Source organism: Choloepus didactylus, chromosome 4 (genome assembly GCF_015220235.1).
Source record: "Choloepus didactylus isolate mChoDid1 chromosome 4, mChoDid1.pri, whole genome shotgun sequence".
NCBI lineage: Eukaryota > Metazoa > Chordata > Mammalia > Pilosa > Megalonychidae > Choloepus > Choloepus didactylus.
This window is the reverse complement of record NC_051310.1, coordinates 179,253,213-179,325,301: the sequence shown is the minus strand read 5'-3', so window position 1 is coordinate 179,325,301 and position 72,089 is coordinate 179,253,213. Positions and strand designations below refer to the sequence as shown.

Here is a 72,089-nt window from a genome sequence, read left to right as displayed (position 1 = left end):
CCCCAGTGCCTCCCCATTTTTAACACCTTGCAAGGTTGACATTTGCTTGTTCTCCCTCGTAAAAGAACATATTTGTACATTTTATCACAATTGTTGAATACTCTAGATTTCACCAAGTTACACAGCCCTAGTCTTTATCTTTCCTCCTTTCTTGTGGTGCCTCATGCTCCCCACCTTCCTCTCTCAACCGTATTCATAGTTACCTTTGTTCAGTGTACTTACATTGTTGTGCTACCATCTCCCAAAATTGTGTTCCAAACCACACACTCCTGTCTTCTATCACCCTGTAGTGCTCCCTTTAGTATTTCCTGTAGGACAGGTGTCTTGTTCACAAAGTCTCTCATAGTCTTTTGTCAGAAAATATTTTGAGCTCTCCCTCATATTTGAAGGACAGCTTTACTGGATATAGGATTCTTGGTTGGTGGTTTTTCTCTTTCAGTATCTTAAATATATCACACCACTTCCTTCTTGCCTCCATGGTTTCTGCTGAGAGATCCGCACATAGTCTTATTAAGCTTCCTTTGTATGTAATGGATTGCTTTTCTCTTGCTGCTTTCAGGATTCTCTCTTTGTCTTTGACATTTGATAATCTGATTATTAAGTGTCTTGGCATAGGCCTATTCATATCTCTTCTGTTTGGAGTACGCTGTGCTTCTTGGATCTGTAATTTTATGTCTTTCATAAGAGATGGGAAATTTTCATTAATTATTTCCTCTATTATTGCTTCTGCCCCCTTTCCCTTCTCTTCTCCTTCTGGGACACCAATGATACATACATTATTGTACTTTGTTTCATCCTTGAGTTCCCAGAGACGTTGCTCATATTTTTTCATTCTTTTCTCCATCTGCTCCTTTGCGTGTAGGCTTTCAGGTGTTTTGTTCTCCAGTTCTTGAGTGTTTTCTTCTGCCTCTTGAGATCTGCTGTTATATGTTTCCATTGTGTCTTTCATCTCCTGTGTTGCACCCTTCATTTCCATAGATTCTACTAGTTGTTTTTGTGAACTTTTGATTTCTGCCGTATACATGCCCAGTGCTTCCTTTATAGCCTCTATCTCTTTTGCAATATCTTCTCTAAACTTTTTGAATTGATTTAGCATTAGTTGTTTAAATTCCTGTATCTCAGTTGAAGTGTACATTTGTTCCTTTGACTGGGCCATAACTTTGTTTTTCTTAGTGTAGGTTGTAATTTTCTATTGTCTAGGCATGGTTTCCTTGGTTATCCAAATCAGGTTTTCCCAGACCAGAACAGGCTCAGGTCCAAGAGGGAAGAAATATTCAGTATCTGGTTTCCCTGCAGGTGTGTCTTAGAAAATTGCTCCACACTTTGATGCCTCAGGTCACTGTGCTTTTCTGCCCAGCAGGTGATGCCTGTTAGCCTATAATTCTTGACTGGTGTGAGGAGGTATGGCTGTGTTCCCCCAGGCTCTGGGGTCTGGTTCTGAATGGAAAGGGCCCCACCCCTTTCCTCAGATTTTATGCTGTGTTCTCGGGCATTCCTCCCAATTCAGGTTGGTGTATGATGAGTGGATGGTCTCGTTTGTCCCCCCGCAGTTATTCTGGGTTATTTACTAGTAGTTTCTGTTTTTTTGTAGTTGTTCCAGGGGGACTACTTAGCTTCCACTCCTCTCTATGCTGCCATCTTGCCCCGCCTCCTGTTTGTTTGTCTTTTTACCTATGAAACCAAATACCTCTGATGATCCAGACCCCTCTCTGAGTGCTCATCTGATTTTGCTAACCATCTACTGAAAATCTTCATCATTTAAAGCAATAGCATTTATTATATATCACAATTCTGTGGAGTAGCTAAGTGGTTTTTGATCCCACTGAACTCACTCATACAAATGTATTCACCTGGTGGATGGGCTGGAAGGCCCAAGGATCTCATTCACATGCCTGGGTCACTCCTGCTGAATTCCTTAATTTTTTGCCAGATGAACTCTCACCCTCTAATAAGCTATTCTAGGATTCCTCACACACGGTCCTCTCAAGTTTCCAAGAATATGAGACCAGAGGCTGCAAGGTCTCTACTTAGATCCTAGCTCCAGACCTCAAATGGTGTCTCTTCTGTCACATTGTGTTCAAAACTAGTCTCAAAGAATTAGGAGTGTTCCCTCCTCTTCAATTTTTTGGAAGAGTATGTGAATAACTGGAGTTAAATCTTCTTGGAATGTCTGATAAAATTTCCCTGTGAAGCCATCTTGTCCTGGGCTTTTCTTTGTTGGGAGGTTTTTTATTTTTTATTTTTTTAGTTCATTGAAATTTATTAGCTTCATATCAGATGTCTTTCAATGTATATTAAAAACACTTATGATAGAGCCATTTTCCCAAGTTCACAGATCAAAAATAAGTTCAAAATTTTTCTCTCTTTTACTATACCATGGTGGCAATTTGCTGAAGAGACAAAGAGATAGGACAAAGAAATGACATTTTTAGCATTAGTGGGAAATTGAGTGACTGCTGAAATGAGAAAGGAAAGACAATGGTATAGCCTAAGAATTTCTTCTCTTGCCAGGAAGGAAGATCCAGGAAGATAGTGGCCAGGTGGAGGAAATATTCAAAGATGTTCCCTCCAGTGGCAGCCCTTCCCACAGCAGTTCATTGTAGGATGTCATGAGTCACATAAATTTCACCTACCACACAACTTCCTCTACCCACAAGGTCAGACCTTCTGTTAACAGAAGTTAGATCCAACTGTCAAGTAGAATTTAGCTCTCAGGAGGAAGTACCACTCATGAAAAATTGCATTTTAGGATTCGTAGATATCCTACATTTAGCTGGTTCTAAGGAACCATTCTCTTGTAGCAAGAAATCATATGACTTTTGGTTTTCAGAACTGGAGAAGATTTTGAAAGTCCTTCATTTACTTCCCCCTCCCACTGACTGCATACACACTAACATATCCTCTTTCACAGAATCACTTGAATGCTTGAAATATCAGGATGTTCCTTACACAGGTAGCCTGGTTATTCACTTGGATCCCAAATGTGTGTTCGGAAGTCATCAAAATAAACACTGTTTATTGTACTTTCTAGATAGCTGGTGGGGCTCCCTCACAGTTTTAACTCCTGATGAAATAAGATGGAATAAGTTGCAATTCCTCAAAACAGAATAAGATTAAGATATGTGTTAAATATCTATTTTTTTTTAATTTTGGATTTTCATGTTTAATACAGATTTATTGAGATATATTCATATAGCATACAATCATACACAGTGTACAATCATTCACAGTACCGCCATATAGTTGTGCATTCATCACCAGAATCAATTTTTGAAAATTTTCCTTACTCCAAAAAAATAAAAAATAAAAATAAAAAAGAACACCTAAAACATTCACCCCCCCACCCTATTTTTCATTTAGTTTTTGTCCCCACTTTTCTACTCATCTGTTCATACACTGGATAAAGGGACTGTGAGCAACCAGGTTTTCACAATCCCATGGTCACACCATGTAAGCTACATAGTTATGCAACCATCTTCAAGAATCAAGGCTACTGGGTTGCAGTTAGACAGTTTCAGGAATTTCCTTCTAGCTATTTGTTGGGAAATTTTAAATCACTGATGCAATCTCCTTACTACTAATTGATTTGTTGAGATCTTCCATTTCATCTTGTGTCAGTATAGGTAGTTTATGTGTTTCTAAGAATTTGCCCTTTTCATCAAGGTTATATAATTTATTGGTGTAGGGTTGTTATAGTATCCTCTTTAGTCCTTTTTATTTCAGCAGGATCTGTAGTAATGTTTCCCTTTTCATTTCCGATCTTCATTATTTGTATCTTTATTTTTTCTTTGACAGTCTAGCTAAATGTTTGTAAATTTCTTTCATCTTTTTAAAGAACCAACTTTTGGTTTTTTTGATCATTATCCATCAGGGAAAAAGCAAATCAAAACCACAATGAGATATTTCACACCCATCAGAATGGCTGTTATTAAAAAAAAAAAGAAAAATTACAAGTGTTGGAAAGGGTGTAGAGAAATAGGAATTCTCATTCATTTCTGGTAGCAATTTAAAATGGTGAAGCTGCCATGGAAGACAGCTTGGCAATTTCTCAGAAAGTTAAGTATAGAATTACTATATGACCCAACAATTCCACTACTAGGTGTATACCCAAAAGAATTGAAAGCAGGGATTCAAACAGATATTTTCACACTGATGCTTGTGGAAGCATTATTCAAAATTGCCAAAAGATGGTGGCAACCCAAGTGTCCATCAACCAATAAATGGATAAACAAAATGTGGTATAAACATACAATGGACTGATATTCAGCCATAAAAAGGAATGAAGTTCTGATACAAGTAACAACATGAACCTTGAAGACATCATGCTGAGTGAAATAAACCAGAAAAAGAGACAAATATTGGATGATCTCACTGATATGAAACAACTCGAATAAGCAAAATCAGAATGTAGAATATCTGTTACCAGTGGATGTGGTAGGGATAGGGTTTGGGAAGTTAAGGTTCTAATGTACAGGGTTCCTATTTGGAATGATGGGAATATTTTGGTATTGGATGGTGGTGATGGTAGCACACCATTTTGAGCATAATTAAAACCACCAAAATATATATCTGAATGTGGTTAAAAGGGAAAATATAAGGTTGTATATATATGGTAACAGAATAAAAACAAGCAAACCAAAAAATCCAGGAACAGTGAATCCTGAATTAAACCATGGACTATATAAGTACATTTATAAAAATGTTCTTTCATCAGCTGCAACAAATATTCCACACTAATGCACAGTGTTAATATTTGGGTGGATTATGGAAATCCTCTATTTTATGCATGATTGTTCTTTAAACTCACAACTTTAATAAAGAAAAAATAACTAGTCTCAAGTCCAGTCCAAATTCAAGAATATGAGGAATAATTTCTTCATAAGAGGACCTATAACTGTTATATTCCAAAGGTGTGTGGGACATTATGATCACTATTTACTCAGTGCATACCCTTCTTCTCTAAGAGCTAAGAAAAAAATAAACATTTCCCATTATATCTGAAAATAAGCTGCAAGCAGGAGGAGTTGGGATTATGAAAACTGTTTTCTATTTCACATACCCTTTGTGAAATCAGGACAACCTAGGTTTTGGCCTTCAATTTGTAATACAAAGTGGCATTGAACTTAATTAGAATATTTGATCATGCTATAGAGCAAGCAATCCCTATATACAAATACATATACATAAACATACACATACACATACACATATACACACAATCTTCAGTGTCCCATTTTTTTTAATTATAGTTGCACCTATTTGAAATTGGGTCACATTTGCTTTGCACACTTTTTTTTAATACAAAATCATCACATTTAAGTAAAGTAATTTAAAAAATGCACTGTGAATTATCACTGTGAATATGTTTATTATATATTTGACAAGATTAAATATTAATATTATTGAGACACACTAAAAGGCCTCAATTTGAGCAACAAAATAAACTAAGCAGTATTAGATTATAGCTGAAGATATAAAATAAATATATATAAGTCCATACTTATGTAAGTAAATATACAAATAATAAATAAATAGGAGAGAAGAGATAAATCTCACATGCAGAAATATTCTGGGTAATTTATGTAGATACTTCTCTTCCCAAGAGATGGAGCATAGCTTCTCACTGCTTACCTGTGGGCTGCTCATAGTGAGTGACTTTCTTTTAAAAAGTACAGTGAGAAAGGTGAATGGAGATAGGAGTGGAGAATCAGTTTACAGTGGAGAAGCATCGCAAGCACTACCTTGACCAGGTGATGAAGGTCTACATCAACAATGCTAGTCCTAGTTGATAGTATGCACTCTGGATACGATGTGATCAAAATGGCACTTTGCCTAAATGATCTTCCCCCTCAAAACCTATAACTCAGTCTAACCATGAGGCAAACATCAGACAAAAACCAATGCTGGGGGTGGCAAGTATAGGATGCACATTCTACAAGTACTGAGTCACTGCTATTCAAAATTTTCAAAGTCATCAAAAATAATAAGGTCTAAAAAACTGTCACAGTCAAGAGAAGCCCAAGGAGGCATAAAAATTAAATGTATTGGAGTGTCCTGGATTGGTTCCTGAAACAGAAAAAAAAAAAAAAAAAAGTTAAAAATGAAAGAAATGTGAATAAGGTATGAACTTTAGTTAATAATAATATATCAACATCCAGTCGTTATTTTTAAAATATACCATATTAATGTAAGATGTTAATAATAAGGACACTGTGTGTAGGATATATGGGAAATCTCTGTACCATCTTCACAGTTTTTCCATAAAACTAACATGTTCTTAAAAATAAAATTTACTTAAGAAATTTATGAAAATATTCTACATAAGGAAATAATAGAAATATTACTTTACAATATGTAATAAAATAAGGTTGCTTGTTACAAACACTTCCAATTATTATTAGTTCACAGGATCTAAGTAGCACAATTAGACATGAAACCAAATGAAAATATATAATATTTTGAATGGGAAAAACAAAACTGACATTATATGCACACACCTAGATTACTAAAATGGAAAACAGATTTTCAGAACAATTATTAGATGTTAAAAAGTGAATTTAGAGATACAGAGAGACAATTGGCTAGAAGTTCAAGTAAATTAAAAAAAAAGTGTTTCTTTATATCAGTAAAGCCAACAACACCCTTAATTTTAAATTAAAAGTACTATTTTTAATTACTACACAATTTTAAAGAAACTAGAAATGCATCTAAAAACATATGCAAGATTGTTATGTTAAAAATATTGAAATATGTTGTAAGACACCTATATATACGGAGGGGTACATGTTGCTAATGTCTAGGAAGACATTTCAGGAAAGATATCAATTCCACCCAAGTTGACCTACAGATTGATTGCAATACTAATCAATACCAACAGAGATCTTGAATTGTGATATGCTGATTTTGGCAATGCAAAAGATCAAGAGTTGTCAATATATTTTTGAAAAAGAAAAATAATTTAAAGAGAATTACCCAAACATATATAGGAACTCATTTTTCAATGTATAGTAACTAAAGGTAAACTGCAATAATTTTCCTAATGGGAATATGGAGAGTCCAAAAACAGAAACTTGACTATACTGAATTTTATATATGTCAGAAATGGCATTGGAAATCACTGGGGTGAGGGGAAACATTCCAGTGAATTCACAGTTTTAGGATATTTGACTTTCCATATTAGAAACAGAAAAACAAACAGAATACAAAAACAGTAATTTAGATTCCTAAATTTCAACCTATGCAAAATTGTTTTCAAATGGTTTGCAATGGAAATGTCTTCAGAAAAATATATCTGCCCTAATGGTAAGGAGATATTTTTTAAAATGACAATAAAAGCATAATCCATAAAAATAAAAGCCTAATGATTTTTACTACATTAGAATTGAGAAGTACAGACATAAATAGAACAGATATGTGGTACAAAGATACCACTTGAAAGTAAAATACATACATACATGCATATACACATACATATATCACAACTAAAAGAAATTATTTCCAAACATACAAGACATATGATTAAAATCCAAAATATATGAACAGATATATACATCTATTAGTAAGAAACAAATTAATAGAAAACATGAGTAAAATTGTGAGCAAAGAGTAAACTGAATGGTTAGTAAACATTACTTAACTGGTAATAAGGAAACGCACTTTACTACCACTATAAGATTGGCAAAAACATAAGTCTTTCAACACCAGTTGTTGATAGATTATAGATCAATAAGAAATCCTATAGACTTCTGGTGGAATGTAAAATGATTTAACCATTATTGAAAAATATATGAATTTTCTGGTAAAATTGAACATTCATATATGCTATCATTCAGAAAACTCACCTTTAGGTGACTAGTCTGGAGAAAATCCTTCACAGGAGTCTCAGGATACTTTACAAAATTCAAAAACTGGGAAACTCCCCAAATGTCTGCTGACTGAGAATGGAATTGTGGAATATAACCATAGGAAAGAAGGTTATAAATTAATAAAATGGACTACAGCTATACACAACAATATAGATGGCCTAGAAACTTAATGGAAATGCAACTTCTAAAAGACTACATACTGTGAGAGCCTCTGTCTAGGGTTTATAAACAAGCACATATGAACAGTAAAACTATTTTTCAAAAGCAGTAATAAACTGACAGTTCAGACTGATGTTTATTTCTGGTTGAGAGGGTGAGAAGATTAGCAATTGGAGGAGAAGACAAGTGGATGCAAAATACAAATAATGCTCTAGTTAAGTTGGATGGTAAGTTCACAGGTATACATTTTAAAGTAAAGAAAAACAATTGAAAAAAAATAAGTAAAGCCAAACAATTTATCAACAAAATGTATGACTTTGTGGCAGACCCTTTAAATTTTCCATAGAAACAATGATTTCAGGTTTTCAAATTGTTTACTTGCAGGAAAAAATCCCATATTTGATATTCTTTAGGAAGAAAGGATGAAACATAAGTGAACTATATACTTGAAGAGAAAAAAAAAAAACTCCTTTTGTGACTTTTTTAATGTAATATTATGTGGCTAAAAGCATCTAACACATGCAGTTTCAATTTACTCCTCCATTTTACCAGCTTATCACACATAGAATCAGCCTATTTGAGGGCCTGCTTTACCTGACTTTTATAAGCAGTTGCTTAAATATCATCTTTCTTGGTACCCGACCAGTCCAGGAGGTAGTGCATCAAATTTCACTGCATTTCATTACCATAGTTGCATTCTGGATTTTTATGCCCTCATACTTCATATTGAATATGATCATTTTATGTAAATTTGATCTAGAAATAAATTAAGAATAGCAGTATTTAACATGATATAGTTGAGTAGATATAAAGAGAACACCTTAAACTTGGACTAGCTGATGCAGTAATCTGATAAGATCATTTAAAATTGGCATCTGAGTTTCTAAAAATGCAGTTAGTTAAATAACAAATTTATTCAGCTCTAATGAATATTTGATTGTCTATCAGAGAAAATTGCCCTCTATCAGGGTCATAGCATAACATGAAAATTAGTCATTACCGTCTCAGTAAGAATTGGAAACAAACCCCTATTAAAGTTTTTGAAGGAGCTTTTCAATGAAATAACTTTGCATACTGTTAGCATTGTATAATGATTTGAAAATATCTTTTCAAACCTGCTTTATAGATTGACTGAGGTCACATTTATATTATCATAGCAAATGGTCTCAAAATCAAAGAAATAATATGCATCTATGCATATTTATTTCCACAATTAGATTAATAAAGGGAAATTGAAAGAGAAAAAATGAATGATGAAACAGCTCTTCTATCTTTTCTGTCAATATGTATCACATTTGTCGGTACAGTTATTCACAATTAGCACCTCTTGTCCTTCTTAATTTTGAATAAAATATTTTTTGAATAAGCACTTTAAAAATCAACTAAATTGGGCATTTAAAATTAAGTTTTTCTTTAAAATAAGCTGACAAAGTTTGAGATAGTATGCCTAAATAGATATACAGGACCATAAGAAGTTCGGTGTTGCTCTTTCATCTTATTCTTGATAACTAAAACTAAATGCTAGACTGATCTCACCAGTAAAACTAATATGCTAGAGTTCCACATTAAGCTCCAGCATAAAATCTCCAACTGAGGCACAGAGGATGGGGGGGTTTGGGGGATTCATGTGTCAAAGATACCTTTATTGCAATATCTCCATGACTAAAATAGCTGTGCATTAGGGAAATTGGATGCAGAAAACTTTTAAAAGGAACTCTGGCATAAGAATAAAGTTAAGACATTTCCACATGAAGTTTAATAAAATAATACTTCAGTGTAACACCAGAACAAAAAAAGGCTGAATGTTTTGTAAAACTCTTTAAGGTCAGACAAGGCAAGGATGAGTGACACCAGAGATGCATGAAAGAATGTATTAGTAATCACAAGTCCTAGACCAAAGAGGAGAATGCTGGAAAACACCTCAGGAGTGCAGGTTCAATCAGGCAGGTGGGAAGCAAAAGGTTACAGCAGCCTTGGGGACTATGCCTTCATACTGTTAGAAGTGTAGAGCAGTAGGGGTTGGTCAAGCAAGAATGGGGATTTGGGAGTTTGTGTTTGACCTTCCCAAGTTGAGACCCTAGGTAGGATGCAGGGAGGAGAAGGAGAGGCTGTTTATCTTCTATTAATAGGTGTCAGGGTGGTCACAGAGGGAACGGTGGATGGGGTCTAAGATGCAGAGGAATTATGACAATGCAAAACCCCTTAGATGATTACCAACCTTGGAAAAGCTGAGGCAGCAGGATAGTATGAAAAAAAAAGTCCCTACTTTATTTTAACTCACTACACTGAAATATTGACTTTGTAAGCTATTTAGCTGAGGGTAGTTTACAAACTGTGACAACACAGATAAGAAAGAGATGAAATTATCCCAATTATCCCGTTCAGATTAAAAACTGTGATATGAGGAGACAAAAATTAGAACTATTAAAATTATGACAGACAGAAGCCCCCAATAATGTGCATGAGTCAAATCATAATTATGACAAGTTTTATGCTGTGTCATAGGATTATAGAATTTAGATATAGAATAGTGATATTTTCTTTACCTAAATGTGACACCACATCACTCTCTATCTGTTCTTCATACTAAATCCTACTTATCCTGTGTCTCCTTCTTTGTTATCCTAAGATAAGTCAGCCTTGGCTACTTCTATCTCACTTTGTCTTTTGCCTACAGCTCTAATAAAACATTTCTCACATTAGTGCTAGTAATTTATTTCAAGAATTAATGCATAGTTTTCCACACTATAACACCACTAAAATCTGGATGAGTCTTAGAATCCATGTGATAAGAGATAATTATATCACAGTTTAATTGGCAGTATTTTTAAAATTTCTTAATGGTATGTAAAGTAATTGTGCCACAATCAATGGCAACTTATATTTGCTGAAAAGCAACAGTAATGTTACATGCCCATCTCCATCACAAGACTGTGAGCCCTCAAGATTGCGATCCACATCTTAATATTTTATGTATCTTCAGAAGACTGAAGAGTGTCTTCCATGTAACAGATGAGCTGTAAGTTATTGAGTGGTAGTGCCTTATCATTAACAGTCTTATAATTCTTATTCTATTATAAAATAACCGACCTTCAAAACTTTAAGTCTTGTACCAGGAAATACAGCCAAAAAAAAAAAAAAAAAAGGCAAAAAAAAAAAAAAAGACAGCAGCCTATTCTTCAGGTCTAGATTATTTACACTGACCCAGGCAGCATTTTTTTTCAATGCATTATAAAAAGATAGTGAGGAGATTTATGTACTAGGGAAATAGAGTATATGTAACTAATATAAATAACCATATGGCAAGACCAAGAAAACTTTTACAAATTTTGAGAGCAATTTATGAGGTCAAATGCAGCCCAATGGCTTATTAACTGGTCAGCTTGGGAATTTAATTTTGCACTCTGAATATCATGACTATATAATCAATTGTCTGATACAATAAAGTTTGGAGACTAAAAGGGGGTTATTAATTATGTTAGGACAACCATAAGCTGAAAATGACCAAGGCACCAAGATATTATACACAAATACACACACACACAAACACACACACACAGACCTAAATTTTTAATCTTCATTACTCTTAACTCAGGATAACTCAAATAGAGAAAGAGAGAAGATATAGAGATAATAGAAAAGTCTCTGTATGTATATGTGTGTTTCCACCATTTCTGTGCCAATAAATTTATTATGACTATTATAAGTCATTAAACTATTTAAAATGTTACTGAGGTATAATAATTTAACATGACCAGAAAGTGAATTATAGTTCACATTCTCCTACACATTCTGAGTAAGACATATTTGTGGTCATCATCAATGGATTACCATAGCCATCTTTGAAAGTGTCATTGGAAGCCAGTATTCATGGGAGGCATAATGTATGATGTAGCATTATGAGTCATGATGCAACCAGCATTAAATCAATGGTGCTAAAGAACTTCAGAAGCAAGAGGACACACACTGTTTCAACACAAACAGGTTCTGAAAAGCCTTGGTATTGTGAGTGACAATAGCGTTGTTACCTCTTCCTTGTAACAATAGCTATGATATTAGCTAAAAATGGCATGTTTGACAATAATGGACACAAACACAAAGAGAGAGTTCCTGCACTTGCATAGGAAGAGGTATCTGAGCTCTGTTAAGAAGCACCATGTGTATTGATTGGACAAAAAATATCTAAGACCCTCTCTTCTATTAATTATTCTAAACTTCATGGATAAATCATTCTAACTTATATAGACCTATTAACTTTAAAATATATTTTTAGTCAAATCATTTATGCAGGCAGTGGCTCCATTATATAGAAATATTCTCCAGGATTTCACATACTCTAATGGCAGCCCAGTATGTAGATATATAGTTTACTATTTCAGTTTGATTTGCTTTCAGTTGTCACAGGAGAATAATCCTTGGTTGTCAAAGCATTAAAAATGCATTTTTTCTTTAAAAGCCTCTGTCCTAGTTTGCTAATGCTGAGGAATGCAAAACACCAGAGATGGATAGGCTTTTATAAAGCAGGGGTTTATTTCGCTACACAGTTACAGTCTTAAGGTCACAAAGCATCCAAGGTAACACATCAGCAATAGGGTACCTTCACCGGAGGATGGCCAATGGTGTCTGGAAAACCCCTGCTAGCTAGGAAGGCAGCCGGTGTCCGCTCCAAAGCTCTGGCCTCAAAACGGCTCTCTCCCAGGATGTTCCTCTCCAGCAAGCTTGCTCCTCCTCAAACCATCACTCACAGCTGCACTCACTGAGTTCCCTCTCTCTGAGTCAGCTCATTTATATTGCTCCACTGATCAATGCCCACCCTGAATGGGTGGGGCCACACCTCCATGGGAACATCTCATCAAAATCATCACCCACAGCTGGGTGGGGCACATTCAAACAAATCTAACCAGCACCAAAATGTCTGCCCCACAAAACCACAAAGATAATGGCATTTGGGGGACACAATACACTCAAACCGGCACATTCCACCCCCTGAACCCCAAAATGACATTATCTTTCCAAATACAAAATACATTCATTCCATCACAATATCACAAAAAACTTAAATCATTTCACTAACAAAAGTTAAGTACAAGATCCTATCAAAATCAATTATAGGCATGGCCAGTCCTAAGGCATAATTTTTCTTTAGCTGTGGATCTGTGAACTTAGAACAAGTTATGTGCTCCCAATATACAAAGGACAGACATTCATAGGATAAACATTTCCATTGGCATAAGGAGAAACAGTAAGGAAAACAGAGTTAACAGGGGCAAAACAGTTCCTAAAACCCGCAGGACAAATTCCATTAGAATTCAAAGTCTGAGAGTCATTAACAGAACAATGTTGCATCCTTGGGGCTTGAGAGAGCGGGAGCCTAACCCTTCCCAAGGGCCTTTTTGGCAGCTGTGTCCTCTCCAAATGCTTGGGTGAGTGCTCCAACATATCCACACATTGGGGAGACCACCTTCTCGGCCCCACCCTCCTCAAACATCGGGGCAGCTCCCGGATTCCCTTCCATCTCCGGGGCACACGCTCAGCCCCTTCAGAAGTGTGGTGGCAGCCAGGCTCTCCCCAATTCCCTGGGAAAGTGCTCCGCCCTCTTTGGGACCTCAGATGGCAAAACTCTTCCAAAGCATCAAGGCGGAAAGCCCACCCTCGACCTCCAGGGCAAGCTCACCCTTTCCATGCATGTGGGCTGCTCCGCTCTCCCAGCCCGAGACCTCTTGACTCCAGACCTCAACCTCCATGGCTCTGTCTTTGAAGAAATTTTTCCTTTAACTTTTTCCTTGTCTGTCTGCTCCAGTCCAGACCGGCAATGGCTCTGTCTATAAAGATCTCACAAAAATTCTGTTGGCTTTGCATGAAGCACACAGGGGTCAAAGCCATTAGACAATAGGACTTTCCACAAATCCTTTCTGGATAATTCCATCTCCAATCTTGGCTTGTACTGAAATGGTGGCTGGGTTCCATGTTTGGTTACATCCTCATGTTGGGCTGTAGCTTCTGGGATTCCACCCCCTGGAAGCTCGTAATTTTCCAAGCCATCAGCTTCTGGTTTCTTTGAACCCAAGAGTTCAGTTCTAAGTTTCTCTCTCTCTGCTCACATTTTACTATAAGCTGCAAGAAGAAGCCAGGGTACATCCTCCACATGTAGTCTGGAGATCTCCTCAGCTAAGTATTCTAAGTTGTCGCTTCCAGATTCTTCCTTCCATCTGACAGCAGGACTCAATTTTGCCAAATTCTCTGCCACTTTAAAACAAGGATCGCCTTTCTTCCAGTCTGCAACAACACATTCATCATTTCTGTTCAAGGCCTCGTCAGAAATATCTTTAGAGTCCATATTTCCACAAACAGTCTCTTCAAAGCAGTTTAGGCCTTCTCTATCAAGCTCCTCATAATTCTTCCATAGTCCTCCCCTTATCTGTTTAAAAAGCCGTTCCAACATGTTTGGTATTTGCAAACTCAGCAGCAAAAGCACCCCACTTCTCTGGTATCAAAATCTGTCCTAGTTTGCTAATGCTGAAGAATGCAAAACACCAGAGATGGATAGGCTTTTATAAAATGGGTTTATTTTGCTACACAGTTACAGTCTTAAGGCCACAAAGTGTCCAACTACACAGTTACAGTCTTAAGGCCACAATGCGTCCAAGGTAACACATCAGCAATCGGGTACCTTCACCGGAGGATGGCCAATGGTGTCTGGAAAACCTCTGCTAGCTAGGAAGGCAGCCAGTGTCTGCTCCAAAGCTCTGGCCTCAAAATGGCTCTCTCCCAGGACGTTCCTCTCCAGCAAGCTTGCTTCTCCTCAAACCATCATTCACAGCTGCACTCACTGAGTTCCCTCTCTCTGAGTCAGCTCATTTATATTGCTCCACTGATCAATGCCCACCCCGAATGGGTGGGGCCACACCTCCATGGGAACATCTCATCAAAATCATCACCCACAGCTGGGTGGGGCACATTCAAACAAATCTAACCAGCACCAAAACGTCCGCCCCACAAAACCACAAAGATAATGGCATTTGGGGGACACAATACACTCAAACCGGCACAGCCTCATATGTATTTTATTATTTTTAATCCATCCTTCAATTGTAACCAAAATGACTAACAATCTGGATTCTCGTTTTGTTTTAATTTAATAAAGTATTGGGGTAGAAATACATTTGGTGTATTCCTCTTTGACCTATATGTGAATTTCTCTACTATCTCCCACTCGGGATGTTTACTTTGATGTGATTGAAAAATACCAAAAATATTATATAATCATGAATAAAAGCTAATAGATATTTTATGACATAAACTAATGACAATACATTCATGTAATTATATAAATTACTGTTAATTTGTGTGATATTGTCTTTAATGAAGATATTTTTATGGTTCTTTGATTACTCCCTGATTATTGGCAGAGATGCCAATATAATATTGGCCAGGGTTGTGAAAATATGCAGACGCACAGCCAAGACAATTGAAATGGACTACAGTGCCAGTGTAACTGAATGGGTGCTCTTTTCAGATGCAAATAGAATGATAATTAATACAAATTATTGTAAATTCTCAGTTCTTACCATTTCAGTAATCTAACTTGAATATTTTTTCTTCTGAAAATTTATCTCCACACTAGTAAAATACAGAAACCAAATCACACACAACACAAGAGTATGCATTGACATGACAATATACAATGGTTATTATTACTATTAGTAGTAGTAGTAGTAAGAGGTTCTTTTGAAGAAAAAAATAGTGGTAGAGTTAAAATGAAACAATTTCAAAATGATGCCTAGTTTTTAAACCTACATAATTGACAACATATATTACTTTTTTCTCTACTTTGTCATTAGTGAATACAATTTTAGTCATCTCAATTTCCATCACATTGTGCTCTTTGTACATTATTTACCACAATGTTTTAATCCTAACCCCCATTTAGTGTATCCTCCAGGACAGGGAAGTGGCAGAGAGATGAATTAAGTGTTGACTGCTGATATGAAAGATTTTTTTCACACCCAGGGAAAAGCCTCCTTTATTTGTTTCTAGAGCAGGCTGACTTCAGTGATCTTAATGATAATTCATCATTTAAACAAACAAAAAAGAATTGCTATGACTGCTTTAATGTTTAATAAGAGCATGAAACTATGAATAATTTTTACCTATCAAGACTTGAAATATAATTCAAATGTTGATTAGCATATTTTTCTCAGAAGATATAATCACAATTTTATTGCCATTAAATATTGTCATATTTTAAAATGTTTTCTATCAAATTTAAACCCAGTCTTTAGACATAGGGTTGTGCCTAACATTTCAAGGCTTACACTTAGTAAGTGCTGCTTTTAAATAGAATACTTATGTCTCAGCATTCTAGAATCTTAGTATTAATTACAGCACATTGTATTTGGCAGAAAGAAAGTGCACACCAAATCATTTCCTCTTATTTTCTGGCACGCAGCTAACCTACATTTCACAGCTTCTCTTGCAGTTTGGGGAGGCTAAGAGACAATATTTACAAGTGAAATGTGGGCTGAAGTAATATGTACCACTTTCAAGTCTAGTCCATACAATTCCCCCATAATGATATTCTTGTTCATTTTTCCTTCCAGTTGGAATAAATAGAGTCACCTGTAGGATGAACTCAGCAGCCTTACAGTGAAAAATGGAAGTCTCCAAAATGGATGGAGCCTGGATCCCTGTATCACCACCTGGAAATGTGTCACCCAATGAGGAAAACCAATGTAAGGAAGCAATAATATGTTAAGTACCTACAATTTGGAGATTTAACCATTTCAACAACTAGCTTCTTTACAAATATAGTGTAGTAAAGGAATAAATCAGTGAACTGAGAATCAGGGGACTTGATTACTGCCAATAGCTCTGGTCTTCAAACAATAACATTTGAAATTATGAAGGTTCTAGACTTCAATTTCCTCATCTGTATAGTGTTTGAAATTGACTAGGTGTATAGGCACCTGTTCAATGGATATTTACTATGTTTCATTATATGCCATACACACAGAATAGGATAAGGCAGGCACAGTGTCAGGACTTATAGGTCTCAAAGTTTTTGTGGCACTACATTTATATATGTCTTATATGATAAGAGTCTAAATGATGCTGTGAGAGAATCCACAAGTACATCTCAACCTAGTATAAAGCTGAAACATATAAAGTAATATGAATTATGACAGAATAAAAGTGAGAAGAAGTGTTTCAGTGGAAGGGAAGGCACATATGAACACTACACAGAACATGATCCATTAAAAAAGAGAAAGCAAGGTCAGTGCATTGCTGATACAGGGTCATTATAATGTGGATAGGGGGATTCAATCACTTGAGATAAATATTGAGAGGCAGGTAAACCATGTAAATAATTTAAGAATGGTCACATTATTGTATTAGGAAGCAATGTTAAAAACATTTCTATCAAGGGAATAAAACTGAAGACTCAAAGAAAATTTAGAGAATGCTTTCATGTCCAGGAAAGGGACTATGCTGTTCTACGTGATGTTCATAAAAGTAAAGGTGGCAAGAAGTAGAATAAAGAAATTTAAGGAATGAAATCAACAAAAATTGAGGCAAGATTGCATGTAAGAGAAGATAGAGCAATGGGAGAAAAAAGTCACACCATTCTTCTGGTTTGTGCAACTAACAACTGAAATTTCATTTAATGTGCCATGAATCATAGAAAAAGTGGGTAGAGGGAGCTGAATATTCACTTTTGGAAACACTAAGTTAGAGTTGAATGCAAGATACTGAAATGGAAATTTTTAATTCTATATCATAACTCTCCATTTATTTAGATAGCCCTAAATTAATAAACTAAATATGTATCTATATTTCATGTGTGACTATTAAATATGTGTGTGTGTGTGTGTGTGTGTGTGTGTATACATATAGTATTGTTAAATGGATTCTGCCATATGTTCTAATTGGTGAAATCCAGAACATGAGAATATTATTGGTTTTAGTAATTTAAATGTATTATTTTCAGTGTTTTATGTTACAAATTAGTTCCAGGTAAACTATAGTGCACATTTAAAAATGTACAATTTATTGGGTTTTGACGTATGTATAGAGCTTTGAAACCATTACCACAATCAAGATAATAAAAATATTTATCATACCAGAAAGTTGCTAGTCTTCTCCTCTATTTCCATACTCTCTCAGCAATACATAATGATCTGCTTTCTGTTCCTGTTGATTAGTTTTCATTTTCTAGAATTTTTATATGAAAGCAAACATAGCAAGTGCCCAGTAAATTCTGACTTCTATCATTCAGCATGATTATGTTGAGTCTCATCAACAATATCATGTGTATCAATATTCATCCTTTTTATTTCAGAGAGGAATTCCATTGTATGCACATACCATTATCTTTTTGTTCATTACTTATTGATGAAGTTTTGGGTTGTTTCCAGTTTTGGGGTAGCACAAATAAAGAGTTTATGAACACTTACGTACAAGTCTTCATGTGCACACATACTTACATTTATTGGGAACTAATACCTAGGAGTGGAATGGTTGGATCATATGGTAGATACATGTTTAAATGTTTAAAAAACTGCCTAACCACTTTACGTTCCCACCAGCAGTGTATGATAATTCTACTTGCTCCTACATCCTTGCAGATATTTGATATCAGGATTTTTATATCTTAACCATCAGGTTATCTATCTCATTATGGTTTTAATTTGCATTTACCTACTAAGTAATAATGTTGAAACCTTTTATGTGCTTATTTATCATTCATAAATTTTCTCTGATAAAGTTTCTATTAAAATCTTTAGTCAGTTCACATTTAGTTTTTGTTTTCTAATTAATTTCTAAGCACTCTTTGTGCATTCTACACAAAAGTCTTTTAACAGGAGACTTCCAGAAAGGTGGTGGAATAAGGAAAAGCAGAACTCGCTCCTCTACCAAAACCACCTAGAGAATAGGCAGAACTGTCCAAAGCAGTGGTTGGGGGGCCCAGGAGACCACTGCAATATATAAGGAAGAACTGGATGAAAAATGGAGAAACTATGACTGAGAAATAGTGGTGAGTGAACTCAATCATGCCCATCCTCCACCCCCAAGGCTGGCAGCTGTGTATCAGCCTGGTTCTCACTAGCTGGCATGATGCGGCACTGCCCTGGTTCAATTGTTGCCTGGTGAAGTTAAATCTCTCAGAGACTTTTCACACAGGAGTCCAGGGCAGATCCATTATTTCCACAGAGAGACCATGCTGGGAGTCTGATTTCCACTGTGGTTCCTGGCACCCATCCCCCACATCAGACACAAGCAGTTTCAGGTACACATGGATCATGTCCTACTGGTTGTAGCAGTCTGGGAGAGACAGAGAGGTCCTCCTCTCAGGAAAAGAGGGGGATGCAGAATAATTCTGATTTAAAGGTTGGCTGGCAAGCATGACCTCTGGGTCTCACAGCCTTGAGCCTTTCCACACAGGATACCACAGTAATCATGGCCCCACTATTCCCACAAACAGAGAAACTGCAGTGAGGGAAGGAATGTCACTGAGGCATCAGGCACCCATCCCCCACCCAAGGCTGGCAGCTTCCAGTCAGTGTGGACAATGACCAGTGGGCTGCTGCAGTATGGAAGGGTGGGATTGTAGAGAATAGGTTGTTCAAGAGCACCAACTGCTGGAAAGGCTGGGAAAGTGGATTCTGGGAAGCTGCTTTCCTGCCCTCTCAGTAAAGCTCTTTGGAATGGGTATATACCCACTGCATGAGAACCTGACACTGGTTTGGCTGGGAAATACTGACAAACCAAGTGCCAAAAGAGACCTTCAACATGAACCCAAACAGCATCAAAATCTTAGGCAAGAGAGAGAAACCAACTTATGAAATAATCTTGTCAAGATAATCAGTTGCCCAGAAACCAGCAAAAAAATTTATGAGGCACATTAAGAAACAAGAAGATATGGCCAAACCAAATGATCATATTAAAAAGTCAGAGGAGACAAAGAATTTGGAAAAATTAGTCAAAGATGTTCAAACAATGCACCTAAATAGTTCCATGAGATGGCTAAAGATGTAATGGATATTAAGAAGATATTAGGAGAGCATAAAGAAGAATTTGAAAGAACAAAGAGAAAAATAGCGGATCTTACAGAAATGAAAGATATTGTATGTGAAATAAAAAAAAAAAACACTAGCAAAACAACAGCAAATTTGAAGAGGCAGATTAAAGGATCAGCAAACTAGGGGACAGACAACCGAATTCAAACACATAAAAGAGCAAATGGAGAAAAAAAAACAGAAAAATTTGAACTGGGTCTCAGGTAAGTGATTGACAACCCGAAGTGCACAAATAATAAATCATAGGTGTCCCAGAAGGAGAAGAAAAGGGTAAGGGACCAGGAAGAATTTTGATGAAATAATAGATGAGAATTTTCCAACCCTTTTAAAAGGCATAATTATGCAAATCGGAGAAGCCCAATGTACTACAAATAGAATAAATCCAAATAGACCCACTCAAAGACACATACTAACCAGACTGTTGAATGCCAAAGAGAAGGAGAGAATGCTGAAAGCAGCAGGAGCAAAGTGATTCACCTTATAAAAGGAAAGCCACATAAGGCTAAATACTCACTACTCATCAGAAAACCATGGAGGTGAGAAGGCAGGGGTACAATACATTTAAGATACTGAAAGAAAATAAATTTCCAGGCAAGAATTCTTCAACCAGCAAAGCTGTCTTTCCAAAGTGAGGGAGAGCTCAAAATATTCACAGATAAACAAAAGCTGAGAGAATTTGTTAACAAGAGACCTGCCCTGCAAGAAATACTAAAGTGAGTTCTGATGGCTAATAAAAAAAAGACAGGAGAGAGGGGCTTGGAGGAGTGTATAGGTGTAAAGAAATGATGACATTAAGGATAACTAAAAGAATAAAAAGAGAAAAAGAATAGATCTGACAAAAAAAGAAAGGATAAAATGTCAAAGTAAGCTTGGCTTTTACAAAAATAATATTGAATGTTAATGGATTAAACTCCAAAATCAAAAGACACAGTTTGGCAGAATAGATAAAAAATATTATCCATATATATGTTGTTTAAAAAAGACTAATTTTAGACCCACAGAAACAAATAGGTTGAAAGTGAATGGATTGAAAAAGATATTCCATGCAAGCAGTAGCTAAAAATATGCTGGGTAGCTATACTAATATTGGACAAAAATACTTTAAATGCCAAAATGTTATGAGGCAAAGAAGGACACTAAATATTAATAAAAGGGATATTTCACCAAGAAGAAATAACAATCATAAATATTTATACACCTAATCAAGGTGTCCCATGTACATGAGGCCAAAACTGGTTGTGCCGGTTTGAGTGTGTGTCCCCCAAATGCCATTATCTTTGTGGTCTTGTGTGGGGCAGGCATTTTGGTGATGGTTGGATTTGCTTGGAATGTGCCCCACCCAGCTGTGGGCAATGATTTTGATGAGATGTTCTCATGGAGGTGTGGCCCCGCCCATTCAGGGTGGGCCCTTATCGGTGGAGCTATATAAATGAGCTGACTCGGGGGGAAGAAAGAGAGTGCAGCTGGGAGTGATGTTTTGAAGAGAAGCAAGCTTGCTAGAAAGGAGTGTCCTGGGAGAAAGCCGTTTTGAGCCTGGAGCTTTGGAGCAGATGCCAGCTGCCTTCCTAGCTAACAGAGGTTTTCCGGACACCACTGGCCGTCCTCCAGTGAAGGTACTTGATTGCTGAGGTGTTACCTTGGATGCTTTGTGGCCTTAAGACTGTAACTGTGTAGTGAAATAAACCCCCGTTTTATAAAGGCCTATCCATCTCTGGTGTTTTGCATTCTGCAGCATTAGCAAACTAGGACACTGGTAATACTGAAGGGAGTAACAGACATCTCTACAATAAGAGTAGGAGACTTAAACACAACACTTTCTTCAATAGATAGAATTTAGACAGTATCAATAAGGAAAAAGAGTACCTAAACAATATGATAAATGAAATAGACCTAACAGATATATATAAGTCATTGTACCCCAAAAGAGCAGGATATACATTCTTCTCAAGGGCTTATGGAACATTCATCAGGATAGACCATTTATTGGGGCACAAAGCATATCTTAATAAATTTAAACACATTGAATTTATACAAAGCATTTTCTCTGATCATAATGGAATGAAGCTGGAAATCAATAACAATTGGAGAACCAGAAATTTCACAAATATATGAAGGATAAACAACATACTCTTAAACAATTGGTGAGTCAAAGAAGAAATCAGTAAATATCTAGAGATGAAAGAAAATTAGAACACAACATATCAAAATTGATGGGATGTAGTGAAGGTGGTGCTGAAATAGAAATTTATAGCCCTAAATGTACACATTAAAAAGGAAGAACAATATAAAACCAAAGACCTAACAGAACTGGAGAAACTAGAGAAAGAATAGGAAACTAATTGTAAAACAAGCAGAAGGAAAAATATAACAAAAAATAATGTGGAAATAATGAAATGGAGTGCAAAAAAAAAAAAAAAATAGACTCAATAAAACCAAAAGTTGGTTCTTTGAGAAGATCAAAAAGAATTGACAAACTCGTAGCTAGACTGACAAAGACAAATAGAGAGAAGATGAAAATAAATAAAATGAGAAATGAGAGGGGGGTAATTACCACAACCCTGAGGAAATAAAAAAAAAATCATAAGAAAATACTATGAACAACTCTATGCCAACAAACTAGACAACTTAGATGAAATGGACGATTTCTTAGAAACACATGAACAATCTATACAGACCTGAGAAGAAACAGGAGACCTCAACAAACCAAACACAAGTAAAGAGATTAAATCAGTCATCATGAACCTCCCAACAAAGAAAAATCCCAGACCAGATCTCTTCACAGAAGAATTTTACAAAGCATTCCAAGAAGATAATACCATCACTGCTCAAATTCTTCTAAAAAGTTCAAGAAGGGGGAAAACTACCTAATTCATTCTATGAAGTCAACATCACCCTAATACCAAAGTCAGATAAAGATACTACAAGAAAAGTACAGACCAATCTCTGTAGTGAACATAGATGCAAAAATCCTCAACAAAATACTTGCAAATTGAATCCAATGGCACATTAAAATAATTATACACCATGACAAGTGGGTTCTATCCCATGTATGCAAGAGTGGTTTGATACGAGAAAATTAATTAATGTTATGAACCATATTAACAAATCAAAAGGAAAAACATGATCATCTTGATTGATGCAGAAAAAGCATTTGACAAAATTCAGCATCCTTTCTTGATAAAAACACTTAGAAAGATAGGAGTCAAAGGAAATTTCCTCAACATGCTGAAGTGCATATATGAATAACCCACAGCTAACATTGTACTCAATAGTGAGAGACTGTATGCTTTCCCTATAAGATCAGGAATGAGACAATGATGCCCACTGTTACCATTGTTATTCAACATTGTGCTAGAACTTCTAGCTAAAGCAATTAGACAAGAAAAAGAAATAAAAGGAATCCAAATTGGAATGGAAGAATTAAAACTCTCAGTATTGCAGATAACATATTATATTTAGAAAATCCTGAGAAATACTACTACAACAAAGCTTCCTGAGCTAATAAACAATTTCAGCAAGGTGGAAGAATACAAGATCAACATGCAAAAATCAATAGGGTTTCTATACCCTAGTAATGAGTTTGCCAAGGTGGTAATCAAGAAAAAAGAATTCTGTTCCCAATGTCAACTAAAAGAATTGAGTATATATGAATAAGCTTAATCAAGGAAGTAAAGGACCTATACACAGAAAATTATAAAACATTGTTAAAAGAAATCAAAGAAGACCTAAATAAATGGAAATATATCTTGTATCATGGATTGGAAGGCTAAGTGCCATTAAAATATCAATCCTACCCAAACTGATCCACAGATTCAATGTCATATCAATCAGAATTCCATCAACCTACTTTGCAGAAATGGAAAAGCTAGTTATCAAATTTATTTGGAAGAGAAAGGGGCTTTGAATAGCTGAAAACATCTTGCAAAAGAGGAAGTGGGAGGATTCACAATTCCTAACTTTAAAGAATATTATAAAGCCACAGTGGTGAAAACAGCATGGTATTGGCATAACTACAGACACTGATCACTGGAATTGAATTGAGAGTTCAGAAATAGACCCTCAGATCTAAGGCCAACAGATTTTTGACAAGACCCACAAGTCTTCCTTACTTGAACAGAACAGTTTCTTCAATAAGTGGTGTAGGGAGAACTGGATAGCCACATCCAAAAGAATGAAAGAGGGCCCCTACCTCATGCCCTGTACAAAAAATTAACTCAATATGGATCAAAGACCTAAATAAGAAAGTCAGTACCATAAAACTCCTAGAAAAAAATATAGGGAAACATCTCCAAGACCTAGTGATAGGAGGTAGCTTCTTAGGCGTTACATCCAAAGCACAAGCAATGAAACAAAAAATGGACTAACTGTACATCCTCAAAATTGAATACTTTTGCATATCAAAAGCCTTTACAAAAGGGGGAAAAGGCAGGTGACCTAATGGGAGAAAATATTTGGAAACCACATATCTATTAATGGTTTGATATCTAAAATATGTGAAGAAATCCTACAACTCACCAATAAAAACAACCCAATTTAAAAATGGGCAAAATATATGAATAGACACTTTTCCAAAAAAGAAATACAAATAGCTAAAAAGCACATGAAAAGATGCTCATCTTCACTAGCTATTAGGAAGATCCAAATCAAAACCACAGTAGGATATCATTTCATAACAATTAGAATGCCCACTATTAAAGAAACAGTAAACTACAGGTATGGAGAGGATGTGGAAAAATAGGAACACTTATTCTCTGCTGGTGGGAATGTAAAATGATACAGCACCTGTTGAAGATGGTTTGGCAGTTCCTCAGAAAACTAAATACAGAGTTGCCTAACAATCCAGCAATCCTGCTACTCAGTATATGCCCAGAAGATCTGAAAGTATGGATGCAGACACTTGCACACAGATGTTCATAGTGGCAATATTCACAATACCTAAAAGATGGAAACAACTCAAGTGTTCATCCATTGATGAATTGATTAAAAAAGTGTATATACATTTGATGGAATATTGTTCAGAAGTAAGAAGGAATGAAATCTTGAAGCACTTAACTATGTGGATGAAACTTGAGAACATTATTTTGAGTGAAATTAGTCAGACACAAAAGGACAAATATTGTTTGATTTCACCAATATGAACTAATTATAATATGTAAATTCAGTCATAAAATCTAGACTATAGGTTACCAGGAGATAGAATAAGGCTAGAAAATGGGGAGCAGTTGCTTTATATGTGCAGAATTTTTAATGAGATTGAACTTAAATATTTGGAAATGGATAGAGCTGACAGTAGCATGTCATTGTGAGTATAATTTATAATGCTGAATTGTACATCAGTGTGGTTGAGAAGGGCTGTTAAGAGTCATGTATGTCACCAGAAGGAAAGACAGAGGTAAAATTTGGGAAGGTATAATACAGTGAACCTTGTGGTGGACAATAGCTGTGAGTAACACTAAAAATATAAATAAGGTCTTCCATGAACCAGAACAAATGTAGGACACTTTTACAGGGAGTAGAGAAGTATATCAGAAAAAATGTACCTATTGGAAACTGTGGACTATAGTTAATAGCAATATCTTAATTTTCTTTCATCAACAGTAACCAATGTACCACACCAATACTAGGGATCAATGACATGGGTGGGGGAGGGTATGGGATAAGGATGTTTTGGGTTTTCTTTTATATTTCATACTTTTATTTTCGGAGTAATGAAAACATTCTAAAATTTATTTTGGTGATGAAAATGCAACTATTCATGATGATCCTTTGATGATACTGTGATCCATGGATTGTATACTCTGGATGGATTATATGGTATGTGAATATATGTTAATAAATTTGTATTTAAAAAAAAGACTTTTAACAGGTAAGTAATCTGCAATTATTTTCTTCCAGTTGATGGCTAGTATTTCATTTCCATATCATACCATTATTAGAGCAATTATAAGTTTCCCTAAAAATCATGCAGAAAGTATTCATGTGTTTTGAAGGGCAAAATATTTTAATTTTGAATAATTCAAAATTTTTCTCTTCTGGTTTGGATCATTAAAGAAATATTTGCTAAACTGAAGGTTACTATGATTTTGTACCAGGATTTCTTCTAGAAATTTGGTAGGTTTAATTCATATCTTGACTCTATGATCAATTTTGAGTTCATTTTGTAATATAGAGTAATGGTATAATGTGAGGACTGAGATTTCTTTTTCTGCATATGGCTATTTAGTTGTTACAGCATTGTTTGTTGAAATGATTACCTTTTTGCCATTGAATTGCATTGGCAACTGTCAAAAATCAACTGACTATAAGTAAAACTATTTCTGGATTCTATTCTCTCTGTTGATCTCATCTCTACCTTTATGTAAATAAACACTATCTTAATGACTGAAGCTTTCTAAGTCATCTTGAAATTGGATAGTGTAAGTCCTCCAAATTTTTTTTCTTTTACCAAAAAAAAAAAAAAATGGTTTACTCTTCTAAGTCTATAACATTTCCATATCATTTAAAATTCAGTTTGTCAATTTAAACAAACAAAAGTTTCATAGACTATTAATTGACAATCCATTAAAAATTTACAGACTAATTTTGGGAAAATTAACACCTTAACAATACTGAGTCTTCTAATCGATGAACAAGGTGTATTTCTCCATTTACTTACGAATTCTTTAATTACTCTAAGCAAAGATTTTTTAGTTTTCCATGTATAGGTCTTGCACACCTTTGGTCAAATTTATCCCTAAATATTTATTATTTTGTATTTTTTGTGATATCTGTGTTCATAGGAGCATTGACCTGACTTTTTTCCCTCATGTAATGACATAGTCTGGTTTTGGCATCAGTCTAATTCTGGCCTTATAGAATGAGTTTGGAAATAATTTCATCTCTTCAACTTTTTGTAAGAATTTGTGAACTGTCACATCATTTCTCCCTTAAGAGGTTAGTAGAACTTACCATTGAATCAATCCAAGATGGGTGTTCTATCTGTGGACATATTTTACACTACAAATTCAATTTCCAAAATATCAGAGGGTTCATCGTGTTATCTGTTTCTATTTGGGTGAGCTCTGGCAAATCAAAGAATTTGTTCTTTTTTAAAGTTACCAAATTATATTATTTACCTTTTGATATCTTTAATATTCGTAGAGGTCTCTCCTCTATCATTCCTGATATTGGTTAATTATATTTTCTCTTTACTTCCCTGGTCAGTATGTTAAGAAGTTTATCAATTTTATCAGTCTGATCACATAACCAACTTTCAGTTTTACAGATTTTCAATATTTTTTATTTCATTGATTTCTGATCTTAGTTTTCTTTATACATTTTCTTTCTATTTGTTTTAAGTTTAATTTCATATTCCTGTACTTTGTAAGTTGCAATCTTAGGTCATTGATTTGAGATCTTTCTTCTTTTCTAATATACTTTCAGTGCTACTAATTTTTCTCAATGCAGTGATTCATGTGTATCCCAAAAATATTGAACTGTTGTGTTTTCATTTTCATTCACTTCAAAATATTGTCTGATTTCTATTGTGATTTCTCCTTTAACCTGTGTATCTTTTAAAAATATGTTGTTTAGTATCCAAATAGCTACATATTTTTATGATAGCTTTTATCTGGGTCTGTTGTATTCACTTTTCAGAAACAGGATGGACCACCACCCACAATGTAGTTTTGATATCAAGACTGAAGATTCCCCACATGCACACCAAGGGGTATGAGAAGATTTATTACTACAGAAGGAGGTCTCTGGGGGAGAGCAGAAAAATCTCCTAAGTAGGTGCTAAGTGGTTTGAGAAAGCAAGGAAAGGAGACTAGTTTGGGGTTTTTATTGTGGTTAGGGCCTGGGGCCTGGGTTAGGAATGTGGACAGGCATTTATGTGTTTTGAATTCCATAACTGTGCTAAAGAGGGAAAACTCAGACTTTCTTATCAGGATAACCAGATGTAGGACAGAAGGGAGAGAGGGAAGGGTGAAGCTTAAAAAGCTCTCAGCAGTCACATATTGAAATACAGAACCAGACTATTACAGGGTCTCTGTTAGTTACATGGTAACAGTTTGACTTTATCCAGGTTTGCTTTTAAGCTTCCCCTGGCAACGCATAAGCAGCACTTGGCCTAGGCTACATTTACTTGGCTATGGAAGCAATACCCTTTTCAGTATTCTACCAAATCCTCTGTGTGTTATAAGATTTTTTCCTCATTGGTTCATGGGAACATAGAACATTTCCAGAATCATGAGAGCTTCAGGAATTGTTCTGCCTACTTCTTTCCAGTGATTCTTTCCCTGCTGTTGAGTGGTTTCTTCACAGGCATAGTTGATTAATATTCATATGAAGACTCGAGGGCAACCCTTCTTTCATTTCCCAGTATTCTCTATGTTCCACTTTCTTCTTTCTAGAATTTTGCCCTATGAATTTTAGACAAGTTTTGTCTCCTTGAGTTTTAAAATCTGCTCTCTCACCTGAGGGAGACTAATGGGTTCTGTTTGGTTTACCCCTTTCTGCTCTGCAACCTGGAAACTTTTTCCGAGGAGTAAGTTGTACTAACTGTAGGACTCAATATGGTTGTTTTCCTTCTCTCAGGGATTACTGTTCTATGTTTTCTATTCCCAATATCTGAAAAAAAAGCATGCGTATATATTTTGCTGTTTTTCTTTTTATTTAAAGCAAGAGGGTAAATCTGGTCCTTGGTAGTCCACCAAAGCTGTAAGAGAATGTCCTAAGTATACAAATTATTAAGTATATTAATTAAAATATAACATATATTTATATATGTGTACAAATCAACTCAATTGATTTCAGAAACTTGGTCAACCCAAGCAAACAACTCCCAATAAAGAAACAACACATTATTTAAGTTAATAAGTCAATGGCACATGAATTAACCAACAATAATGATTTAAGCAGATATGTTTGTGTAAGCTTTTTTTTTCTCCTTTATCATACATGAACAAGGATGGCTACACTCTAGAAATCATTTTGATTAAATGAATGATAAAATGATAAAGCTGAGTTGCTATAAAATCTCCTCTGGATTTTTAGTAATACAACATAATATACACATTTTATTTCAGCATGTTAGTTGATATTTCCATTATTACTTTCATGCAGCAGCATCTTAACTAATAAAGCTGTCTTTAGCCAACTGTCACCTGTCCCTGGTAAAGCTAGGTATTTACTAACCCAGAAAATGTAAATAAGAGAGTAAAAAGGAAGAAATTTTTAATAATATATTAAACAGGCCCATAAGAACATATATATCTTCCTACTTGTTTCTTCATAAAGTGCTAATCAATAGTGTGTGTCAAATTTCATGGAATCCATAAGGACCACTCTCACTAAAGAAAGTCAACACAACTGCATAGAATGCACAGACACACAGAGGTTCTCAACAGCAAAAATAATTAAACCATTATCATTTACAAATATAGAGACAGACTTGCAAACATAATTCTAGGGAATCAATATAACAATTTATTAAAAAGATACATGATAAAAGAACAGATATAGTAGGACTTTGAATACTAAGGATAATGAGCAGTTACATAAATTTAGGATTCATCATTCTTTTCTAAAAATATATCATTCTCATCTAGGTGTTTCATTGAGTTTCAAAAATAATAATTCATTTTCTAAACTTTGTCATGTGTTTCCCAATGCAATATCTGGTCTGTTTCCAACAGTGGCAGCCAAGTGGGATGAGCCAAGATCTGGCAAAATTTAGACAGTTTATCTTATAATTGAAAGTGTCAGTTCTAGAACTGCTTTGTTAGATTTTTTTTAATTCAACAGATATAGTCCACACCATCAAATAATTACCAATTTTTTTTAATGAAAACTAAAATAATCTCTCTTTTAATTGCTTACAAAAAGAGGGCTCAAAAATTTGCTATCCCATGATAGGTTTACAGAGACATAACTTGGAGATATTGCAGGTTCAGTATCAGGCCATTGCAATAAACTTGATATCACAATAAAGTGAATCACATGAATTTTTTGATTTCCCATTGCAGATAAAGTTATGTTTGCACTATACTGTAGTCCATTAAATATGCAATACTATTGTGTCTAAAACAATGTACAAACCCTAATTTAAAAATACTTTATTGCTAAAAAATTCTAGCCATCATCCGAGCCTTCAGTGAGTTGTGTAATCTTTTTGTGTAGAAGATATTGCCTTGATGTTGATGGCTGCTGACTGATCAGGGTGGTGGTAGCTGAAGATGGGGTAGCTGTGGAAATTTATTAAGATGACACAAACAATGAAGTTTGCTGTCTCCTTTGACTCCTTACATGAAAGATTTCTCTGTAGCATGTGATACTGTTTGATAGCATTTTACCCACAGTAAAACATGTTCAAAATTGGAGTCAATCCTCTCAAAATATTCCATCGCTATATCAACTAAATTTATGTAGTAATCTAAACCCTTTGTTGTCATTTCAGCAACATTCACAGCATCTTCACTGGGAATACTTTCTGTCTCAAAAAACTACTTTCTTTGCTTATACATAAGAAGAAACTCCTACACCATTAAAGTTTGATCATAAGATTGCAGCAATTCAGTCACATCTTCAGGCTCCATTTCCAATTACAGTTCTTTTGCTATTTCCACCACATCTGCAGTTACTTCCTCCACTGAAGTCTTGAATTCCTCAAAGTCATCCATGAGAGTTGGAACCAACTTCTTCCAAACTGCTGTTAATGTTGATATTTTGACCTCCTCTCATGAATCAAGAATGTACTCAATGAGATCTAGATTAGTCAATCCTCCCAGGAGATTTTGAATTGACCTTGCCAAGATCCATCAGAGGAATCACTACCTATAGTAGCTGTAGCCATATGATAATTAATTCTTAAATATTAAGACTTGAAAGTTTAAATGGCCTGATTCATGGGCTATAGAATAGATATTGTGTTAGCAGCATAAAAATAACATTAATCTCATCCAACACTAATCTTGTCCAACATTAATTTTATTGTACATCACCATCAGTGAGCACACTGTCTATGAGCAGTAATATTTTGAAAGAAATCTCTTTTTTTCTAAGCAGTAGGTCTCAACAGTGAGCTTAAAATATTCTATAAACCATGCTGTAAACAGATGCACTGTCATCCAGACTTTATTGTTCCATTAACAGAACACGTATAGAAGATTTAGCATAATTCTTAAGGGCTCTAGTTTTTTGGAATGGTAAATGAGCACTGGCTTCAACTTAAAATCAGCAGTTGCATTATTCCCTAATATGAGAGTCAGTCTGTCTTTTGAAGCATTGAAGCCAGGCATTGACTTCTCCTTTCTAGTTATGAAAGTCATAGATGGCATCTTTTTCCAATATGTCCGTTTCATCTACATTGAAAATTTGTTGTTCAGTGTAGCCACCTCCAGTAATTGTTTAGCTAGATCTTCTGGATAACTTGTAGTTTCTACATCAGCACTTGCTGCTTCACCTTGCACTTCTTTGTTATGGAGGTGGAGTCTTTTTTTAAATCTCATGGAACAATCTCTGCTAGCTTCAAATTTTTCTTCTGTAGCTTCTTCCTCACCTCTCTCAGCCTTTATAGAATTGAAGAGAGTTAGGGTCTTTCTCTGGATTAGATTTTGATTTAAGGGAATGTGGTGGCTGGTTTGATCTTCTATCCAGACCATCAAAACTTTCTGCATATCAGCAATGATGCTGTTTTGCTTTATCATTCATGTGTTCACTAGAGTAGCACTTTTAATTTACTTCAAGAAATTTCCTTTGCTTTCAAACCTTAATTGTTTGTTGCACAAGTTCTACCATTCAGTCTATCTTGGCTTTCTACATGCTTTCCTCTCTAAGCTTAATCATTTCTAGCTTTTGATTTAAAATGAGAGATGCATGACAATTCCTTTCACTTGAACACTTAGAAGTCTTTGTAGGGTAATTAACTGACCTAATTTCAATATTATTGTGTATTAGGGAATAGGGAAGCTTGAAGAGAGGGAGAGAGAAGGGGGAAGCAGTCAGAACAAACACATTTATCAGTTAAACTCACTTCTTGTATGAATATGTTTCACAGCATCCCTAAAGAATTATAATAGTAACATCAAAGATCACCACAACAGATGCAACAATAATGAAAAAGTTTGAACTATTGCAAGAATTACCAAAATATGACACAGAGACACAGAGAAAGCACATGCTTTTGGAAAAATGGTGCTGATAGACTTGCTAAATGCAGTTGTACCAGTTTGGATGTATTATGTCTGCTAAAATGCCATGTTCTTTGATGCAGTCTTGTGGGGGCAGATGTATTAGTGTTGATTAGATTGGAATCCTTTGAGTGTTTCCATGGAGGTGTGACTCAATCAACTCTGAGTGAAATGTTTATTGGATAATTTCCATGGAGGTGTTACCGTGCCCATTCAAGGTGGATGTTAATTGGATCACTGGAGTCCTATACAGGAACTCACAAACAGAAGAACCCCAGAGCAACTGAGAGTGGCATTTTGGAGAGTAGCCACAGTGGAGACAGACATTTTAAAGACAGCCATGGAAAGCTGATGCTTTGGAGAATGCCATTTTGAAATGCAACCTGGAGCAAGCAGATGCCAGCCACGTGCCTTCCTAGCTAACAGAGGTTTTCTGGATGCTAATGGCCTTTCTCCAGTGAAGGTTCCCTATTGTTGACACCTTACCTTGGACACTTTATAGCCTTAAGACTGTAACTTTGTAATCAAATAAACCCCCTTTACAAAAGCCAATCCATTCCTGGTATTTTGTATTCCAGCAGCATCAGCAAACCTGAACAGATTTTGGTACCAGAGAAGTGGGGTGCAGCTGAGTTTGCAAATACCAAACATGTTGGAATGGCTTTTTAAATGGATAAGGGGAAAATTCTGGATGAATTGTGAGGAGCTTGATAGAAAAGGCCTAGACTGCTTTGAAGAGAACTGTTTGTGGAAATATGGACTCTAAGGATATTTCTGATGAGGTCTTGAGCAGAAATGATGAATGTGTCATTGCCAACTGGAAGAAAGGTGATCCTTGTTTTAAAGTGGCAGAGAATTTGGCAAAATTGAGTCTTGGTGTTGGATGGGAGGCGGAATTTGCAAATGATGAGGTGGGATACTTTGCTGTAGAGATTTCAACACTAAATATCAAAAGTGTGGCCTGGCTTCTCCTTGCAGCTAATAGTAAAATGCAAGAGGAGAGGGATAAACTGAGAAGTGAACTCTTAGGTTCAAAGAAACCAGAAACTGATAGTTTGGGAAATTCAGGGCTTCCAAAAAATGAGACCCCAGAAGCTACAGCCCCACATGAGGATTTAACCAAACATGGAACTTGACTGCCATTTCAGTAGAAGCCAGGATTAGAGATGGAGTTATCTAGAAAGGATTTGTGGAAAGTCCTATTGTCTGAAGGTTTTGACCCCTGTAAACTCCATGCCTAACCAATAAGATTTTTGCAGGATCTGTATAGAGAGAGCCATTGCCGGTCTGGACTGGAGGGAACAGATAAGGAAAAAATTGAAGGAAAAATTTCTTCAAAGACAGAGCCATGGAAATTGAGGTCTGGAGTCAAGAGGTCTCAGGCAGGAAGAATGGGAGAATGGAGCAGCCCACACAGGTGGAAAGGGTGAGTTTGCCCCAGAGGCAGAGGGTGGGCCTTCTGCCTCAATGCTCAGGAAGAGTGCAGCCACCCCAGGCCCCAGAGAGGGTCAAGTACATTCCCCGGGGATTGGGGAGAGCCTGGCCACCACCTCATTGTTTGGAGAGGGGAGAGCCTTTGCCCTGGAGAGGCAGGGTCCAGGTGGCACCCCAATATTTGAGGAGGGTGGGGCTGAGAAGAAGGTGGTTTCCCCAATTTATGGATATGTTGGAGCACTCACCCCAGTGCTCAGAGAGAAAAGGTTTGTTGTGAAGGCCCTTGGAAAGGGTTGAACTCCTGCTCTCTCAAACCCCAAGGATACAACATTGTTCTGTAAATGACTCAGACTTTGAAATCTAATGGAGTTTGCCCTGCAGGTTTTAGGAATTGTTTTGGTCCCTTAAACCCTGTTTTCCTTTCAGTTTCTCCTATGACTGCCCCTCCTTTGCATATTGGAAGCAGATAACTTGTTACAAGCTTCACAGGTCCACAGCTAGAGGGGAATTTTGCTTTATGGCAGGCCATGCTTGCAATTGATTTTGATGGGATCTTGTACTTACCTATTGTTACTGAAATGATTTAAGTTTTTGTGATACTGTGATGGGATGAATGTATTTTGTATATGGAAAGATCATGTCATTTTGGGGCCCACGGGGTGGAATGCAGGGTTGCCAGAAATCTTCAATTTGTAAAACAAACCAAAAAAATGCAATACCTGTGAAGCACAATAAAGCAAAGCACAATAAAACAAGGTATGCCTGTATATTCTAGAGACATTTGAAAATTTTTGCTTGAATTCAGAGCCATCACTCAATTAAAATTACTTCCCCCCCCAAAAAAAAAAATAAATGTAGCCCTAGTACCACTGTCTTTATTACATCTTCTGGAATGTTCTGATAACTGTGCCATATCATTTCTTCCCTTAGTTATTCAATACCATTTCAAATAGGAGAACATGCAATTTGTAGTGAATGGTATGTCATTGTCATAAGCAGAAGCATAACTTAATACTTATTTCCTTATTGCACTTTATACAGTAAGTCAACTTTTGCCCCTATAAATCCAAAATAAAATCAATTAGGAAGGTGCTATATTGCAGTACTCATTTAAAAAGAACTTCCTTTATTAGTAAGTGACAAATAGTAGTTTATGTTAGACATTTAGTTATAAAGAACATAGAATGAGCCCCATCCCCTAAAACTCTCCTTTGGTAAGACAATATCATTGCTTACAACTATTCCAAAGAAAGCAAACTGTCTCTTTTTTTATATTTCACTATCTTTCTGTCTCCTGAGTGGAGAGATGCAGTCTCTTTCAGTGCTTGTCTAAAAATTTTGCAAAAAAGTGGAAAACGGTAAATAAAATGTATAAACCCAGAGATTTAAGAAATCCAAAATATCACAAGCAAGATAAATAAACAGAAAATACATGACATATTTTCCAATTAAGGGGTCTATAAATTTTGGATTTATGAATGCTTTAAAATCCTGTATAGTATCCCATGATTTCTCTGTTAAATATATTGAAAATCTCTTCTTCCAGTCTATCTTGTGTATTCTACTATCAATTTTGAAATAAATTCATATTTTTATTACAATCAAAATAATTTTCTTTATGATTTTTTCTATTTTGTTTCATGTACACAATACTGCTCTACCTTAAGATCATAAAAATTCAAATGTGTTTTCTAATAGTTTTTAATTTTGTTTTGTTACCAGCTCCCTTCTCCACTCCATACATCTATTCTAAAGTCTTTAAAATGTGTATGTTTTTAAAGGATTCTCTTTTTATTTTTTCCGTATAAGAATCATGTCCACTATTTTCTTAATAAAATTAATTGAGATATTATTTATATATAATAAAATGCTGCTTCTAAAGGATACAGTTTAAGTTCTACAAAATGTATACACCTACGTAGTCAATACTACAAGACAAAACATTTTTGATAGTCCCTTTGTAGTTAATTATCTCCCTCTTTTGACCCCAGGCAACCAGTTGATCTGTTTCTGTCAGTATAGATTAATTTTGCCATGAAGTAAATATTTTTGTGTGCCTATTTTCTCTTCCTTAATATAATGCTTTTTATATTTCATTCATTATGTTTCATATATATGCAATTTAGTATTTTTACTGATGAGTAGTATTCTATTGTTTTAATATACCATAATTTATTATCTATTCTCCAGTTGAAGACTGAACTTTCCTCCAGGTTAATGGGGCTATAATGAAAAAGAAGCTATGTACATTCTTGCATAAATCTTTGGGCACACATATTATCATTTTTTGTTGAATAAATATCTAACAGTAAAATCACTGGATCATATAGTAAGAGAAATTGCTTAATTTTTCTCCAAAGCAGCTGTATAATTTTATATTCCCACCAGGAGTGTATGAGAGTTCCAGTTGTTCAACTTCCTCACCAACACTTGGTATTGTCAGTCTCTTTAATTTTATCTAGTCTGGGGGCATGTATTGGTATTTGTGGTTTTATTTTGTCTTTCCCTGAGGACTAATGATGTTGAGCATCAATTTATGTGCTTTTTGACCACTTGTACATGTTTTAAAAGAGATTCATGTTTTATGAAATAAAAAGTGGATTATTTTTATCATGTGTCTTTTGAATAAATTGTTATATTGATTCCATAGAACTATGTTTACAAGTATGTCTATTTATAAATAGTAGTTTAATTTTTTTGGTATTGATAACTTCTGTGTGTGTGTGCATCTTATGCAACTGTGTAGGTTTCTCTGTGAAATTTGGTACACACTACTGATCAGCACTTTATGAAGAAAAAAGCAGGAATATTTGCCTATGGGCCTATTTTTTTTTCTCTGAATTTTCTCTGAAGTACCATTCAAATTTGATTTCAGTATTGCATCATCACTCTATAAGAACTCTCAAGAATGAAAACTATTACAACCATTATCCCATTGCCATGTCTCCTTCTTTATAATTCTTCACCATTATCTTGGAATTTTTCTGAATCTTATTTTACCTCACATTACTATTTTCTTGCACATGCTTTGGATGGATGTCTCTTCCACTCATGTGAACATGATTTCATGTGCTTTCTATTTTTCATGAATCCCTTGTTATTTCTTTTCTTCTGTTGATTCTTTCACTCTAACAATAATGTAAATTATTTTATTTTAATTATATATTTTCTATCATTTTAAGATTTTGGGGGAGGATCAGAAAACAAGATGTTTGGTTATTTTATGTTGTTCCATGTTATTAAAATCTATTCCAAGTAAAATATTTTATGCTCAAAATAGAGATTGTTCAGAATCTAGCAATAAATATTTTTTCCTGTCTCATTTTACAACATATGATTGTAAAATTTAGTGACACCATGAGTCAAAGACAAAACAAAGTAATGAAATTGATTTTTTAACATTGATTAATAATAATGAAGATCATTATAAAAGACTGTGGAAGACAATCTCATACAAGCCTTAAGATAAGTGAAAAATGATGAGAGACAGAGAATGACATAAGCAGGACAAGGAAACCATTTTGGGTAAGACTTGAACCTGAACCACAGCTGTGGGAGGAAAGAGTCATGGCAGATCCAGGCAAATGTCCTTGAAAACAACTGTAGATTGAAATTTTTGTTGCATGATAGTGGCTGCTCAAGGAAGTATTCTGAAATACTGAAAAAAAAAACTGGATCATTTGTCATTTATATTTTAGATAAGAAAGAGAAAATTGGAAGGTTATCTGGGAGCTATTTTAATCTCAGGTCATTTATACTAGATGGATCTTTCCAAGGGATGTGGCTTTTGGATGGAATATCATTTTACAATTAAGAATAGATAGGGGAGAACCAGGCGTGTAACCAGCCGGAGCGGAGGCGGTAGCGGCAGTACAGCCGTGGCGCCGGGAGCAGCGACCCGGAGGGAGCGCGAGGCGCAGGGAGAAGCTGGCTGCGCGAACCCGGTGACAGCGCGAGAGGTACTAGATTTTGACAACAACCTTGCACCATGCATGAGTATAAGCTAGTCGTTCTTGGCTCAGGAGGTGTTGGAAAGTCTGCTCTGACTGTGCAGTTTGTTCAAGGAATTTTTGTTGAAAAATATGATCCAACGATAGAAGATTCTTATAGAAAGCAAGTTGAAGTAGATGCACAACAGTGTATGCTTGAAATCTTGGATACTGCAGGAACGGAACAATTTACAGCAATGAGGGATTTGTATATGAAAAATGGACAAGGCTTTGCATTAGTTTATTCCATCACTGCACAGTCCACATTTAATGATTTACAAGATCTGAGAGAACAGATTCTTCGAGTAAAAGACACCGATGATGTTCCAATGATTCTGGTTGGTAATAAATGTGACTTGGAGGATGAAAGAGTTGTAGGAAAGGAGCAAGGTCAAAATCTAGCAAGACAATGGAACAACTGTGCATTCTTAGAATCTTCTGCAAAATCAAAAATAAATGTTAATGAGATCTTTTATGACCTAGTACGGCAAATTAACAGAAAAACCCCAGTGCCTGGGAAGGCCCGCAAAAAAGACATCATGTCAGCTGCTTTAATGTACTAAATGCATTGTAGCTCTGAGCCAGGTCTGAAGAACTGTTGCCCAATTCAACAGTGCCAGCATTCCAACTTTGTTAAACCTACCAACATCTTAAATGGACTTTCCTGTGGTGGTACCCTTTAAGAGGCGGATGAAAGCTACTACATCAGTTTGCATATTCTAATCACTTTCCAGTATCACAAGAGAGATTTTTACTTATATGATAGTCCTAGAGTATGCAGCTGGTAAAACCAGAGGCTACATCCAGTATTACTGCTTAAGAGACATTCTTCATCCACCAATGTTGTACATGTATGAAAATGGTGTACTGTAGACTTTAACACACCCCATAAACTTTGTATTGGAGAGTACAATAATGTAAATCCTAAATGAACCACTATTTTAGCTTAATAAAAGAAAGTCCAAAGAGCTCCTATATAGACTACTCCAGATAACTTTGCTTCTTTGATACTTGTAGCTTATTGTAATTTTCTTTTAAGAAATTCAAGGTCATTATCATTGTATTGTACAAAATAAGCGCTTTTGATTAACACAGCTATATAGTTTTTTTAATTTTTGAAAAACCTGTGGAGACAGTGATCTTGTCTTTAAAATATGATAGTCCTTTCAGTAAAATGTCTTAGATTAAAGACATTGCCTTTAATATCTGTTGGGAAGGAAATGTCCAGACTTTTCAAATCTCTTATTATATGTTTCCTTTTTTTGTTTACATAGAGAACAATGTTTATAGTTGTGTGTACAGTGGGGGTCTACAACAAGAAGTGTATATTTTCAAACAGTTTTTTAATGATTTAACAATTTTTGTAAATCATTTCCAGGCTTCTGCAGCTGTAAATTCTCACTGTGAATCCCTTGCTTGCTCATGCATAAGTGTATTTGCAATACCAAATATACGGTTTTAGTATTTTTGCCTGTTAGTGATTGTTTTACATGTGTAACGTTTTGGTTGAGATGTTAAATGGTGGACGAGTACTGTGGATGTGGGAAGTAATTTTAATCACGTGTAATTGGTCACAAGGCCTAATTTGCAGTAACGATTGCTGTTTTATTTAACAATGCCTTGTTGCTTTGTATGCATCGACGTTTGGGTGTAAAGATTGTGGGTCTATCCAACAGGGAGCCACAGTATTGAAATTGACCAACCTAATGTTACAACTACTTTGAGGTGGCCAAATGTAAACTAAAGCCTTAATTAAAGTGGTGCAATTTTGTATAACTTAGCATCAGTAGTTCAATAAATTTGGATTGCCATGAAAAAAAAAAAAAAAAAAAGAATAGATAGGAGATCATGGCTGGTATTGCTGACTTAGAATTTTTCAGAAAAAAAAAAAAAAGAAAAAAAAAGAAAAGGAAAGGAAAGAAAAAAAAAAAGAAAAGAAAAGAAAAAGAAAAAGAGAAAAGAAACAGAAAAGAAAACAAAGCTACTTTTGGGGACCCAAAATGAGAGGGAAAATGTATGCAATCTGATAAGTGATATGAAAGGGAATGTCCTATGAATGTAGGAAATTCATAAGACATGTTGCACTGAATTGCAATATTTCCTTAATTTTAAAGTTTTCTTTCAAATGTATTTGAAAGACATACCTAAGTACTTAATCATTTTTAAAATGTAAGCTTAATTTCCTTATTATAATATATGGCAGATCACACCTCAGGAACTAGTACTCACGGTGATTAGAGACCTAATGCAAATATACCTGAGAAGAATTCTTTAATAATACATGGCCCGTCTTACTTGATTATTTAATTATGTTCCAGAGAGGCAGATGTTTCTCAATGGCTAGACTCTCTGAAACAGGGTGTTGTTTTCGGTTTGATTTTTTTAGATCTCTATTTACTACTGAGCACTTGATACACATTTCACTCAAGGTGGTAGTTTAATACTGACAATATTTTCATAATAAATATCTGAGTCTTAAAATTAAAGTAAATGCCAATAATGAAATATTCCAAAAATTTTTAAACAGCACAATCAGTTAAATGATTATGACTCTTAGCATTGGTTGCAAGAAAGATATCTTTAAAAAGAAATCTTATGTAACAACATGCCAAAGTATGCTATCCAGAACCAAGTATAATTTTTAAAGTGAAGAATTTGAGATTCTTGTTGATATTTCCAATAAAAAATACACATTTTATGCTAAAATATTTTATATATGAAAACAAATTCAATGTTTATTTCAGGATTTCTCTATCTGTTTACCCATTGGAACACTGTATAACTGATAAATAAAATTCATAATAACTGAACAATTGTGACTCATGATGTTATAAGAAAATGTTTTAGGTTTGACATTTCTTAGGAAGAGCTTGTTGCAAGATATCCTATCGTATAAAGTTTTGCTATACTGCAACATGAATGATTAAGGGTAAGATTTCATTTAAGCTACTAGCAATTTTTAAAACATAGTATCAGCATGACAATTTTTTTGGAAGATATAGTCCTCATGAATTTATTGCTATGCATAAATTTCCCACCATTACCATTCCTTCTCTTCGGTATACCTCAACACAATTTTCTTGCCTTCTCTCCAAAATGTCTTTCTGTTACTACATTTATCCAACCAAACTAAACTCTCTCATTTGGAAATATCAGAAGTCTCCAGATCCTTACCTTTGACGGAGTTCTGCTTGCTTCTTGGTTTCTCTTTCTAGATACTTGAATTTCTGCTTTTTGTGGTCTGAGTTGCCATTTAACTCTCGTCTGTATTCTCTCCAGCTCACAAAATTCTGTTTACATCTCTCAGTTGCTATAATCTTTTCCTCTTCAGTATTCATTCTTTTGGAGCTGTGGGAGAGTATAAAGGGAGGTGGGGAGGAGGTCAAGGTGTAAATTTCCACATGGTAAATTACTATTAAGCAAGTGATATTTCCTAAGGAAACAAAGAGTCTAATTGCCTACGATGAACTTGAAAGCAAATATTTGCAATTTTAAAACTGCTTTGCTACTTGAAATGGGAAATTCTGTCCAATGCTTAAGACCATAATAATAAGACTTTAGTGTTGTACCTGACCCAGTAAAAAGAAATGAATACTTGTTTATTGATACAAGAAGTAAATAGTTATTTATTGTAGTATAGAAAACTTTCCTTAATAGAACAAATTCATTAAATCATCTTTCTTAATCTTATTTGTTCAATGGATTCCAGTTTAAAAATAATACTTTATATTAAAACTATTTATAATAAAATAAGCTTGGGCTAAATCTGTATTTTCTCTAACATTTTCTAAGTTTTCACTTTTTGCCTTTCCTAAATCTATCTAGTTTGTATCATAATGTGAATATAATATAATTTGCAATGATAAATTGCTCTAAATATTTAACCTTCTCTTATTCAAAATAAAAATGTACTTACATAGTACACATAATTATTCACAGGTAGTCGTTGGAAAAAAGATACCATTAAGACAGTTTTACAGCTGAGTCAAATTTTTGAAGGGTGTATATTCCTTACAGTATGCTATGTTTAAGCTGCTATTTAAACTTTTTGAAATCACAGTAAAAACCATCTATTCTGTACTCATTTATAGCTAGTGTGAAGCAATAAATTTATCTCAATTTTTAATAGAGAAAAAATGCTAAATAATCAATTAGCAAACTAAGTGATGTAGAGTATTAAAAGAATATTGTGAAATGATTGAGAATGCTTTATTGTAGTGCTGCAAGGTAGGTTTAACAGTAGGAAATCTAACAATATAATTCATTTCTTTAATGAATTGAATAAGAAAGTATAATTGTAGTAAAATATGACTAAACACTTATTTTATCAGTATCCATTCTTCAGAAGATAAATTTAAATTAATATATGAAAACAGTAACTATCATTTTCCAGAATTGAGGTCACAATATCATAACTATATTAACCATTTTCTCCAATCATATGTACTATTTGTACTGGACAGCATATTCTTGAAACTTATATAGGAAGATAAGTGACTGGGAATAGCTAATTAAAATTTTAATTTGTTTCTTGTACAAATGTAGGCTTGTGAGATGAAAACTAACTACTAAGCTATTTTAATCAGGAGAATTTGATTTTTGGAATCATATCAGTGGGAGATAATAGAAAGGAAAGAAACAGATCAACATGTGTTTGGAAATTCATTATGCTATAAATGTGAATGCACAATATATTGACATTATCATATGCATATACTGTTATGTAATTATAAAAAGTCATTTTATCTCATTTTGAACTATCAGAAAAACTAGAAAAATATTCACAGGTCTTGTGTTCAGTTCAATGAGTTTGGATAATTGTATGCACCCATCCACAACAACATATGCAATATGTCCATTACCCCAGAAAGCTCACTTTTGCCATTTTCCAAGCAAAATCTCTCCCTCCACCAGCAACCATTTATAATTTCTATCACTATAGATTAGTTTTGAATGTTCTTGTACTTTCATATAAATAGAATCATACACCTTGTGTCTGGCTTTTTTGCAATTCATAATGTTGCTTTTATAAGTACTTGATTCATTTTTTATTGTTGAGTAGTGTTCATTGAATGAATATACCACAATTTACTATTCTCCTTTAATGGAAATTTGAGTTGCATGCACTGTTTGGCTGTCATGAAAGAGATGACCACCAAATTCTTGCACAATTGCAGATATGTTCTTTTATTTTAATACCTAGGAGTATAATTGCTGGGTCAAATGTACTTATTTATCTGATGTTATCAGAGCCATACCCACTTCTATTTGGTTTGTTTTTACATGGTATATGTTTCTCCACTCTTTTATTTTCAAATTACCTGCATTTTTATCTTCAAAGTGTGTTTCTTATAAATATCATATAGCTAGGACATGCTTTCTTGTCTAGTCTGACATTCCATGCTTTTGTTTTTGTTTTGTTTTTACATTCCATGCTTTTAAATTGGAGAGTTTTGAAGATTTACATTAAGGTAGTTATAGATATCAAGCTTAGGTATCTCATAATGGTATTTATTTTTATTTAGTCCAATTATCTTGCCCCATGTCTCTCCTGCTTTCATTCCAGTGCATTGCACCTTTTTCAGTATTCCATTTTTATTGGTCAATCTATGGATTACAATGTGCATCTTATATTATCACAGTCTACTCAAATGATATCATATCATGAATTTTATGTGAATCTTACATGTAATTCCAGTTCCATTTATCCCCCCTCACACTTCATGCTATTTTGCTTATATTTTTACACTGTATTTAATTCCTAACTATGATATAATCCTGATGATATACTGTTATAATTCTGGTTTTAAATAGTCTATAGTCATTTAAGAAAAAATATAAAAGGATGTTTATAAAAAGAAATGTTCCAAAAATGATAATTTGTATTTGCCAAGATATTTACCCTTTAGGGGCATCTTTCAGGTGCTTTTCATTATTTCCTGCAGATATAGGGTTCCATCTCACAATTTATCTTAAAACTGAAGAATAATTTTTATAAATTCTTATATAAAGGGCTGCTGGAAACTAATTTTTTCTCAGCTTCTTTCTGCATAAGAATGTCATTATTTTCCTTTACTTTAGAAAAAAAATGGTGGATATAAGATTCTAGGTTATAGTTTTCATTTTTTTCTCTCACGATTTTGAACATGTTGTTCTATTGCCTTCTGGTCTCCATTGTTACAGGTACAGAATGACTCAAGTTTATATTGTTATTTTCTTGAATTTAATGTGTCCTTTTCTTTTAGGTTCTTTTTAGTTTTGTTCTTTATCTTTTTCAGTAGTTTATCTATAATATGCTAAGTGTGGTATTCTTCTGTTCATTCTGCTTGGATTCTGATTTTCTTGGCTCTACTGATTGATGTATGTCATCAGTTTTTGAAATTTCTCAGCCATTATCTCATCAAACATTCTTCTGCTTCATTATCTTTCTCTCTTTCTTGGACTCCAGTTGCATGTATATGATCTGGTTTGCTAATACTGCCATTATGCAAAATACCAGAAATGGATTGGCTTTTATAAAGGAGATTTATTAAGTTACAAATTTACTTTCTAAGGCCATGAAAGTGTCCAAACTAAGGCATCAAAAACAGAATACCTTTGCTTAAAAAATGACTGATGGCATCCAGAACACCTCTGTCAGCTGGGAAGGCATGTGGCTGGCATCTGTTGGTCCTGGGTTGTGTTTCTGCTCCTCTTACAGGATCTCTAAAAGTCCTTTCATCCACAACTCCAAGCATCTCTGAGCTTCTCTGTCAGCTCCCAAGCATCTCTCCAAAAGTCTCTCTCAGCTGCTCCTGGGGGATTTTGTCCTCTTTTAGCTTCTCTGGAGCAAACTCTGGGCTAGCATCTCAAAAGTGTCAGCCAGTGTCTGGGTCTGCTCCTTTTAAAGGACTCCAGTAAACTAATCAAGAGCCATGCTGAATGGTTGGGGCCACACCTCCACAGAAATAACCTAATCAAAAGTATCACCTACAGTTGGGTGAGTCACATCTCCATGGAAACAACCTAATCCAAATATCCCACAAGACTGGAATAAAACATGGCTTTTGCAGGGACATAATATATCCAAACCATCACAGCATGCTAGAACATTCAAAATTTCATGACAGATCTAAGACACTGTTCATTTTCTTCTTCTCTTTTTTTCTTTCTGTTTCAGTTTGGATACTTTGTACTGACATGTCTTCAAGTATAACTCATCTTTTCTTCCATGCATATTCAACTTTTCAATCCATTTAACAAATTCTTCATTTCTTAAATCATAGTTTTTTTCCTCATACTTTTAAAATTACTGTCTGTTGAAATTTTCTATCTATTCATGCATATTTTTAAACATGTGTTTTAGCATTTTTATCATAGATATCTTAGAATTTCTCTCTGTTAATTGCCACATCTAACCATTCCTGTATCTGCTCCTACTATTTCCTTTCTTGTCCCTGGATAACATTTGCTTGCATGATGTTTTTGTCATGTAAACTTTTATTATATACCAGACATTTTGTATAAAATACTGGTTGAGATTAAAGTAAATAATATTTACTGTCAGAGAGGAACACACCCCTTTTTCTTACAAGTTACATAGGTGTTGATTAAGTCATTAGTGTCTGCAGTTGAGCAGGGTCTGGGCTTTGTTGCAAGTTTAGTTTGATTTATTCACCACTGGAATTAAATATTTTGAGGACAGAATCATGCCATTCCCTTCAGCAGCTTGTGAGTTGAGGGATTGGTAAGATTACAGATGTATATCTTTGCTTCCTTATGAAGATCCTCTTTTATATAAAGGCTACCAGGTTCAATGGTCACTAGAGCCATGTTTTAGCAATGTAATCTCATCTCTTATTTCTGTCTTGAGATTTTTTCTGTCTTATTTTGTCTTTGCTTCATGACCTCCATGAAGGGCTAGTGTTCCTTTGACTTGTTTTTCTAAAACCCCCATTTCCTTTTTCAGCTGTTGAAAACCCTAAGTCATTTGAGTTTGTATGGGGCAGGGATGGTGGTGTTCTCTCAGCTCTCCTGCGCCAACATTAACCTTCCCTGGCAGATGATGAGAATGCCTCTGATGAATTTATCTCAGGTATCTATCACTAACTAAAAACTCATGAGTTTTATTTGGTGAGTGGATACATCCTCATTTTGTGGCTGGAGCTCCTCCAGATTCTAAAATGTCAGATCACCCCACTCAAAATATTTAGTAGTTTGTTATTAGCACAACAGATTTCTGTTTTTCCTTTTCTATGACATATTTTTCATACTCACAAAGCTCTGCTAGGAACAATGAAAGTAACCTGGGTTCTCATCTCACCCATGAATTGTCACTTTCTGGAGTTTAGACCCATTTAAGGTTTCTTTTTACTCTGATTTCTGACAAGGTTTTTTGTTTTAAATTATGATGTGGTAGCTTATCTAAGTTTCTGGTCCACAGGTGTGAAGATCTCTTTTGAGTTTCTCTTGGCTGGCATAAAAAAATGTTTGTTCCAGCATATTTTAAAAACCTATTTTGGATTAAAGCTTTAAAGATTAAATAAAAAGCATAGTTATGGAAGGCAATCTAGAAACTAGTTATATGTAGTTATCTGCTGGTGGGAAGGGAGGGTATTGGCAAGGCCTTAAAAGAATAGACATATTATTTGACTATGTAATACCCTCCCCCTGCCACACACACACAGTTGTATGGCAAAAGAAACCACATACAAAGAAAATATGCTGAATATTCTGGGTAAAATGCAACAAATATTAAAAATGAAAAGTATTACTTTCTCTAATATGCAAGAAATTCCTTTAGATAGCATGGAAAAAGACTAATTACTTGGTAGGAAAAACGAAATGTGTGTAAGATTTAAATAGGCTATTTCAAAAGATTGAAAGGAAGAAGTAAATAGTATTTATTTTCAGATGAAATGACTGTATACAGAGAAAACTGTAAGGAATCTACAAAATAGCTAGTAAAACATATACCTGGATTTCTCCTTGTTGCATAGTACAAAGTCCATATATGTATATATCAGTAGTATCTTTATACACTAGCAATAGAAACTTAGAAAGTTACTTTTAAAAAATAAGTGATTTTAAAATTTTAAAAAATGATTTTAAATATTTAGCATTTTTGGTGTATCAAATTATAAAGTTTCTTCCTGGATTTACATAAAAATATTTAAAGGCTATGTATTTTAAGAAGACATGATAAAATGAAAAATCACGTAAATTCTCTGGTCGTTTCTTCTTAAGTTAGAAAAAAGTGCAGGAAACATCAAAAGCCAGGAATATTGTGAATATCAATGTATTTAAGCCAAAATATTATCTTGCTTGGCAGTAATTTGCTTTAAATAGTTTATTATCCCCTCATATTACATTTTATTGACTTTGGCATGGGGCTTTTAAAACCAAATTTATTAAATGGTATCAGTCAACCATGAAAATAGATTCAAAATATTTATCAGCCTACAAAATGTTTTACCAGCCCTTCTGCTTTTGTGACATCCCAAATGTAGTAAAATCAATATGATTATCATCCTTTGTGATGCACTCAGCAGAAGTTCTTATTCCCTCAATCCATAAATAATGGCTAATTGATAAACTGTAATCATTATTTCTGAATTCTTTTTGATTCGTCACTTTGAATATAACTAATGATCTAATAATATCTGAAATGTCACTCAGTAAAGTTTTCCTTCTATGACCAATATGGTAATATGTCTGTCAATGTATATTTTCAAACCTGAATATTTAACTTTAATAGCAGGGGGGAGTGAGAATAAAGTTAGGACAAGGATTGTTGAACCAATTTTTCTCCTGTGATGACTGTACCGAGATAACCACTAACCATTTTCCAAAACCTTAATCACTTGTTTGGGAAGAAAGCTTGATGATTCCAGCTTCAACCAAAATTCTAAACAATTCCCTTTCTATTATTCACATAGAAATTAGTGTTTCTGGGAATTGGCAACAGGAAGAATGTGATAATAAGAAGTGATTCACATAGATCTCATGTGATCCAACCACCTTAGAAGCCTACTGTTGTGCTACGGCTTCCCCAACAGTCTGCTGCTGGTTTAAAGAGCACTGGAATATCACCTAGAAACATGGATTCTTCTTTTCACTCTGCCATTTCTCATGTAGGACCTCACATTTGTCATTTAACCATGTTTGACCCCAATGTCCTCAATTTTAGAATATGGGAATTCAGCTAGATAATTCCTAAGGTTCCTCTAAATCATTAGGCTTTTGAAGCATTTCTTGGTCTTTTTGGCACAGGGTGCATCTTCAAGGTCTCTTTGTTTAACATATATTTTAATAAACATTTTTAATCATGAAAAGGAACCAGAAACATGTGATAACAATAGGCACTAATTTTTCAACAAAATGTGACCATTGTTTACACTAGGCAACCAAGAAAGGTACAAATGAAATAGAAGACACTATCTAACCTTGAAAAATGTATGAAGGGTAGAGGACAGGGCATTTTTAGAGCAGTGAAACTATTCTGTATGATGCCTTAATGGTGGATTTATGACATTATGCATTTGTCAAAATCCATAGAAATGTACAAAGAGTGAAAACTAATGTAAACTATGGAATTTAGTTATTAATAATGTATCAATATTGGTTCATCAGTTGTAACAAATGTATTACATTAATGCAAGATGATAATAAAAAGGAAAATCTGTGTGTGGGATTTATTTGGGAACTCTGTACTTTCTGTCCAACTTTTCTGTAAAATTTTTTAAATAGTAAGCTTCATTTGCTGTAAAATGAAGCTATTTAAAAAATACATGAAGCATGAAAAATACATCTGGACTCAAATGTGTATATACATACACACACACACACACACACACACACACACACACCAAATTAGTGGTAACCTATGTAAAGAAATTTTCATGAACATTACAGAATTCAAAAGGTGTGAAAATGGCAAGGCTTAAAACTTAAGGGAAATCTGGGGTTTACAGTTGAGAGAGAGAAAACAGCCCAAAAAAAAGAGATAAAGGAGTTATAAACTTGTTTAATAAATGAGAGCCTTTTTTGGAAACTGAGGGAATAGAGAGATCTATGATTGAAGGAATGAGTGATCAAAAATGTCACATTCTTCCAGGAGATCAAAGGCCCATTAGATTTAGCAAAAAAGATGACTTTGGTGATCTTGGTGAGATCACCCTTGTAGTCAGTTGTCTTCTCCAACTGCTCATATATCTCCCTTTTGGCTCCTACACTGATGAAGAGAAAGAAGCCTGAGGTAGAATAAAGTTAGCATGGATACACAGAGACATCTAGTTGGGGTTGTCATAAACATTTCACATTTGTCTTGCTTGGTCTTTCACATTTGGATTTGGTCTTTGTGTTCTCAGCATTTAATAGTATGGCTGTCACTGATAAGTTCAACAAATATTTGCAGAATGAGTTATCTATAAACTAAAATTTATGTATATTCTATTTCATGAACTTGTGAAGTTTGGTTCAATTTTTTCAGAGATTCACATTATTTTAGGATATAAATGAAATGATCCAGTAAAGAGAAAGACTATGGCTCTATCTTCTATTTTTTATTTTTTTAAATTTTTACAAGTAGTACATTTATCAGCAAGTTCATACATGTTGAAGTGAAACAATCCTCACCCACACTGCATATGGTTATTCACAAATTCAGACTTGAAAATTTCCTGAGCCTTTTCTTAGTCTATTTTTTGCTCAGAATCTGTTTGCCTTACATTTCCCTTTCTGTGCAGAATTGAGAATTGGAACTCTGAACCCTTCAGTGGCCTTAGTTGCATACAATGCTGTGGACTGAACAATCATTTCCAGCAGGTTCTCTCTTCATGGTATAGGTCTCTGTGAGACAAAAAGCTTGGCTGCTCTTCATCAATAGAACTGGCAGCAGCAGAGCTCCTGGAATTCAACCCAATATCATATGGATTCTCTACCTTACACTTGCCATCACTATGTGAAGCCTTTTGGAGAAAATATGCACTCACTGGTTCAATTGGTAGAATCTTTTCCTGAAGTTGGTGGGATGAAGTTTCAGAGATTTCAAGCAGAATTGGCCGTATTGTTATGTAGCCAACCCTTTCGCATTCTCACTCCATTTTCCCACACTCGGGACTTTTTGATTAACTATTGCAATATCCTACTATTTACCTCCTTATTGTTTGCATGGCATTTTTCCTCAGGGACTCGGTACTTAACTGACAAACTGATGCTAATGAATTGCTGATATTATTCTTTTAATTTAATTACACTTTAAATAGGGAAAATATGACCTAAATAATAATTAAGGGTCCTCCAATACAATTAGGGAACTCGAGGGAAGGGGAACATTTTGAAACACAAAAGTGACTTTTTTTTCCACTTTGTTCTCTTTCAGGCCAGCAGAGTTGTCATATAGAACCAAAATATTCTGATCATGTCAACTCCTTTCCTAATGTTTTTTTCTGTTGATTCTCTTTGATGGCTAGATAACTTTCAAGCTATTAAACCCATCATGCATAGTTTTCCATGATTTGATCAGATGTCACTGCAAATGATTCCAAATATTACAGTGTAAAGTGAGTGTGAAAAGTGGGGAAAATATATATTCAGAGTATTTTAATGAAAATACAAAAATCAAATCTAAGTTTTAGTGGTATTTAACTATACTAACTCTTACAGGAACATAATTTGGTCCTTATGATTGCCTTTATTTGTTACCTACATATGAAGGAGAGTGGAATTCAACAATATAGAGGGTTTTGGTACTCTCCACCTGATTTAATAATGTATTTTAGCTTATATGTCACTCATATGTAAATTCAAGGAATAAAATACCTAATTTTAAATCTCATGATATCAAGTATCTGGAAAAACAAACTACGGGAAGAATATGTAACACATATAATATAAGCAAGATCAATAAATAGAAAATAAAAGTATGCTATCATCTATATTACAGGCTTGAAACAACACTTTAATCCAATTTGACAAAAAGTTGCCAAAAAGCACTGGAATTATCAAAAAAGTAATTTGAAAGTATAAATCTACTATCGTTAAAAAGAAATCACACCTTAAGAATGAAGTGTACCAATGTCATTATTCAAGCATCACTGTAGACATTAACAAACTGAAAACTAAATCACAGTCCAAAACTTTTATGTTAGAGCAAAATTCATAATATATCATTTATTTCATCTTCCTTGTTTTAAAATTTTCCATAATGTATCATGAAAAATAGAATGGTAAATGTATATTATTTCTAAGCATATGAATATGAATATACAGGAGTTTCATATTCATTTTTTAAAATTTTTGCTCATATTGATGTATTCAAGACTTCAGTTTACTGACATTAAGCACAATTGGAATGCACACCTTAAAAATGTGCACTATGCAGATACTGAGTGCATGATTTGAGAGACTTATACAAGCCCTGGGTTCTGGACTCCATGCCTTCTCCTGCATCCTTGAACTATTTTTTATAGGCCAACATATCTTTGAGGCCCAAAACAAAGTCAGTTCTTTACAGAGATAGTTCAGGCTCCCCAAAAGAGAGGTTGTCATTGCTCTATCTATCTGCTTTAGCAGACCAGGTAGAGCATAGTGTTGTCACCGAAATTTATAAAATTATACTATGTATAATTTTCCCTGTTATTCTCCCCTTATAGACTCACTATTGTTAGACAATGAATCATGTTTTATTCATCTCTGAAACCTTAAAACCTAGGATAGTGTTTGATATATACCACGGAAATAATATATATATTTGTTTAATTCATGAACATTTAAATAAGGGGTCATGTCATTTCCTTTTGTCCCAATCTGGAAAGTTTTTGTTTCTCTTTTTTGAAAACCCAGCTTTATTATCCCTGCCTCTGGGAAGGCTGCTTAACCACAATTCCACAGTAATTTCATTGCTCTTTACAGATATGTCTGCTATTGCAGTTAATACGATATACTATATTTGGCCATGTGTCTCTATTTCCCTTGGGCTATGAAGTCTCCAAAGGCAGGATCTACATAGTTTTTTCCATGCATTTTTCTCACAGTGCCTTGGGGAATATACATATATATACATATATAATATGTACAAATAAATAAATGTTATTATATTAAAATATAAAAAAATATATATTTTAATGCACCAGGTTCATCTCCTATCTTACCACAGTTCTGGAAGTCAGATTGCCTTGTGGCCTTTAGTGACCGAAACATAGAATATCCAGAGGAAATATTTTTAATATTTGAAGTCTATAGTGCTGGTAAATCAGAGGAAAAAAAAAAAGCATTTTTTTTTTTTTCTTTTTAATAACAGTTTGAGCAAAGTTCCTCCTTAGAAGTAAAAATGCTTAGAATGATCTTGGCATGTAGTCAATGGTAGGGACATTCTGCACATTTTATTAAACACTCATTTTAACTGTAACTAAAATTTGTGGTAAGTAGAAACATTTTCTTTCATTATTCTCTATTGTGCAATATCTAAAAAAAATAGAAGAGGAGAATTGCAGATTAAGGTTCCAATGACCTTCAAATTTGTCTAGAAATACTCCTGGAGTTTATGTTTTTAAAGTTTTTATGTGAAATATGTTTCTTGAGTATTTTAAATTCATAAAGGTATCATACATATTCATTAGAGAAAGTTAAAACAATTATAGCAAAGAAGAGAACATGAGTAAAAACTTCAAGTCCAAGCACATCATCTAGAGAATATTACCACTAATGTTTTGGGATTATTTATTTCTCATTTTTATTTTGTGTACATATTCTTGTGTTTCATAGGGAATATGAAATGCTAATAACTGAAAAAGATGTAAGAATGTTTCAAGGGTGTGATGGTTAGGTTCATGTGTCAACTTGGCCAGGTGATAGTACCCAGCTGTCTGGTCAAGCAAGCACTGACCTAACAATTGCTGTGAAGACCTTTGAGGCTGGTTAATAAATCAACAGGCTGGTTTATTAAATCATTAGTCAACTGACTGCAGCTGTGACTGATGACTCACCAAAGGGTGTGCCTTCCACAATGAGAGAATGCAATTGGCTGGATTTAATCCAATTAATCAGTTGAAGACTTATAAGCAAGACAGATAGAGGACCTTCACTTCTTCTTCAGCTGCCCAGTGAAGCATTTCCTGAGGAGTTCATCAAAGTTGCCGGTTTGTTTCCTGAGGAGTTCATCGGACCTCTTACTTGGAGTTGATAGTTTGCTGATTGCTCTACAGAATTTGGACTTGTGCATACCCACAGTTACGTGAGTCACTTTTACAATTTGATAGTCAGAGACACCTCTCATTGATTCTGTTTCCCTAGAGAACCCTAACTAATACAAAGGGTTTGTAATCATTAATGCTATTTAAATCATTTTCTTTTCCCTTCTTATGGAACTTGGGTCCACAGAAAAGGAACTTTGAACTCCCTATACAACACAAACTACGATATTTACAATAAATTGTATTGACTCTGTAGGTCTCTAGCATCAAGATGTTTGATATAAACATCTTCCTGAATATTACTGTCAACAATCATTGTTTTTCTTTTTTATACAATTTTAAATCATAAATAAGTATTCCTAAAAACATTATCTTTGGTGTGGTTACTTTTAACATCAAAAGGATGTTATTCAACTTTCATCATATTTTTTAAATTCAATTCATCAATTTCTTGGGTTCCTTTATTAACTTAAATGTCAAATGACCAAAGGACAATTACATCCTTAAAGATGATTTAAATTGTTCTCTTACTGGGGTTTAGAATTCTAGATTGAAATAATTTTACCTCCAAAGTAGCATATACTATTAGTAAACCCTTCAAACAACAAAGAAATCCACAAACTAGAAAAGGAAATTCCATCCTCACCAGCAAAAGCTAGCCATAGTTAAAACTTTGGTATAAAACTGCCCAGACATAAGGATCATGCCCAATATCTATACCCCAGTGGGTATAGATAGAGCTTTATTGATTTTTTTGTAGATGAAATATATCATGTTAATGCAATGTTCTATGATGGGTCATTGATAGTAAATCCAATTTACAATCTTCTAATGAATTTATTTTTTATACGTTGTTCTGGTTTGCTAATGCTGCTGTTGTGCAAAATACCAGAAACAGACTGGCTTTTATAAAGGGGGTTTATTTGGTTACAAAGTTATAGGCTGAAGGCCATGAAAACGCTCAAATTAAGGCATCAACACAAGTATACATTCACTGAAGGAAGGCCAATGGCAACCGGAAAGCCTCTGTTAGCTGTGAAGGCACATAGCTGGCATCTGCTGATACCAAGTTGTGTTCCAGCTCCTCTCTCAGCTCCTGTGCATTCTTCAAAATGTTGCTTTTGGGGCATTTGTCCTCTCTTAGCTTCTCTGGGGCAAAGTGTCAGCAAACGTCTGCTTTCAAAGGCCATCTCCAAAATGTCTCTCTAAGCTGCAGCAGTGAGCTCCTTCTGTCTGAGCTCTTATAGGGCTGCAGAAAATTCATCAAGACCCACACTGAATGGGCAGGGCCACACCTCCATGAAAATAATCGAATCAGAATTGTCACCTACAGTTGGGTGGGTCACATCTCCATGGAAACAGCCTAATCGAAAGATTCCAACCTAATCAACACTTACATCTCCCCCACAAGATTGCATTAAAGAACACGGTGTTTTAGGGGACATAATACTTCCAAACTGGCACATATGTCATCACAAATCTCTGCACGTACTTTTAAAAGAGACGTATTTAGAAGTGGGTCAAATATTAATGTTTCTGAGTTATAAAGATTGGGCTTACATCAAGTGGTGTTCTAATTCACACTTCTCACAAATTTTCCTTCAGTATACCTGCAGAGCCTTATATGATAATACTGGTTATTATCAATCATTTTTTTAAACTTTTCAGTATGCCACATTAAAAGGAAAAAGTAATAAAAGTGTCATAAATAGGTAAAAAACAAATTTCTTAATTCCATGGTCCTGCTTTATCTTTAAGTGTAGCACATTTTGGATACAAATTTAAAGATGCATCAGGAAATGAAATAAAACAGATTCTGCTCTTTCGGAAAGATGTGGCTCAGTTTCTGTGTGTTAGCATGGAAATGTATCCAGAAAAGAGGGGTTAATGGTTCTTGGCTCAATTAAAGCAACTTGAATGAAATTTTTTTTTTTTTAGAGCTTGAGGGTAAATTAAGACATTTAGCTCTGCTTCTTACTAGCTGTGTATAAATTCTCCCAAGAGCCTAATGAGCTCTGTCACAGTGTCTCTTCCATTTACACAAGAGAACAATTCCCTTCCCTCTACATTTTGTCATGTTACAAAATACTGAATTTAAAATTGTGTTTTAAATAATAATGTGAAGTTTGCTTGAAGGCTACAACATTTCCTTCAAATAAACGGACATTTTTGAAATTTTTTTCATATGGCCCCAGAGACTATTGACCAAATATTAAACAATAGTACATTTGTGATAGCAAAGTTTCTTTCTGTTCACTTGTTCTCCATGTTTGTGGCCATTTTATCCTGTCTCACACAGAGATATGCTTCTGTGATTGAAATGTATCTATTATCCTTTTAAGAGTTCCTGACTGAGAAGAAGGAATGAATAAGGATGAGGAGGAATATAAAGGGTGGGAGAGACAGAAGAAGAGAAGAAGAGATAAGCAAAAGAAAACTTGTTTAAAGTTGGTAAAACCAAACCCTGTGACCTTTTAAAAATATCAACATGATTTTTACCAAATACTTAAAATGAAATTAGACTATATTTTAAAATATTTACTTGTTTGATCAAGATAATGTCAATTTAAGTATAAGTTACAGAGTAGCCCAACCCTCTCTGCTTGATCTTTTCCAAGACTGCCCTTACATTCTTGAAGGAGGAGCTCTGCCCTGGGTGGGATCTAGAGTCAATTTGGCCCTCCTCTGATGGCATCACACACCCCTGGGGGAGAAGAGCCAGAGACCAATGGGATATGCCCACCTGGAGCCCAAGCACTCTCTTCCAGTCTGAACTCCATTACTTGAGAACCCTGAAATGCACTATCAAACACTGTGAGCCACTTATAGTTTGTGCAGCCTTAGGACCAAAGTGAGCCAAGGGGCAGCAGATTATGGGTTGGGATTCTTGACCTTGAGGCTGGAATGTGCACCCATAGGCAAACAAGGCCCTTTACAGGGCAGGATGTGGGAGAGGCAGTGGTGGGAAAATAAAGAGGGGCACATGGGAGGATTGCTGCATGGACCTCTATTCTGGTTCAGGTTCTGAGTTTCTAGGAGTCAGAGAAGTCTAAGGCAAACTTGGCCTTTGAAGCTCTATGAACGAATATTTGCATTAATTTTGTTTTTAATTTTTAAACTTTTAGGTATATGGCTCATGAACTTCCATTTGTACTCTTGTCTCCAAGCATTGCAAATATTAAGAGGGATTGATCTTTTCAAAATAATTCTAAAATTTAGGCTGGCAAACTGTTGCCTTTCCAGAGAAACCAGTATCAAAGCTAAGAAATAAAATTTTATATAGAAAACACATAGACACCACAAATTCTCATAGTATCTCCCTTTAGTAATCAAGGTTTGAAGGAAGAGCACTAACTCTGCATTCCCATCCTTTGTATCCTTACCACTGCAGGGCTCTAATCTTCAGCCTAGTGTGCCCATTCTAAACCCTGCACCAAAACAGCCCTTTCCTCTCAGCATTTTCAAAAATGCCCTCTACTGTCTTATTGCTGTCCACATATTCATTATGTTTTTTAGTGTCACATATTTTTTGTCCCCTTTATTTGCCTAATGATTTTCTTTTGTTTGGTCCCTGTGTAGTACTGAGGTTTAGAAGTGGTTACTAGGATCAGTCTGCCCATGAGCTAATCCTAGTTTGTTACTTACTAACTGTGTCACCTCCAATTAAGTATTTAATCCCTCTGTGTCTCATTTACTCACATATATATAGAGGATCTTAAACTACCTACTGGATATAAATTTTGAGAAGATTTAATGAGACTACCCATATTCAAAAAGCATATGGGGTAGACTGATTAGGTCCCCCAAAATGACCTGCTTCTAATCCCTGGAATCTGTGAAGGATACCTTATATGACAGAAGGGCTTGTGTGGTTGCAATTAAGTTAAGGATTTTAAAATGAGATCCCTGATTTATCTCGGTAGACCCTAAATGTAATCATAAATGTCCTTTTAAGAGAGAGGCAAAGGGAAATTTGATTACAGAAAGGAGAAGACAATGTGAAGGGGGAAGCAGATATTGGAGTAATGTGGCCACAAGCCAAGGAAGGCCAGAAGCAACTGAAAGCTGGAAATGGCAAGAAACACATTTTCCTCAGGAGCTTCAAAAAGGAACCAGCCCTGCTAACACCTTGATTTTACACGCATAAGATTTATTTTGTACTTTTAGCCTCCAGAACTTTAATAGAATAAATGTCTATTTTTTTAAGGCATTGATTTTTTGATAATTTGTTAAAGCAGCAATAGATAACTAATGCAGCATGTGTATGACTGTGGGTATGGAAAGCTCTTAGGGGGCATGTCATGCATATAAAAAGTATGAAATACATGCTAGTTATTATATTATTATTCTTCTTAACCAAAACAATAATGTCTCCTAACATTTTACTTATAATTGCTATTGTTTGGGATTTTCATTTTTATTAAAGTCATTTTTCTTAAAATACACTCCTGACAATTATCCATAAAGTAGTTATTATCTTCATCCATGTTTAAGGTTAAGTAAATTGTTCAAGCTTGTTGTGGTTGTTTGAATTTCTAATTAGGCCTTAATTTTACCCTTATTTTAGTTTTTACTTCTAATAAAAAATGTGTTTATATATCTGTAAATGTACCTGCATCCTCCTCTACATTTGAAAACCTCTAATGCCAAATCTCAGACTACTTCAGTCCTTTATACATAGATTAGTCCATGGTATGTACAACATAGTCAGGCTTTCTCCCTCAAAAAAATTTGAGCTTCTCAGCAGAATGTATGTGGTTACTAATTTAAAGCAGGCCTTGAAAAATGTAATGCCTCATTAGCTCTGTGGTGCCAGAAATTTAAACTTTCATATTGGTGATGGTATGTGATTTTTGAGTAAAATATTACCTGTACTCATATTTAGACTTTTTTTGTGAGTAACTAGCAGAAAAAGTGGTTTTAGTTGATTGAGCTTTAGATTTGAAGCCAAATAGACCATAAATTCTATTAAATTCTATTTTGAACACTATGAAACCAGTGCTCTTGAGAAAATCCCTTTACCTCCCTAAACCCCAGTTCCTACATCTTTAAAAATGAAAATGATAATATCTTTTTCACTAAACTTGTAAAAATAAATTTTAAAATGTAAAACAAAATATTTAGCATGGGTTGTGAGAAATATAAGCATTAAATGAATGTAATTTCCTCCATTCCTTTATCAGCACAGAGACAGCAAATATGAAATTTAGAATATTAATTAATTGTATGCCTTCCCTTAGAAAATACAGTATCACCTTTTCTCCCATTTGGTTGAAGCATGTTATTTTTTGGGAATATTAATGGCATTCTATCTTTATATTTATGCTAGAAATGTCAATAGCTGTCAAATTTTTAAATTCTACTTATTTAAAAAGTATAATAATGCTCTTCACATGATTTTTGAAAGAACTGATTGAATGATATCAGTTAAAAAACATTGACTGTAGAGATGGCAAGCATCTATATCTCAAAATTATCACTCCCTATACTTATGGAAACTCATGTTCAAAAGAACAACAACAACAACAAAAATCTATCAACACTATTTTTCATTTGAAACATCAAATAGTAGAACTGGCTATTCTTTAAAACACAGCCACAATGTATACATCCTGATTGTTCCTGAAAACAAAATTATGGGTGTCTGACCTGTCATTACTAATATTTTCAAAGTAAATGTCAGAATTGTCCTTCAAAGAAAACCCAGTGTGTCATGTCACTTTCTATATTATGGGGCTGGCAACCATGAGTTCACCATGTGTATAGCTTGAATAGCTTAGTTTACAAGTAAAGGTAAATGTGACCCATATATTAATTACCTTGGAGAGGTACTCAAAAGAACAGGTGTCTATTTTAACTTCACTGTTATAGAATTGTAACTTTATTACTATAAACCACCCTAATATGCAAATTTAAATAAAATTTCTTAATTTAATAAGTTTAAAATATTTCTCTTATTATCACATTTATTATTAGTAACTTAAAGTTCCATATTCAGAAAATTAACAAGTCTAAAACAAATTCTAAAAGGCAGAGATTATAAGGAATGATTTAACTCTTCTTGTGAGACAGTTTGCTTGACCCTTTTATGATCACTGACTGTACTGCACTCTTGACTGACCTTACTCTCAGGTGATAAAAGCAAACATCTTTGCAGTTTTGAGCAGTGTAAGATAAAAATCACACTCTATATATTATTTGCTCCTCCAAACATCTCTAGGAATTTCTAAGCTGAAATAAAACTTCATCCACACAGTCAACAATTGTTGCATACAGAGGTCAGCCTAAGATTAGGTCTCAAATGTTTCCAAGAGCACAGATTACTTTCTCTGTTTAGCAAGAGGTTGTTTAGTTTCCACTAAAACAAATACCATACAATGAGTTGGCTTAAACAACAGAAATTTATTAGCTCACAGTATTGAGGCTAATGAAGTCTAAAATTGATATATCAGGAAAATGATGCTTTCTCCCTGAAGACTGTGATGCTCTGGTTCTGGATGCCAGAGATCCTTGATCCTTGGCTTTTCCATCACATGGCAATGCACATGGTGGCATCTTCTGTCTCTTCTGGGTTCTATTGATTTCCAGCCTCTGGCTCCTCCCATGGTTTCTTTCTCAGGTCCAAATTCCTTTGTTTATAGGACTTTAGCTGTTCAGTTTGAGTACAACTTATTTAATACCAACTTCTAAGGTCCTATTTACAAATGAATTCACTTTCACAGAGTTAGGGTTTGGGACCTGAACATGCCTTTTGTGGGGGACATGATTCAATTCCTAACAGAGGTCAAGGGAGATAACATTAGTTTATTATATACCAACAATCAATTAAGACAATGGGATTTGCCATGTCTCTTATTTAATTTCCACATAAGCCATATTGTCAGTTACAGCAGATTATTTCCAGTTTGCCAAAAGTAAATTAAGGTTCATTACTGGTAAAGGGGTGCTTTGAAATAAATAAAATGGTAAGTGATGAACCTAGATTGAAGCCAAAATCATCCCACTATGGAATTCTTCAGATCTGAAGAAACAAAAGGCCAGAATATATGATATGTCAGTGAATATTATTTAAATTGCATAATAGGATAATAAATTTTGGTGAGAGCCTAAAGCATAAAAGAGGAACAGAGCCAGGAGAAACAATAACTACCAAAAACTAAGAAGCCAATTCTCTTACTGTGAAATTTTGCATAGGAGATATGTAATTAAAATAAAGGAAAAATAAGGAAATAAAATGCCTCCAATGTTTAAAAAGAAGTAAGGAAATGGAGAAGAAACAAAGCAAGGATGAGAGAATTTTTAAAAGAAGAGCAAAAAACAAACAAACAAAAATGGACAAAAAAAGACCATATTTTCAGGGATCATTTCTATAGTACATTATTAGAGAAGTTTCTCTGACTGTGTAGGGTGAAAAGCATTTGACAAAATTCAGCATCCTTTTTTAATAAAACACTTCAAAATGTAGGAATTGAAGGAATGTTCCTCAACATGATAAAAGGCATAGATGAAAAACCCATAGAGTGTAGTACTCAATGGTGAGGGGCTGAAAGCCTTCCCCCTGAGCTCAGGAATGAGACAAGGATGGCCTTCATCACTATTATTCAACATTATGCTAGAAGTTCTAACCAGAGAATTTGGCAGGACAAAGAAATAAAAGGCATCCAAATTGGAAATGAAGAAGTAAAACTGTCATTATTTGCAGACAACATTTGGACAATCCTGAGAAATCAATGACAAAGCTACTTGAGCTAATAAAAAAATTCAGCAAAGTGGCAGGATTCAAGATTTATGTGCAAAAATTCATAATGTTTCTATAAACTGGTAATGACCTAACCAAGGAAGCAAATAAGAAAAAAAATCATTCACAATAGCAACTAAAAGAATCAAGTATCTAGGAATAATCTTAATCAAGGATGTAAAGGACCTGTATGTAGAAAACTACAAAGCATTGCTAAAAGAAATCAAAGAAGATCTAAATAGGTGGAAAGGCATTCTATGCTCATGGTTAGGAAGACTAAACATTGCTAAGATGGAAATTCTACTGAAACTGATCTAAAGATTCAACACAATTCCAATCAAAATTCCAACAACCTATTTTGCAGACTTGGAAAATTATCAAATTTATTTGGAAGGAAATGAGACCTCAAATTGCCAAAAACTTTCTTAAAAAGAAAAACAAGTTGAGAGAACTTACACTTCCTGACTTTAAAGTTTACTACTATAAAGTCAAAGTGGTCAAAACAGCATGACATTGGCACAAAGACAGACATATTGATCAATGGAACTGAATTGAGAGTTCAGAAATAGATCACCAGATCTATGGTCACTGATTTTTGATAAGGCCCCCAAATCCACTAAACTGGGAAAGAATTTTCTCTTCAACAAATGGAGGTGGGAGAACTGGCTATCCATATCCAACAGAATGAAAGAGAAGCCCTACCTCACACCCTATACAAAAATGTACTCAAAGTGGATCAAAGACCTCAATATAAGACAGTATCATAAAACTCCTAGGAGATAATATAGAGAAATATCTTGAAGACCTAGTGTTAGGAAGTAGTTCCTTAGACCTTACACCCAAAGCAAAAGCAATGAAAGAAAAAATAGATAAATGGAACACCTCAAAAGCAAAAGCTACTGTGCCTCAAAGGACTTTGTCAAAAAGGTGAAGAGGCAGCAAATGCAATGGGAGAAAATATTTGGAAACCATGTGTCTGATAAGACTTTGACATCCAGCATAAATAAATAAATCCTACAACTCACTGACCAAAGTACAAACAGCCCAATTATAAAATGGGCAAAAGATATGCAAAGACATTTTTCCAAAGAGGAAATACAAATGTTTAAAAAACACATGAAAAAAAATGTTTATCTTCACTAGCTATGAGGGAAATGCAAATCAAAATCACAATGAGATATCATTCTACACCAATATGAATTGCTGCCATTAAACAAACAGGAAACTACAAATGCTGAAGAGGATGTGGAGAAAATGGAATTCTTATTCATTGCTGGTGGGACCGTATAATGGTATAGCCACAGTGGAAGACATTTTGGCAGTTCCTCAGAAAATTAGATATCAAGTTACCCTATGACCTGGCAATCCCACTTCTTGGTATTCACCCAGAAGATCTGAAAGTGGTGACATGAATAGACAATTGCAGATCAATTTTCATAGTAGCACTGTTCACAATTGCCAAGAGATGGAAACACTCCAAGTGTCCCTCAAAAGACTAGTGGATAAACAAAATGTGGTATATACATACAATGTAATAACATGCAACAGTAAAAAGGAATGAGGTCCTGAAACATAAGACAATATGGGTGAAACTTGAAGACATAATGCTGAGTGAAACAATTCAGACACAAAAGAAGAGATATTTTATGTAATCAGTAGTATGAACTCCTTAAACAATGTAAAATCAGTATCTTTTAATGTAGAGTATAGGGGACCTAGAGATAGTGAAGGAGAAATGATTTCCAAATATGTATAGACATGTTAATGAGAATGAATTTAAAGGTATGGAAATGGACAGGGGTGGTGATAGTTTGTTAATGGGATTATAAGTATCAGTGCCACATTGAAGGTGGACATGATTTAAAGGGGTTGTTTAAAGGCATGTATCCCCCAGATTAGCACTACAAATATAAATATGTGTTTGCAGATCTATTTCTAAGGTATGACAATGATACAAAGAGTTAACAGAATGTTATACAGGAAAACCACCTATTGCATATTGTAGACTATATTTAATAGGAACACCTTACCAGTACCACAGTAATAATAGGGATAAATAAATAGGGGCTGATAAGAGCTTTGGGGTGTTTTGGGTTATGATAATTGTTTAAAATTGAGAGTAATGATGATTGTAAATTAAGTGAAGAAAATGTGAGACATTGATTGTTTATCTTGGACAGAACATATGCTATGTGAAATTAAGAACCCCCTACTTAATAAGTGAAGCCCTTGATCATCAGGGTTGCTCTTGTGAAACTTATGGCTGTAAAGGAGAGGCAAAGCCTACCAATAATTATGCCTGACTCTCCTCCAGAGAAACTCTCTTGTCGCTCAGATGTGGCCTTTCTCCAAGCCCAACTCTGCAAATAAATTCATTATCCTCCCCCCTATGTGGTACATGACTCCCAAGGGAGTGAGTTTTCCAGGGAATGTGGGTCACAACTCTCAGGAATGAGCCTGGCCCTAACATCAAGGGACTGAGAATGCCTTCTTGACCAAAAGAGGGAAAAGAAAGGTAAAAAAATATGCTTTCAGTGGCTAAGAGATTTCAAATTGAGTTCAAATAGAATAACCCTAGAAGTTACTCTAAGGCAAGCCCCAGCTAGATCTTCCAAATGGCCAGAGTAAGCCAAACCTTAATCAACAATAGTCCTTAAAATACAAAAGAATACCTAGATTCCTCTATGTGAGACTCTGTAAAAGTTTCATTCACTAAATTTATTTTTCAGAACTTAAATCTTCCAGAGTGTTCCTATGCCAGATAAGTCCCAAAACCCAGAGGCAACAGCCTCTTCAACAACATCAATCAGATGCATCCCCCTTCCCCATAATGTTGACAGCCCTTTTCAATATGAACAAATTAGGATGGTCACTGCCCAGACATCACTGAAGATTGAGAAAGTGATCAAATGAGAGGGAGGTGTAGTAACAGACAAGGTAGGATTTAACAAAGGATTGCAAACACTGAATATATACATACATACATATATATATATTAGTTTTTATGATATTAGAGTAGCTAGAAAGAAATAACTGAAATTGTGGAACTGCAACCCATAATATTCTTTGAAATTTGCTAACTACTTGTTAAACCATTATTTGAAAGTTATCACTTTCCTGTTTATATGTTATATTTCACAATCAAAAATGTGAAAAATGGACAAAAGATATGAATAGAAATATTTCCAAATTAGATATATACATATTATCTATATCTTAATTATCTCCTTGGACAGCTCATTACTAGTGAATAGAAACACTACTGAGTTTTGCATGTTGATCTTGTATCCCATCACTTCGCTGAACTTGGTTATCAGCTCAAGTAACTTTGTCATGGTTTTTTTTTTTAAGATTTTCTAAGTATAGGTTCATGCCATCTGAAAATAATCAGTTTTATTTCTTCCTTTTGAATATGGACGCCTTTTATTTCATTTTATTGCCTAACTGCTCTATTTAGAACTTATAGCAAAATGTTGAATAACAGTGGTGACATTGGGCATCTTTCTCTCACTCTCAATCTTAGAGGAAAAGCTTTCAATCTCTCATTGCTGAATATGATGTTAGCTGTGATTTTTTCATATATCCCCTTTACCATGTTGAGGAAGTTTCCTTCAATTCCTAACTTCTGAAGTGTTTTTATCAAGAAAGGATGTTGAATTTTGTCAAATGTCTTCTCTGAGTCAATAGAGATAGTCATGTGGGTTTTCCATTTTGATTTGTTAATACAGTGTATTGCATTAATTGATTTTCTTGTATTGAACCACCCTTCCATACTTGGCATAAAACTTAATTGGTTGTGGTGTACAATTCTTTTAATGTGCTGTTGGACTCAATTTGAAATTATTTTGTTGAGAATTTTTGCATCTATATTCATCAGGGAGATTGTTCTGCAGTTTTCTTTTCTTGTAGTATCTTTAACAGGTTTAGGTATTAGGGTGATGTTGGCTTCATAGAATGAGTTGGATAGTGTTCCCTCTCCTTCAATTTTTTGGAAGAGTTTGATCAGGGATGGTGTTATCTTCTTGAAATGCTTTGCAAAATTCACCTGTGAAGCCATCAGGTCCTGGGATTCTTTGTAGGGAAGTTTTTGATGACTGATTTAATCTCTTTTCATGTAATTGATTTGTTGACATCTTTTGTTACTTCTCAAGTTAGTATAGGTTGTTTGCATGTTTCTATGAAATTTGTCCATTTCATCTAAATTGTCTAATTTGTTGGCATACAGTTGTTCATTGTATCCTCTTATGATCTCAGCACGAACATCATTGCATCCCATAAGTTTTGATATTTTGTATTGTCATTTTCATTCATCTAAAGATATATACTGATTTCTATTGCAATTTTTTCTTTGACCCACTGGTTATTTACAAGTGTGTTATTTAACCTCATACATTTGTGAAATTTCTGGCTCTCTGTTTGTTATTGATTTCCAGCTTCATTCCATTATGATCAGAGAAAGTGCTCTCTATAATTTCAATCTATTCAAATTTATTAAGACATGTTTTTTACCCCAGAATATGGTCTATCCTGGAGAATGTTCTATGAGCACTTGAGAAGTATGTATTTCCTAATCTTTTGGGGTGCAATGATCTATATATGTTTGTTGGTGCTATTTCATTTATCATATTATTTAGGTTCCCTATTTCCTTATTGATCCTCTGCCTAGTTTTCCTCTCTATTGAAGACAGTTATGTATTGAAGTCTCCCACTGTTACAGAGTCATTTATTCATCCCTTCAATTTTGCTAGTGTTTGCCTCATGCACTTTGGAACAACTTGATTAGGTGCATAAATATTTGTGATTGTTATTTCTTCTCAGTGAATTGCCACTTTTATTAATACATAGTGTCCATCTCTATCTTTTATAACATTTTTGCATTTAAAGTCTATTTTGTCTGCTATTAGTATAGCTACCCCAGTTTTTTGTTGTTGTTATTGCTTGCATGGAATATCTTTTTACATTCTGTCACTTTCAACCTATTTGTATCCCTGGGACTAAAATTAGTCTCTCATAAACAGAATATATAGATGGATCATATTTGTTATACATTCTGCCAATCCATGTCTTTTTATGGGGTAGTTTAATCCATTAGCATTAAATGTTATTACTGTATTTTATCCTGTTTCTTTGTCAGATCTATCATTTTACCTCTTTTTATCCTTTCAATTACCCTTACTGAAAATCATCTTTTCTATGCATTCCTCCAATCCTCTCTTTGCTGTCTTTTTTCTTCAAACAGCAGAACTCCCTTTATTATTTCTTGCAGGGCAGGGTCTCTTGTTAACAAACTGTCTCAGCTTTTTTTCTGTGAATATTTTAAGCTCTCCATCACTTTGGAAGGACAACTTTGCTGGATAAAGAATTCTTATCTGGCAATTTTTCTCTTTCAGAAACTTAAATATATTGTACCACTGCCTTCTCACCTCCATGGTTTCTGATGAGTAGTCAGAACTTAACCTGGTGTGACTTCCCTTGTATGTGGTGAATCACTTTTCCCTTGCTGCTTTCAGGATTCTTTCCTCTTCAGCATTTGACAGTCTGATTAGGATATGTCTTGGAGTAGGTCTATTCATTTTTATTCTATTTGGAGCACATTGGGCTTCTTTGACTTTTATATTTATGTCTTTTATAAGGGTTGGGAAATTTTCAGCCATCATTTCATCAAATATTTTTCCTGGCCCTTTTCCCTTCTTTTCTCCTTCTGAGACTCCTATGATAGTTATATTGTTTGCTTCATGTTGTCAATTTATTTCCCTGAGACCCTGATCAAATGTTTCCATTTTTTCTCCATTTGTTCTTTTGTCTGTTTGAATCAGTTGCACTGTCTTCTAGCTCTGTGGTCCTTTCTTCTGCCTCTTTCAAAGCTGCTGTTCTGTGTCTCTGGTATATTTTTAATTTCATTTACAGTATATTTCATTTCCCTAAGGTCCTCTATTTTTCTATTTATTTTTTCAAATTCTCCTTTATGCTCTTCTAGTGTCTTTTGATATCCTTTATCTCTTTACCCATCTTGTTGAAGTTATTTAGGAGATTTGTTTAAACATTTTTGATTAGTTGCTCCAAATTCTGTGTCTTCTCCAACTTTTTAATTTGATCATTTGACTTGGCCATATCTTCTTGTTTCTTGACGTGCCTTGTGAATTTTTTCTGGCTCCTGGGCTTTTGATTATCTTGATAAAATTATTATAAAAGTTGATTTCCTTCTCTTGTCTAAGATTTTGTTGTTGCTTGGGTTCACATTGAAGGTCTTATGTGGCACTTGGTTTAACAGTATTTCCCAGCCTAACCAAGGCCAGGTTCTCACTCAGGGGGTGCAACCCCTTTTGGAAGGGTTTTAGAGGGTGGGCAGAAGTGGCTTCCCAGACTGCACTTCTCAATAGTTCCTAGTAGGTTTAGCACTTGGGCCACCTATTTCCCACAACCTTGCCTCTCCCCTACTGCAGTAGTCCACTGGACAGGTTCAGACTGGGTTGAGGTCTGGTTCAAAGCTGTGGGACCCAGGGAGTCACCCTTTCCAGTTAACTATTAGATAAGGACTGTTCAGCATCTCCCTCTTTTCCTGAGGAGAGGGCCTCCTTATCTTTTCCAGGTCTGGGTGTACCTCATACTGCTGGCCTTGAGGGTAGAGATGGGTGCCTCATGTTGCAGTGGAGCTCCCTCTCACCCTCACCTCTCTTTTCATGGAAACAGCTGAGCCTTGAGTGCCCTGGTCCCCTGGAAAGAAAAGATCAAAACTGCGGGACCAGAGGGTCTCCCTTCTGGCCAACCATCATATCAGTGTTGTTCTTCATCTCCCGCACCTCCTGATTGGAGGGCCCATCATATCAGTATTGTTCTTCATCTCCTTCACCTCCTGATTAGAGGGCCTCCCCACCTCCCTTGGATCCAAGCACCCAAAGTGGCCAGCATCAGGGGTGGGGGTGGGCACTGGGAACCATGGCAGAGTCTCTGTATGCAGATATAATGGATCTGCTAGCTTCCAGGCTCACACATGGAAAGACTCTAGGCTCTGGTACTGAGAGTTAACTTCACAGGCCAGCAGCCAAACCAGCATTACATAATGTTTTCTCACCAGCAAGACTGAGGCAATGCATAGCCACTGGCCTCAGGAGGGGGCATACTTGAATTCACTCACCCCTATTTCTCATAGTTCCTCCATTTTGTCATCCAGCTCTTCCTTATATGCTTCAGTGGTCCCTCCCTGGTCTCCTGAGTCCTAGAACCACTGCTTTGGGCAATTTCTGCTTGTTCTGTAGTTATTTTTGGTGGAGGAGTGAGGTCTGCCTGTCCTGATTCTGCCATTTGCCTAGAAACCATTTACATGTTATTATTTATGTTTTACACTTTAAGTCATATTTTATAATCATGAATATTAAATGATTTGAAGACAACTTCATAGCTATCTTGAACAAATTAAGTGGGATTAATCTCTCAAACCTTACACAAAATGAATTCCTGATGTGTTAATTGTGTAAGATGAGACCCCAAATGTTTGAGAATAACTCATGACATTTTTGTTGTTAACCTTAATACTGGAGTGGAGAAGTGTTGTCTAAACATATTACAAGACTCGTACATAATATAAAAAACCATTGATAATTTTGACCACCAAAACACTAAGGCAATTATGCCTGCCAAAATAGCTACAATAACTGGAAAAATTACATCTCATAATATAAATAAAAGAGAATTTCCTTAACATATAAAACTTTCTGCAAAATAACAAGCAAAAAATTAACAGTATCATAGAAATAAGCTAAAAATGGTACAAAAGCAAATATAAATGTTTTTTGAGTACACACAAAGATGCTAATTCTCACTATTGATCAGAGAAAGGCAAATTACAACATAGTGAAATAAACTTTCACCATTCAGATAAGAATAGATTTTAAAAATTGTAAATGCCTTGTTTAAGTGAATGTTGGGGAAATAAACATTTTTTATTTACTACTGGTAGGATAGCAAACTGGCAAAAATCCAAATTGTGGGTGATTAACAATTCATCTCAAAAATATTCATGAATTTTTATTCATATATTGATCCAGCAAATCTACTTCTGAATATTTGACCCACAAATGTACTTACGTATGTATGAACTTACTTATCCACCCAAGATGGTTTAGATTTGAGTGGGGATTATAAAAAGAGGAAGCTGAGAAACAGGTCCAGGCTGATAAGCAAGATACTCTGCCACTTGGACCATATGATCCAGCAGATCCAATGGTGCAGGAAGTGTTAGTGGCAGACAAAGATGGTGCCTAGAGCCTTAGGTAGCCCCTGTAAGACAATCACCAGGCAGACCTTTAGCATTTTGGAACAAAGTCTTGCAAACCTCTGCAGATAACTACTCCTCTTTGGAGAAACAGCTTTTTGGCCTGCTACTGGGCCTTAGTAGAGATCAAACAGTTAACCATGGGCCACCTAGTTACCATAAGACCTGAGCTGGCTATCATGAGCTGGGTATTGTCTGACCTACTAAACCATAAAGGTGGACAGCACTCCATCATAAAATGCAGTTGATATTTATGAGATAGGGCTCAAACAGGTCCTGAAGGTACAAGTAATTACATGAGGAAGCAGTCCAAATGCCCATGGCCCCCACTACTACCACTATATCACCTCTTTCCCAACCCACAGCTTTGGCATCTTGGGGAGGTCCTTACAATCAGTTGACCAAGGAAGAGAGAACTCAGGCCTGGTTTACAGATGTTCCACACAATATGCAGGTACAACCTGAAAGCAGCACTACAGTCCCTTTCTGGGATGTTCCCAAGGGACAATGGCAAAGGGAAATTCTTCAAGTGGGCAGAACTTTGAGCAATGCACCTGGTTGTTTATTGTGCTAAGAAGAGAAAATGCCCAGAGGTGCATATGTATACTGATTTGTGGCTTTCACCAATGGTTTGGTTGGATGGTCAGGGACTTGGAAGAAATATGATTGGAAAACTGTTGACAAAGAGGTCTGGGGAAGAGTGCACAAATAACATGAAAATATTTGCATCCCATGTGAATGCTCAACAGAGGAGGATTTTAATAATCAAGTGGATAAGATGACTTCTTCTGTGGATACCAACCTTTTTCCTCAGTCATTCCTCTCATTGAACAAAGTGGTCATGGTGGTAGGGACAGAGGTTATGCATGGGCTCAAAAACATTGACTTCCATTCATCAAGACCAAATCAGTCCCTGATATGGCAACATTCCTCAAGGTGATCAGCCTGCTACCTGGTGGCAGGTTGATTATATTGGACCACTTCCATCATGAAAAGGGCAGTGTTTTGTTGTAACTGGAATGATACATACTCTAGATATGGATTTGCCTTCCATGAAACAAATGCTTCTACCAAAACTACCATCTTTTGACTTACAGAATATCTTATCCACCATCATGACATTCCAAACAGCATTACTTCTGATCAAGGAACACACTTCACAGCAAATTAAGTCTGTGAATTAGCACATGTTCATTCAATTCAGTGGTCTTAACATGTTCTCCATCATCATGAAGTGCTGGAATGATAGAATGGTGGAATGCCCTTTTAAACATTCACTTAGTGGCAATACCTTGCAGGGCTGGGGCAGTATTTTCCAGAAGGTTTTATGCTGTAAACCATCATTCACTCTAGGGTGCTGTTTTTCCCATAGCCAGGATTCACAGGTCCAGGAATCAAGGGGTAGAAATAGGAGAGGCACCACTGAATATTACTTCTAGTGATCCAATAGAAAAATTTTATCTTCCTATCCCTGCAAACATAAGCCCTGCTGGTCTACAGGTCTTAGTTCCAATAGGAAGAGTGCTTCCACCAGGAAACACAACACTGATTGGTGTATTTGGATTTCTTGTTCCCTCTCTGAGCTGCTGTTTTAGCCCACTGCAGACAGGGACCATGGCAGCCACTGTTTCAGCCCTGCCCCTGACAGAGGTAGACTTAATGGAGGTTTAAGGACACAGCACCTCCTTAGGGCTGCAGGTAAAAGTTTGCTGAAAGGTGCCATCTCCTGGGCAGGCCAGAAAATGCAACTTCAGGGTGTCATCAAAAACACTTTTCAGTGTTTTCCCTGACCTTTGCCCAAGGGCTATTTGGAGCTGCTCTGTGCCAACTTCGGGAGCCTTGGCCCTGTTTTGGCTGGGAAATACTGAAATGAGGAAGTCTTCTCTGGAGTTACCCTGTTCCCAGAATTTGCATTCCAGAAAAAAGCAGCTAGATGCTTTGAAAGGAGTATTAAAAAAAAAAAAAAAAAAAAAAAAAGAGGTAAAATGTAAATAAACAGAACAGATCAAGATTCCCAGAGAAGGCACTGAAGAAAGGAAGTTTCTTCTGGGTGTGAAACAGCTGCACAAACAATTCAATCTTAAAAACTGGACCACATATCCAGGGCAAGAATGAGATGAAGAAGATTTGAAAAAAATAGGATCAGTTAAACATGGACAATTATAAAAATCTCAAATAAGTTGAAACAAGGGTCAAAGAAGACATTTAACACAAATCCAATCAACAATAAAACCCTAGGCTAGAGAGAGAAATTGACTTTCAAAGTAAACGCAACAAGATGATCAGTAAATGCCTAGACAACAGCAAAAAATTACAACCCATACCAAGAAACAGGAAGATATGGCTCAATCAAAGGAACAAATTTAAACTTCAGAAAAGACATAGAATTTGCAACAAGTAATCAAAGATATTCAAACACATCTAAATCAATACAAGGAGATGAAGGAACATAAAGCTAAAGATATAAAGGATATTAAGACAGTGGGTGAGGATAAAGAAACATTTGAAAGTATAAAAGAAAGATAAATTATTGGAATGAAAGTCATAATAGAAGAAATTAAAAATACACTAGAGGCATACAACAGCAGATGTGAACAGTTAGAAAGAATCAGTGAACTAAAAGATAAGAATCAAAGTCTTATAAACAGAAGAACACATCAGAAAAGAATGGAAAAAATTGAGCAGTGTCTCAGGGGTTTTAATGACAGTATAAAGCACAAAAATATATGCAACATTGGTGTACAAGAAGAAGGGAAGGGAAAACAGGACAGTAAGAATATTTGAGGAAACAACGGCCCAAAATTTCCCAACTCTTATGAAAGACATAAATATAGATATCCAAGAAGAGCAACATTTTCCAAAGAGAATAAATACTAATAGATTTACTCTGAGATACATATTAATCAGAATGTAAAATGTCAAAGAAAAGGAGAGAATCCAGAAAGCACAAAAGGAAAGACATTCACTACATACAAGGGAACCACAACCAGACTAAGTGCTGATTTCTCATCAGAAAGCATGCAGACAAGAAAGGAGTAGTAGGATATATTTAAAGTATTGAAAGAAAAACTGCCAGCCAAGAATTCTTTGGTAAAACTGTCCTTCAAAAATGAGGAACAGTTTAAAATAGTCATAGATAAACAGAAACTGAGAGAGTTTGTTAACAAAGACTTGCCCTACAAGAAACACTAAAAGGAATTCTGAAGGCTGAA

General features: G+C 35.0%; 1 protein-coding gene across 1 annotated transcript; it reads left to right on the top strand.

The window, feature by feature from the left end:
• Positions 1-37,538: 37,538 nt before the first annotated feature.
• Positions 37,539-38,612, top strand: LOC119530794 (ras-related protein Rap-1b-like). The gene has a single exon (XM_037831559.1). The coding sequence runs from the start codon at positions 37,694-37,696 to the stop codon at positions 38,255-38,257; it is 564 nt and encodes a 187-aa protein (XP_037687487.1). The 5' UTR covers positions 37,539-37,693; the 3' UTR covers positions 38,258-38,612.
• The last annotated feature ends 33,477 nt before the right edge of the window (positions 38,613-72,089 follow it).

Bases quoted from the DNA above. Each gene is read 5' to 3' on its own strand.
- LOC119530794 (XM_037831559.1), top strand. From the start codon at position 37,694: ATGCATGAGTATAAGCTAGTCGTTCTTGGCTCAGGAGGTGTTGGAAAG.